Source organism: Eucyclogobius newberryi, unplaced genomic scaffold (genome assembly GCF_026437365.1).
Source record: "Eucyclogobius newberryi isolate DKJ021-1_F unplaced genomic scaffold, fEucNew1.0.hap1 SCAF_12, whole genome shotgun sequence".
NCBI classification, from domain to species: Eukaryota; Metazoa; Chordata; class Actinopteri; order Gobiiformes; family Gobiidae; genus Eucyclogobius; species Eucyclogobius newberryi.
The window spans coordinates 8367615-8438555 of record NW_027315746.1 but is presented as its reverse complement, the minus strand read 5'-3'; the positions used below and the strand labels follow the sequence as shown (position 1 = coordinate 8438555).

General features: G+C 41.1%; 2 protein-coding genes across 2 annotated transcripts; both read right to left on the bottom strand.

The window, feature by feature from the left end:
• Positions 1 to 21152: 21152 nt before the first annotated feature.
• LOC140356028 (activin receptor type-2B-like) lies at positions 21153 to 54313 on the bottom strand. The gene is made up of 11 exons (XM_072440719.1): positions 54175 to 54313; positions 43644 to 43851; positions 37944 to 38053; positions 35731 to 35882; positions 34394 to 34537; positions 33160 to 33303; positions 29878 to 30026; positions 26864 to 26978; positions 26284 to 26422; positions 23780 to 23910; positions 21153 to 21588 (listed from the first exon to the last, which is right to left on the bottom strand). Exons 1-11 carry the CDS (start codon positions 54224 to 54226, stop codon positions 21400 to 21402), a joined length of 1533 nt encoding a protein of 510 aa, XP_072296820.1. The 5' UTR covers positions 54227 to 54313; the 3' UTR covers positions 21153 to 21399.
• Positions 54314 to 62630: 8317 nt separating this feature from the next.
• LOC140356030 (gamma-crystallin N-A-like) lies at positions 62631 to 69278 on the bottom strand. Its single transcript, XM_072440721.1, has 4 exons — positions 69111 to 69278; positions 68036 to 68284; positions 65388 to 65533; positions 62631 to 62927 (listed from the first exon to the last, which is right to left on the bottom strand). Exons 1-4 carry the CDS (start codon positions 69129 to 69131, stop codon positions 62792 to 62794), a joined length of 552 nt encoding a protein of 183 aa, XP_072296822.1. The 5' UTR covers positions 69132 to 69278; the 3' UTR covers positions 62631 to 62791.
• Between the last annotated feature and the right edge of the window lie 1663 nt (positions 69279 to 70941).

Sequence of the window (70941 nt, the reverse complement as noted above, 5' to 3'; positions counted from 1 at the left end):
TAGTCCTGTTTTAGTCCTGCTTTAGTCCTGCTTTAGTCCTGTTTTAGTCCTGTTTTAGTCCTGCTTTAGTCCTGCTTTAGTCCTGTTTTAGTCCTGCTTTAGTCCTGCTTTAGTCCTGCTTTAGTCCTGCTTTAGTCCTGTTTTAGTCCTGCTTTAGTCCTGTTTTAGTCCTGCTTTAGTCCTGCTTTAGTCCTGCTTTAGTCCTGCTTTAGTCCTGTTTTAGTCCTGTTTTAGTCCTGCTTTAGTCCTGCTTTAGTCCTGCTTTAGTCCTGCTTTAGTCCTGTTTTAGTCCTGTTTTAGGCCTGCTTTAGTCCTGTTTTAGTCCTGCTTTAGTCCTGTTTTAGTCTTGCTTTTGTCCTGTTTTAATCCTGTTTTAGACCTGCTTTAGTCCTGCTTTAGTCCTGCTTTAGTCCTGCTTTAGTCCTGTTTTAGTCCTGTTTTAGGCCTGCTTTAGTCCTGTTTTAGTCCTGCTTTAGTCCTGTTTTAGTCTTGCTTTTGTCCTGTTTTAATCCTGTTTTAGGCCTGCTTTAGTCCTGCTTTAGTCCTGTTTTAGTCCTGCTTTAGTCCTGCTTTAGTCCTGTTTTAGTCCTGCTTTAGTCCTGCTTTAGTCCTGCTTTAGTCCTGTTTTAGTCCTGTTTTAGGCCTGCTTTAGTCCTGCTTTAGTCCTGTTTTAGGCCTGCTTTAGTCCTGCTTTAGTCCTGTTTTAGTCCTGTTTTAGTCCTGCTTTAGTCCTGCTTTAGTCCTGTTTTAGTCCTGTTTTAGGCCTGCTTTAGTCCTGTTTTAGTCCTGCTTTAGTCCTGTTTTAGTCTTGCTTTTGTCCTGTTTTAATCCTGTTTTAGACCTGCTTTAGTCCTGATTTAGACCTGCTTTAGTCTTGCTTTAGTCCTGTTTTAGTCCTGTTTTAGACCTGCTTTAGTCCTGATTTAGACCTGTTTAAGTCTTGCTTTAGTCCTGCTTTAGACCTGCTTTAGTCCTGTTTTAGGCCTGCTTTAGTCCTGCTTTAGTCCTGCTTTAGTCCTGCTTTAGTCGTGCTTTAGGCCTGCTTTAGTCCTGCTTTAGTCCTGCTTTAGTCCTGTTTTAGTCCTGCTTTAGACCAGTTTTAGTCCTGTTTTAGACCTGCTTTAGTCCTGTTTTAGTCCTGCTTTAGTCCTGTTTTAGTCTTGCTTTTGTCCTGTTTTAGTCCTGTTTTAGACCTGCTTTAGTCCTGATTTAGACCTGCTTTAGTCTTGCTTTAGTCCTGTTTTAGTCCTGTTTTAGACCTTCTTTAGTCCTGATTTAGACCTGTTTAAGTCCTGTTTTAGGCCTGCTTTAGTCCTGCTTTAGTCCTGCTTTAGTCGTGCTTTAGGCCTGCTTTAGTCCTGCTTTAGTCCTGTTTTAGTCCTGCTTTAGTGCTGCTTTAGACCTGCTTTAGTCCTGCTTTAGACCAGTTTTAGTCCTGTTTTAGACCTCCTTTAGTCTTGCTTTAGTCCTGTTTTAGTCCTGTTTTAGACCTGCTTTAGTCCTGATTTAGACCTGCTTTAGTCTTGCTTTAGTCCTGTTTTAGTCCTGTTTTAGACCTGCTTTAGTCCTGTTTTAGTCCTGCTTTAGTCCTGTTTTAGTCCTGCTTTAGTCCTGCTTTAGTCCTGCTTTAGACCTGCTTTAGTCCTGCTTTAGACCAGTTTTAGTCCTGTTTTAGACCTCCTTTAGTCTTGCTTTAGTCCTGCTTTAGTCCTGTTTTAGTCCTGTTTTAGTCCTGCTTTAGTCCTGCTTTAGGCCTGCTTTAGTCCTGCTTTAGTCCTGTTTTAGTCCTGCTTTAGTCCTGTTTTAGTCCTGCTTTAGTCCTGCTTTAGTCCTGTTTTAGTCCTGCTTTAGTCCTGCTTTAGTCCTGTTTTAGTCCTGTTTTAGTCCTGCTTTAGTCCTGCTTTAGTCCTGTTTTAGTCCTGCTTTAGTCCTGCTTTAGTCCTGCTTTAGTCCTGTTTTAGTCCTGTTTTAGGCCTGCTTTAGTCCTGCTTTAGTTCTGCTTTAGTCCTGCTTTAGTCCTGTTTTAGTCCTGCTTTAGTCCTGTTTTAGTCCTGCTTTAGTCCTGCTTTAGTCCTGCTTTAGTCCTGCTTTAGTCCTGTTTTAGTCCTGTTTTAGTCCTGTTTTAGGCCTGCTTTAGTCCTGCTTTAGGCCTGCTTTAGTCCTGCTTTAGTCCTGTTTTAGTCCTGCTTTAGTCCTGTTTTAGTCCTGCTTTAGTCCTGCTTTAGTCCTGCTTTAGTCCTGCTTTAGTCCTGTTTTAGTCCTGTTTTAGTCCTGCTTTAGTCCTGCTTTAGTCCTGCTTTAGTCCTGCTTTAGTCCTGTTTTAGTCCTGTTTTAGGCCTGCTTTAGTCCTGTTTTAGTCCTGCTTTAGTCCTGTTTTAGTCTTGCTTTTGTCCTGTTTTAATCCTGTTTTAGACCTGCTTTAGTCCTGCTTTAGTCCTGCTTTAGTCCTGCTTTAGTCCTGCTTTAGTCCTGTTTTAGTCCTGTTTTAGGCCTGCTTTAGTCCTGTTTTAGTCCTGCTTTAGTCCTGTTTTAGTCTTGCTTTTGTCCTGTTTTAATCCTGTTTTAGGCCTGCTTTAGTCCTGCTTTAGTCCTGTTTTAGTCCTGCTTTAGTCCTGCTTTAGTCCTGTTTTAGTCCTGCTTTAGTCCTGCTTTAGTCCTGCTTTAGTCCTGTTTTAGTCCTGTTTTAGGCCTGCTTTAGTCCTGCTTTAGTCCTGTTTTAGGCCTGCTTTAGTCCTGCTTTAGTCCTGTTTTAGTCCTGTTTTAGTCCTGCTTTAGTCCTGCTTTAGTCCTGTTTTAGTCCTGTTTTAGGCCTGCTTTAGTCCTGTTTTAGTCCTGCTTTAGTCCTGTTTTAGTCTTGCTTTTGTCCTGTTTTAATCCTGTTTTAGACCTGCTTTAGTCCTGATTTAGACCTGCTTTAGTCTTGCTTTAGTCCTGTTTTAGTCCTGTTTTAGACCTGCTTTAGTCCTGATTTAGACCTGTTTAAGTCTTGCTTTAGTCCTGCTTTAGACCTGCTTTAGTCCTGTTTTAGGCCTGCTTTAGTCCTGCTTTAGTCCTGCTTTAGTCCTGCTTTAGTCGTGCTTTAGGCCTGCTTTAGTCCTGCTTTAGTCCTGCTTTAGTCCTGTTTTAGTCCTGCTTTAGACCAGTTTTAGTCCTGTTTTAGACCTGCTTTAGTCCTGTTTTAGTCCTGCTTTAGTCCTGTTTTAGTCTTGCTTTTGTCCTGTTTTAGTCCTGTTTTAGATCTGCTTTAGTCCTGATTTAGACCTGCTTTAGTCTTGCTTTAGTCCTGTTTTAGTCCTGTTTTAGACCTTCTTTAGTCCTGATTTAGACCTGTTTAAGTCCTGTTTTAGGCCTGCTTTAGTCGTGCTTTAGGCCTGCTTTAGTCCTGCTTTAGTCCTGTTTTAGTCCTGCTTTAGTGCTGCTTTAGACCTGCTTTAGACCAGTTTTAGTCCTGTTTTAGACCTCCTTTAGTCTTGCTTTAGTCCTGTTTTAGTCCTGTTTTAGACCTGCTTTAGTCCTGATTTAGAACTGCTTTAGTCTTGATTTAGTCCTGTTTTAGTCCTGTTTTAGACCTGCTTTAGTCCTGTTTTAGTCCTGCTTTAGTCCTGTTTTAGTCCTGCTTTAGTCCTGCTTTAGTCCTGCTTTAGACCTGCTTTAGTCCTGCTTTAGACCAGTTTTAGTCCTGTTTTAGACCTCCTTTAGTCTTGCTTTAGTCCTGCTTTAGTCCTGTTTTAGTCCTGTTTTAGTCCTGCTTTAGTCCTGCTTTAGACCAGTTTTAGTCCTGTTTTAGACCTCCTTTAGTCTTGCTTTAGTCCTGCTTTAGTCCTGTTTTAGTCCTGTTTTAGTTCTGCTTTAGTCCTGCTTTAGTCCTGCTTTAGACCTGCTTTAGTCCTGCTTTAGTCCTGTTTTAGTCCTGCTTTAGTGCTGCTTTAGACCTGCTTTAGTCCTGCTTTAGACCAGTTTTAGTCCTGTTTTAGACCTCCTTTAGTCTTGCTTTAGTCCTGTTTTAGTCCTGTTTTAGACCTGCTTTAGTCCTGATTTAGACCTGCTTTAGTCTTGCTTTAGTCCTGTTTTAGTCCTGTTTTAGACCTGCTTTAGTCCTGTTTTAGTCCTGCTTTAGTCCTGTTTTAGTCCTGCTTTAGTCCTGCTTTAGTCCTGCTTTAGACCTGCTTTAGTCCTGCTTTAGACCAGTTTTAGTCCTGTTTTAGACCTCCTTTAGTCTTGCTTTAGTCCTGTTTTAGTCCTGTTTTAGTCCTGCTTTAGTCCTGCTTTAGGCCTGCTTTAGTCCTGCTTTAGTCCTGTTTTAGTCCTGCTTTAGTCCTGTTTTAGTCCTGCTTTAGTCCTGCTTTAGTCCTGTTTTAGTCCTGCTTTAGTCCTGCTTTAGTCCTGTTTTAGTCCTGTTTTAGTCCTGCTTTAGTCCTGCTTTAGTCCTGTTTTAGTCCTGCTTTAGTCCTGCTTTAGTCCTGCTTTAGTCCTGCTTTAGTCCTGTTTTAGGCCTGCTTTAGTCCTGCTTTAGTTCTGCTTTAGTCCTGCTTTAGTCCTGTTTTAGTCCTGCTTTAGTCCTGTTTTAGTCCTGCTTTAGTCCTGCTTTAGTCCTGCTTTAGTCCTGTTTTAGTCCTGTTTTAGTCCTGCTTTAGTCCTGCTTTAGTCCTGCTTTAGTCCTGCTTTAGTCCTGTTTTAGTCCTGTTTTAGGCCTGCTTTAGTCCTGCTTTAGTCCTGTTTTAGTCCTGCTTTAGTCCTGCTTTAGTCCTGTTTTAGTCCTGCTTTAGTCCTGCTTTAGTCCTGCTTTAGTCCTGTTTTAGTCCTGTTTTAGGCCTGCTTTAGTCCTGCTTTAGTCCTGTTTTAGGCCTGCTTTAGTCCTGCTTTAGTCCTGTTTTAGTCCTGTTTTAGTCCTGCTTTAGTCCTGCTTTAGTCCTGTTTTAGTCCTGTTTTAGGCCTGCTTTAGTCCTGCTTTAGTCCTGTTTTAGGCCTGCTTTAGTCCTGCTTTAGTCCTGTTTTAGTCCTGTTTTAGTCCTGCTTTAGTCCTGCTTTAGTCCTGTTTTAGTCCTGTTTTAGGCCTGCTTTAGTCCTGCTTTAGTCCTGTTTTAGGCCTGCTTTAGTCCTGCTTTAGTCCTGTTTTAGTCCTGTTTTAGTCCTGCTTTAGTCCTGCTTTAGTCCTGTTTTAGTCCTGTTTTAGGCCTGCTTTAGTCCTGTTTTAGTCCTGTTTTAGTCCTGCTTTAGTCCTGCTTTAGTCCTGTTTTAGTCCTGTTTTAGGCCTGCTTTAGTCCTGCTTTAGTCCTGTTTTAGTCCTGCTTTAGTCCTGCTTTAGTCCTGCTTTAGACCTGCTTTAGTCCTGCTTTAGACCAGTTTTAGTCCTGTTTTAGACCTCCTTTAGTCTTGCTTTAGTCCTGCTTTAGTCCTGTTTTAGTCCTGTTTTAGTCCTGCTTTAGTCCTGCTTTAGGCCTGCTTTAGTCCTGCTTTAGTCCTGTTTTAGTCCTGCTTTAGTCCTGTTTTAGTCCTGCTTTAGTCCTGCTTTAGTCCTGTTTTAGTCCTGCTTTAGTCCTGCTTTAGTCCTGCTTTAGTCCTGCTTTAGTCCTGTTTTAGTCCTGCTTTAGTCCTGCTTTAGTCCTGTTTTAGTCCTGTTTTAGGCCTGCTTTAGTCCTGCTTTAGTTCTGCTTTAGTCCTGCTTTAGTCCTGTTTTAGTCCTGCTTTAGTCCTGTTTTAGTCCTGCTTTAGTCCTGCTTTAGTCCTGCTTTAGTCCTGCTTTAGTCCTGTTTTAGTCCTGTTTTAGTCCTGCTTTAGTCCTGCTTTAGTCCTGCTTTAGTCCTGCTTTAGTCCTGCTTTAGTCCTGTTTTAGTCCTGTTTTAGGCCTGCTTTAGTCCTGCTTTAGTCCTGTTTTAGTCCTGCTTTAGTCCTGCTTTAGTCCTGTTTTAGTCCTGCTTTAGTCCTGCTTTAGTCCTGCTTTAGTCCTGTTTTAGTCCTGTTTTAGGCCTGCTTTAGTCCTGCTTTAGTCCTATTTTAGGCCTGCTTTAGTCCTGCTTTAGTCCTGTTTTAGTCCTGTTTTAGTCCTGCTTTAGTCCTGCTTTAGTCCTGTTTTAGTCCTGTTTTAGGCCTGCTTTAGTCCTGCTTTAGTCCTGTTTTAGGCCTGCTTTAGTCCTGCTTTAGTCCTGTTTTAGTCCTGTTTTAGTCCTGCTTTAGTCCTGCTTTAGTCCTGTTTTAGTCCTGTTTTAGTCCAGTTATAGTCCTGCTTTAGTCATGTTTTAGGCCTGCTTTAATCCTGCTTTAGTCCTGTTTTAGTCCTGTTTTAGTCCTGTTTTAGTCCTGTTTTAGTCCTGCTTCAGAATCAGAATATGGTTTATTGCCATTTGTCATGAACAAAATTCACAAACATAGAAACTTGTCCTGGTGATTCATGCACACAAACAATAAAACATTGAACACTTTATACAGAGACAGCATGAAATGTGCATAATAAAGTATAAAGTTAAGTATAAAGTAAGTATAAAGTAAGTATAAAGTAAGTATAAAGTAAGTATAAAGTAAGTATAAAGTAAGTAGTGCAGTAGAAGTGACAGTGAGTGACAGGTGCTTAGACAGTGTTCATGAGTCCGATGGCAGAGGGAAAGAAACTGTTCTTATGACGGAAGGTTCTGGTCCGAATGGACCGTAGCATCCTGCCTGAGGGGAGTGGCCTCCTGCCTGAGGGGAGTGGCCTCCTGTCTGAGGGGAGTGGCCTCCTGCCTGAGGGGAGTGGCCTCCTGTCTGAGGGGAGTGGCCTCCTGCCTGAGGGGAGTGGCCTCCTGCCTGAGGGGAGTGGCCTCCTGCCTGAGGGGAGTGGCCTCCTGTCTGAGGGGAGTGGCCTCCTGCCTGAGGGGAGTGGCCTCCTGTCTGAGGGGAGTGGCCTCCTGCCTGAGGGGAGTGGCCTCCTGCCTGAGGGGAGTGGTCTCCTGCCTGAGGGGAGTGGCCTCCTGCCTGAGGGGAGTGGTCTCCTGCCTGAGGGGAGTGGCCTCCTGTCTGAGGGGAGTGGCCTCCTGCCTGAGGGGAGTGGCCTCCTGCCTGAGGGGAGTGGCCTCCTGCCTGAGGGGAGTGGCCTCCTGCCTGAGGGGAGTGGCCTCCTGCCTGAGGGGAGTGGCCTCCTGCCTGAGGGGAGTGGCTCAAATAGTCTGTGTCCAGGGTGAGAAGGGTCAGCCATCACTCCCGCGCCTCCAGGCCACCGCTCCACCAGCTTCAACACCCGGTCCACTGCTGCTTTTTCACAACTCTCTGCCCACCAGCTTCTAGTTAACCAGCCTCTAGCCACCGCCAACATTCTAACTGGATTACTCTCATCTGCTGCTACGTTCCATCTCCTCCTCGGACTATCACTCCCACGCCTCCAGGCCACCGCTCCACCAACTTCTCGCCTACTCACCTACACCGCTGCTGACCTTCACCTCCTCAACCATAACCACCGTCTCCCAGCTGCTGCTGCCTCTGCAGCTAGCTCAGCTGGGATCCTTCGCCGGCCCCGCTACATCCACAGGGGCTCTGGTCTCTCCCATAACCAACACTCCAACGACGGCTCACCTATCCCCTCACTCTGGACTAGTTTTCGCCCCCCTGTCACCCCCACCTGCCGCACTGCCAACCTCAGCAACCTCCGCCCCCCCACCCCTGCGCCCCCATCCATCTCCGAGCACCCATCCACCCCTGCGCCCCCAGGATGCTTTAGACCTGTTTTAGTCCTGCTTTAGACCTGTTTTAGTCCTGCTTTAGACCTGCTTTAGACCTGCTTTAGACCAGTTTTAGTCCTTTTTTAGACCTCCTTTAGTCTTGTTTTAGTGCTGTTTTAGACCTGCTTTAGTCCTGATTTAGACCTGCTTTAGTCCTGTTTTAGTCCTGTTTTAGACATGCTTTAGTCCTGTTTTAGTCCTGCTTTAGTCCTGCTTTAGTCCTGTTTTAGTCCTGCTTTAGTCCTGCTTTAGTCCTGTTTTAGTCCTGTTTTAGTCCTGCTTTAGTCCTGCTTTAGTCCTTCTTTAGTCCTGTTTTAGTCCTGTTTTAGTCCTGTTTTAGTCCTGCTTTAGTCCTGCTTTAGACCTGCTTTAGTCCTGCTTTAGTCCTGCTTTAGACCTGTTTTAGTCCTGCTTTAGTCCTGTTTTAGTCCTGTTTTAGTCCTGTTTTAGTCCTGCTTTAGTCCTGCTTTAGACCTGTTTTAGTCCTGCTTTAGTCCTGCTTTAGACCTGCTTTAGTCCTGCTTTAGTCCTGCTTTAGACCTGCTTTAGTCCTGCTTTAGACCTGCTTTAGTCCTGCTTTAGACCTGCTTTAGACCTGCTTTAGTCCTGCTTTAGTCCTGCTTTAGACCTGCTTTAGTCCTGCTTTAGTCCTGCTTTAGACCTGCTTTAGTCCTGCTTTAGACCTGTTTTAGTCCTGCTTTAGACCTGTTTTAGTCCTGCTTTAGTCCTGCTTTAGACCTGCTTTAGTCCTGCTTTAGTCCTGCTTTAGACCTGCTTTAGTCCTGCTTTAGACCTGCTTTAGACCTGCTTTAGTCCTGCTTTAGTCCTGCTTTAGACCTGTTTTAGTCCTGCTTTAGTCCTGCTTTAGACCTGTTTTAGTCCTGCTTTAGACCTGTTTTAGTCCTGCTTTAGACCTGTTTTAGTCCTGCCTTAGACCTGTTTTAGTCCTGCTTTAGACCTGTTTTAGTCCTGCTTTAGACCTGTTTTAGTCCTGCCTTAGACCTGTTTTAGACCTGCTTTAGTCCTGCTTTAGACCTGCTTTAGTCCTGCTTTAGACCTGTTTTAGTCCTGCTTTAGTCCTGCTTTAGACCTGCTTTAGACCTGTTTTAGTCCTGCTTTAGTCCTGCTTTAGACCTGTTTTAGTCCTGCTTTAGTCCTGCTTTAGACCTGTTTTAGTCCTGCTTTAGACCTGCTTTAGACCTGTTTTAGTCCTGCTTTAGTCCTGCTTTAGACCTGCTTTAGTCCTGCTTTAGACCTGCTTTAGACCTGTTTTAGTCCTGCTTTAGACCTGCTTTAGACCTGTTTTAGTCCTGCTTTAGACCTGCTTTAGACCTGCTTTAGACCTGCTTTAGACCTGTTTTAGTCCTGCTTTAGTCCTGCTTTAGACCTGCTTTAGACCTGCTTTAGACCTGCTTTAGACCTGTTTTAGTCCTGCTTTAGTCCTGCTTTAGACTTGCTTTAGTCCTGCTTTAGACCTGCTTTAGACCTGTTTTAGTCCTGCTTTAGACCTGTTTTAGTCCTGCCTTAGACCTGTTTTAGTCCTGCTTTAGACCTGTTTTAGTCCTGCTTTAGTCCTGCTTTAGACTTGCTTTAGTCCTGCTTTAGACCTGCTTTAGTCCTGCTTTAGACCTGCTTTAGTCCTGCTTTAGACCTGCTTTAGACCTGCTTTAGACCTGCTTTAGTCCTGTTTTAGTCCTGCTTTAGACCTGCTTTAGTCCTGCTTTAGTCCTGCTTTAGACCTGCTTTAGTCCTGCTTTAGACCTGCTTTAGACCTGCTTTAGTCCTGTTTTAGTCCTGCTTTAGTCCTGCTTTAGACCTGCTTTAGACCTGTTTTAGTCCTGCTTTAGACCTGCTTTAGACCTGCTTTAGACCTGCTTTAGTCCTGTTTTAGTCCTGCTTTAGTCCTGCTTTAGACCTGCTTTAGACCTGTTTTAGTCCTGCTTTAGACCTGCTTTAGACCTGCTTTAGACCTGTTTTAGTCCTGCTTTAGTCCTGCTTTAGACCTGTTTTAGTCCTGCCTTAGACCTGTTTTAGTCCTGCTTTAGACCTGCTTTAGACCTGCTTTAGACCTGTTTTAGTCCTGCTTTAGTCCTGCTTTAGACCTGCTTTAGTCCTGCTTTAGACCTGCTTTAGTCCTGTTTTAGTCCTGCTTTAGACCTGCTTTAGTCCTGCTTTAGACCTGCTTTAGACCTGCTTTTGTCCTGTTTTAGTCCTGCTTTAGTCCTGCTTTAGACCTGCTTTAGTCCTGCTTTAGTCCTGCTTTAGTCCTGCTTTAGACCTGCTTTAGTCCTGATTTAGACCTGCTTTAGTCCTGTTTTAGTCCTGTTTTAGACATGCTTTAGTCCTGTTTTAGTCCTGCTTTAGTCCTGCTTTAGTCCTGTTTTAGTCCTGCTTTAGTCCTGCTTTAGTCCTGTTTTAGTCCTGTTTTAGTCCTGCTTTAGTCCTGCTTTAGTCCTTCTTTAGTCCTGTTTTAGTCCTGTTTTAGTCCTGTTTTAGTCCTGCTTTAGTCCTGCTTTAGACCTGCTTTAGTCCTGCTTTAGTCCTGCTTTAGACCTGTTTTAGTCCTGCTTTAGTCCTGTTTTAGTCCTGTTTTAGTCCTGTTTTAGTCCTGCTTTAGTCCTGCTTTAGACCTGTTTTAGTCCTGCTTTAGTCCTGCTTTAGACCTGCTTTAGTCCTGCTTTAGTCCTGCTTTAGACCTGCTTTAGTCCTGCTTTAGACCTGCTTTAGTCCTGCTTTAGACCTGCTTTAGACCTGCTTTAGTCCTGCTTTAGTCCTGCTTTAGACCTGCTTTAGTCCTGCTTTAGTCCTGCTTTAGACCTGCTTTAGTCCTGCTTTAGACCTGTTTTAGTCCTGCTTTAGACCTGTTTTAGTCCTGCTTTAGTCCTGCTTTAGACCTGCTTTAGTCCTGCTTTAGTCCTGCTTTAGACCTGCTTTAGTCCTGCTTTAGACCTGCTTTAGACCTGCTTTAGTCCTGCTTTAGTCCTGCTTTAGACCTGTTTTAGTCCTGCTTTAGTCCTGCTTTAGACCTGTTTTAGTCCTGCTTTAGACCTGTTTTAGTCCTGCTTTAGACCTGTTTTAGTCCTGCCTTAGACCTGTTTTAGTCCTGCTTTAGACCTGTTTTAGTCCTGCTTTAGACCTGTTTTAGTCCTGCCTTAGACCTGTTTTAGACCTGCTTTAGTCCTGCTTTAGACCTGCTTTAGTCCTGCTTTAGACCTGTTTTAGTCCTGCTTTAGTCCTGCTTTAGACCTGCTTTAGACCTGTTTTAGTCCTGCTTTAGTCCTGCTTTAGACCTGTTTTAGTCCTGCTTTAGTCCTGCTTTAGACCTGTTTTAGTCCTGCTTTAGACCTGCTTTAGACCTGTTTTAGTCCTGCTTTAGTCCTGCTTTAGACCTGCTTTAGTCCTGCTTTAGACCTGCTTTAGACCTGTTTTAGTCCTGCTTTAGACCTGCTTTAGACCTGTTTTAGTCCTGCTTTAGACCTGCTTTAGACCTGCTTTAGACCTGCTTTAGACCTGTTTTAGTCCTGCTTTAGTCCTGCTTTAGACCTGCTTTAGACCTGCTTTAGACCTGCTTTAGACCTGTTTTAGTCCTGCTTTAGTCCTGCTTTAGACTTGCTTTAGTCCTGCTTTAGACCTGCTTTAGACCTGTTTTAGTCCTGCTTTAGACCTGTTTTAGTCCTGCCTTAGACCTGTTTTAGTCCTGCTTTAGACCTGTTTTAGTCCTGCTTTAGTCCTGCTTTAGACTTGCTTTAGTCCTGCTTTAGACCTGCTTTAGTCCTGCTTTAGACCTGCTTTAGTCCTGCTTTAGACCTGCTTTAGACCTGCTTTAGACCTGCTTTAGTCCTGTTTTAGTCCTGCTTTAGACCTGCTTTAGTCCTGCTTTAGTCCTGCTTTAGACCTGCTTTAGTCCTGCTTTAGACCTGCTTTAGACCTGCTTTAGTCCTGTTTTAGTCCTGCTTTAGTCCTGCTTTAGACCTGCTTTAGACCTGTTTTAGTCCTGCTTTAGACCTGCTTTAGACCTGCTTTAGACCTGCTTTAGTCCTGTTTTAGTCCTGCTTTAGTCCTGCTTTAGACCTGCTTTAGACCTGTTTTAGTCCTGCTTTAGACCTGCTTTAGACCTGCTTTAGACCTGTTTTAGTCCTGCTTTAGTCCTGCTTTAGACCTGTTTTAGTCCTGCCTTAGACCTGTTTTAGTCCTGCTTTAGACCTGCTTTAGACCTGCTTTAGACCTGTTTTAGTCCTGCTTTAGTCCTGCTTTAGACCTGCTTTAGTCCTGCTTTAGACCTGCTTTAGTCCTGTTTTAGTCCTGCTTTAGACCTGCTTTAGTCCTGCTTTAGACCTGCTTTAGACCTGCTTTTGTCCTGTTTTAGTCCTGCTTTAGTCCTGCTTTAGACCTGCTTTAGTCCTGCTTTAGTCCTGCTTTAGTCCTGCTTTAGACCTGCTTTAGTCCTGCTTTAGACCTGCTTTAGACCTGCTTTAGACCTGCTTTAGTCCTGTTTTAGTCCTGCTTTAGACCTGCTTTAGTCCTGCTTTAGTCCTGCTTTAGTCCTGTTTTAGTCCTGCTTTAGTCCTGCTTTAGACCTGCTTTAGACCTGCTTTAGACCTGCTTTAGACCTGCTTTAGTCCTGCTTTAGACCTGCTTTAGTCCTGTTTTAGTCCTGCTTTAGACCTGCTTTAGTCCTGCTTTAGACCTGCTTTAGACCTGCTTTTGTCCTGTTTTAGTCCTGCTTTAGTCCTGCTTTAGTCCTGCTTTAGACCTGCTTTAGTCCTGCTTTAGACCTGCTTTAGTCCTGCTTTAGTCCTGCTTTAGACCTGCTTTAGTCCTGCTTTAGACCTGCTTTAGACCTGCTTTAGTCCTGCTTTAGTCCTTCTTTAGTCCTGTTTTAGTCCTGCTTTAGTCCTGTTTTAGTCCTGCTTTAGTCCTGTTTTAGTCCTGCTTTAGTCCTGCTTTAGACCTGCTTTAGTCCTGCTTTAGTCCTTCTTTAGTCCTGTTTTAGTCCTGCTTTAGTCCTGTTTTAGTCCTGCTTTAGTCCTGCTTTAGACCTGCTTTAGTCCTGCTTTAGTCCTTCTTTAGTCCTGTTTTAGTCCTGCTTTAGTCCTGTTTTAGTCCTGCTTTAGTCCTGCTTTAGACCTGCTTTAGACCTGTTTTAGTCCTGCTTTAGACCTGCTTTAGACCTGCTTTAGACCTGCTTTAGTCCTGTTTTAGTCCTGCTTTAGTCCTGCTTTAGACCTGCTTTAGACCTGTTTTAGTCCTGCTTTAGACCTGCTTTAGACCTGCTTTAGACCTGCTTTAGTCCTGTTTTAGTCCTGCTTTAGTCCTGCTTTAGACCTGCTTTAGTCCTGTTTTAGTCCTGCTTTAGACCTGCTTTAGTCCTGCTTTAGTCCTGTTTTAGTCCTGCTTTAGTCCTGCTTTAGTCCTGCTTTAGACCTGCTTTAGTCCTGCTTTAGACCTGCTTTAGTCCTGCTTTAGACCTGCTTTAGTCCTGTTTTAGTCCTGCTTTAGACCTGCTTTAGTCCTGCTTTAGTCCTGCTTTAGACCTGCTTTAGTCCTGCTTTAGACCTGCTTTAGTCCTGCTTTAGACCTGCTTTAGACCTGCTTTAGTCCTGTTTTAGTCCTGCTTTAGACCTGCTTTAGACCTGCTTTAGTCCTGCTTTAGACCTGCTTTAGTCCTGCTTTAGACCTGCTTTAGTCCTGCTTTAGGCCTGCTTTAGACCTGCTTTAGTCCTGCTTTAGACCTGCTTTTGTCCTGTTTTAGTCCTGCTTTAGTCCTGCTTTAGACCTGCTTTAGTCCTGCTTTAGTCCTTCTTTAGTCCTGTTTTAGTCCTGCTTTAGTCCTGTTTTAGTCCTGCTTTAGTCCTGCTTTAGACCTGCTTTAGACCTGTTTTAGTCCTGCTTTAGACCTGCTTTAGACCTGCTTTAGTCCTGTTTTAGTCCTGCTTTAGTCCTGCTTTAGACCTGCTTTAGACCTGTTTTAGTCCTGCTTTAGACCTGCTTTAGACCTGCTTTAGACCTGCTTTAGTCCTGTTTTAGTCCTGCTTTAGTCCTGCTTTAGACCTGCTTTAGTCCTGTTTTAGTCCTGCTTTAGACCTGCTTTAGTCCTGCTTTAGTCCTGTTTTAGTCCTGCTTTAGTCCTGCTTTAGTCCTGCTTTAGACCTGCTTTAGTCCTGCTTTAGACCTGCTTTAGTCCTGCTTTAGACCTGCTTTAGTCCTGTTTTAGTCCTGCTTTAGACCTGCTTTAGTCCTGCTTTAGTCCTGCTTTAGACCTGCTTTAGTCCTGCTTTAGACCTGCTTTAGTCCTGCTTTAGACCTGCTTTAGACCTGCTTTAGTCCTGTTTTAGTCCTGCTTTAGACCTGCTTTAGTCCTGCTTTAGTCCTGCTTTAGACCTGCTTTAGTCCTGCTTTAGACCTGCTTTAGTCCTGCTTTAGTCCTGCTTTAGACCTGCTTTAGTCCTGCTTTAGACCTGCTTTAGTCCTGCTTTAGACCTGCTTTAGTCCTGCTTTAGGCCTGCTTTAGACCTGCTTTAGACCTGCTTTAGTCCTGCTTTAGTCCTGCTTTAGACCTGCTTTAGTCCTGCTTTAGACCTGCTTTAGTCCTGCTTTAGTCCTGCTTTAGACCTGCTTTAGTCCTGCTTTAGACCTGTTTTAGTCCTGCTTTAGACCTGCTTTAGTCCTGCTTTAGTCCTGCTTTAGACCTGCTTTAGTCCTGCTTTAGACCTGCTTTAGACCTGCTTTAGTCCTGCTTTAGACCTGCTTTAGTCCTGCTTTAGACCTGTTTTAGTCCTGCTTTAGACCTGCTTTAGTCCTGCTTTAGTCCTGCTTTAGACCTGCTTTAGTCCTGCTTTAGACCTGCTTTAGTCCTGCTTTAGTCCTGTTTTAGTCCTGCTTTAGACCTGCTTTAGTCCTGCTTTAGACCTGCTTTAGTCCTGCTTTAGACCTGCTTTAGTCCTGCTTTAGTCCTGCTTTAGTCCTGTTTTAGTCCTGCTTTAGTCCTGCTTTAGTCCTGCTTTAGACCTGCTTTAGTCCTGCTTTAGACCTGTTTTAGTCCTGCTTTAGACCTGCTTTAGTCCTGCTTTAGTCCTGCTTTAGACCTGCTTTAGTCCTGCTTTAGACCTGCTTTAGTCCTGCTTTAGTCCTGTTTTAGTCCTGCTTTAGACCTGTTTTAGTCCTGCTTTAGTCCTGCTTTAGACCTGCTTTAGTCCTGCTTTAGACCTGCTTTAGTCCTGCTTTAGTCCTGCTTTAGTCCTGTTTTAGTCCTGCTTTAGACCTGTTTTAGTCCTGCTTTAGTCCTGCTTTAGACCTGCTTTAGTCCTGCTTTAGACCTGCTTTAGTCCTGCTTTAGACCTGTTTTAGTCCTGTTTTGTTATCTTTATCTGGAGACACAAGGAAAGGCAGATTTTCATAATAATATGATTTGTCATATATTTTCTCTGTTGTTCAGACGTGAATCGAGTGAAATCTAAGAACAAACATGATCAACACAAATGACAGGTCCCATGTTGCTGCCCTCTAGTGGACAACCTTGGAATAATCACCTCAAACCCCTGCGTCCTGGAGAAGGGCGTGGGAAGGTCTCACTAATGGTTTAAACGGTTTATGGCCAGTGCAATAAATAAATACTCTTCACTTTTACAGCTCTATCGCCTTTGGGCCGCGTTCCAGCCACAGAATATGTGACAAAATACCTTTTACTGCAGGTATTCTGTAAATAAATACATCGCATGGCATCGAGACGGAAACACTTTACGCTTTACTTTGGATTAATACAGACAAAAGCGACATTATTTTCCACGGAAACGAGCAGGAAGAGGCTCCTCCGGGACAGTTACGAGTCAGGTTTGTGGAGATGCACGCTTTCTCACGATGACACGTTTCTCCAGGTTTTTTTCCAATGCCAATAAAACCAAAATGGAAAAAAAATTAACAAAAAACAACTTTAAATTTTTACTTTTGCTGTAATTTCTTTGAACGTGGAGCCATTATGAACTCGTTACATTATTTTAATTTTTTTGGTCAAATTGAGTACAGCAGTTTATTCAAAAAGCACACTAATGACATTACAATTTTTAATATTGTACATTTTCTGGTATATTGACAAAACATTGACACTTTTTCAAATCTAAAGGCTTTTGCTTATTGATATATTTTAAAATATTTTATTCCTGCATAAAGAGCAGTTCAATCGCTTGTGCTTCGTCTCGTAATAATCCTTGACATGTTCATCATCAGCATCTGTTCCGTCTTTTTTAAAATAAATCCTCAAAAAAAAAACAATAAACCAAAAAGACCAGTGACAAGTGACGTGGTTAATCAGTGTTTGTCTTTATTTTAATATACAAAAGATGGATGTATTCTCTTCTAGTTTATATTTCTAAGCATTTCATCTCGCACACAACACTCGCTCGCTTTGTGTGAAATTCAAACACGCACAATCTTTATCGACACACACGATTCACATGAGACAGGGACCGCATCCATCCATCCTTTTATCCATCCATCCATCCATCCATCCTTTCATTCTTTCATTCAAAAAACACTACAAGAAATGAACAAGATGTCTGAAAATCAAAAAACGAGAGTAGGATTTTGCTTTCACAGGATTCACACATGAAAAGGAAGAAACCCTTTACATTTGTCAAGTAAATATATACATGATAATAGAGCTTTTTTTTCTCATTTTTTTCTCTTTTTAACTTTATTCCAGAAGATGACCGACTCAGTGTTAGTGTTTCTAACAAGGTACTGCATGAGGTAAGTGGGTTTTCTGTTCAGAAGAGCTGGGCATAAGACAGCATTTTTTTTTTAACCTTGCGTTTTCTGGCACAAGACGAGCGAACGGCGAGCGCCCCGCCCGGATTTACGCGTTTCGCCGACCGATCCACGACGTCTCCGCAGCAGCAGAACGACTCGAGCTCGAATGACTATTGCTGTATAATAAATATTGCTGGACCCCCTCTGGACCGCGCCCAGTCCGTCGTCGACCGGTTTGTCACGCGCGCTGGCCATTTTATTAGGTACGTGCCATGTTTGATTTAGTTTCCAGGCGCCGACGGCGAATTGGACGTAGCAGCAAGAGAATGGATTTCTTTCAAGAACAGTTGACACCAAGTTGAGTAGTTTTCCGGCGGAGCGTTTCAGAACCGTTTTGCCAGGAAAGTTCCACGCGATACGGCTCCGATTAACGATCATTTTAATATTTAAACTAGTTAAACGGTTATTTCTATTGCGTAGTCTTTTGCTTCAACTGAAGGCTTCTATATAGAGAATATTTATGATTTAAGTGTAATATTGCTAGAAATCTTAAATAGTTTGTAGTTTTTTTTACAATTTGATGCCTCCGTCTTTGCGATAAAAACGTATTTTCACGCGCGGCGACTATTCGCAATCAAAACGCAATAAAACCTGTCAATCTCCATGGAAACGAGCGAGTGGCGGCTCCAAACCGAGCATTTTAGCGACGCAAACCCCCGCAATTCAATCAGAGTCGTTTTTATTATACTGCGGAACATTCCAGATGAAGCGACGGCGTTTCCACGAGAAAGCGGCGAACGTTCTTCCAGAAAACGTTCAGCGAGCACCTTTAAGAACGAGCGGGGACGGTTACTCGAGGTGACCGAGTCTCCGCGGGCGACGACGTAAAACGGGTAGAAAACGATTGAAACGTTTCACTCATCCGGGATTTTTTAACAAGAACTTGAGGATTTAAAGAGCGTATTTCCTGATCGATTGAATTAGTCACGAATATTTAGCTTCAACGGTTAAAATAAACGGCGTAATCGCTCCTGTTGTTTCAAAACGACTTTGGCATCGCGTGATCAAACAATCAGGGGCAGTTCGGACGACGAACCGGGTGAATTCTTGAGCGTAGTGTGGGATTTGCGGGGCGATTTTTCCACGCTAAACAGTCTGAATGACACGATTGCGGAAATCAACGACAGAAACTCGAAAAGCTCGCGACCGTCACTTTGAGCGTACGTAATGAAAAGGCGGCGACTTCTCGGCTTTCACGGGATATTATTAAAACTGCCTCGGAGTAATACCGTCGCCGCGGGACGTAAAAACCGGGCGCAGGCTTCGTCAGGGCGGGTCCGAGCGTCACATCAGCGGGTTCATATAGAGGTAATACTGTTGGGCGTGTTCCGGCAGAAGAGGCGGAGCCATGATCGCTAACGCCGCCCGTGCCGAGGTCTTATTACGCGCGACGATACGCTTCCCGATAATGATGCGAGTGCTACCGGTGCCTACACAGCTTCTGATCCAGACAAACTGACACCGTTGAAATCAGAATAGAAAAAAATTTGATTAAAAAACATGTTTTTTTTAAACGCAGGGCTCGTTGTCGACACCGTCTTCAACACAGGAGCATCTGAAAAGTGGGATTTTGTGTCAATATTTAACTTTTTAAAGAGCAAACTTGAAAGTGAAATACGTTAAACAACAATCAGGCAAAAAATAATAAAAAAGGCCAAAAAAAGGCATAAAATAATAAAAGATCATTATTTCGTGTTTTTAAATATTATTAAAGTGAACCAATTTGTGTTCAGGTTTTAAAAAATTACAGTAAGGCTGCAACTAGGTCAACATTATTCTGTTATTTGTGATTGTTCAGATCACAATATAATAAAAATAAGATAAAATGATTTGTGCACGTTAAGTGATTCTTTTTTTACATTTGTCTGATAATTAAAACTTCGACTAATACGTTTAAAGACATGTTTTAACACATTTCTGCTCGTCTTATTGAGATTTATTAATTTTTGTCAATATTGTCCCCCCTCATAAACCATAATCAAATAGTTTATCCTTTTTTTTACTCATGTTGATTGAATAATGGAGGCGTCTTTAGGCGTGTCATTTATCGTTGCAGGCCTCAAATACGTTGAATTGAAGTGGTCAGTGTCCATTCGCAGTGATAAAAGTGGTCATTAAAAAACTTCAATAAATAGACTGTTCAGGTCATAATTCCTGATGGGTTTATAACACAATCTGTAGTTCACTTTGAATTAAGCTGCAAAAATACATTCACTTGTACAACAATGTTCCCGTTTCTTCAGATGCACCTGCAGGATAAGAGCCGAGAAATACCTTTGTGGTGAATGACAACAGTAAAAATAATAATAATGCCCCGATTATGTCTTTAAAAACCAAAAAAACAGTGTACAATAACTGTGTCCGGGCTATTTACAACTAATCGCCCGAGTCGTCCTCTTTTTTTTTCCAGTTTGTACAGCATTTTTCAAACACCTTGACGAGTGGTCAGCCTCTTGAACATTTTTAGAAGAATTTTTAAGAAAAGAAAAGAAAAAAGGGAGGTGACGGGTGGGTGGGGAAAATCTCCTCAGACGACAAAGGCCTGACCGGCAATAAAATATTTTGACTACTAAAAACACAATAAAATACATAACACAAGTCGATATACATGTAGAAAAATCCTGAGGTACTTGTCAGAATATCTGAGGTCAGTCTGGACGAGTGAGCGGACTGCGGGCTCACTCTTCAAAATAAAACTAAAAAAAATAAAAATAACAACACAAAACAAAACAGAATATTAGCCACGTAGTATCATGGTTAGCGTCATATTAAACATCTACAAATCCTTGAGTATCGTGTAAAATTGTCACAGCAGCATTACGGACATTCAGACGTATGGTAAAGAGTTGTGTCTATGGTTTCAGATACTGACTATGGCGTTTTGCATTTGCGAGATGAGAAGGCAACCGTTTTTTTTTCCTTTTTCCGTTTGGAGCTCTCCTTGCACGAGACGTAGGGTGTACGGTGACGTGAGGTATTCGCAGGGGGGGGGGACCGGTCCAAAAAACGTAAAAACACAGACATGTTGCTTTATGTACTCAAGTATGGCCCTCGCACGAAGTAGAAATTCCCCCCCGAAAGAGTAAATGGGATCCGCCCATGGTTCTGGCGTCGCACTCCGCTCACGGCCGGTCAGTCATTTTTTTTTTAGTAGTTACAAAAACGATACGGACAAAGCTGGGAGGCTGTGCCAAAGTTAGCATTCATTTGAAGCCGGATCGGACCGTTTAACGCATCATCACAAAAGAACTTCAAATATTTCCTTTCCGTTTTCAAATGCGACCGAAAGATGTTAAATACTCTTGAAAAAGCCAGATTCAGGACATTTTACAGGTTTATGTTGCCCCAAATCGTGCGTTTACGGGAAACAAATTCAAAAAAATAAAGTATTTTTTTTCCACTTTGAGATTTTCCAAGTTTACCGTTAAAAATTCTCTGTCTATACACGTATATAACAAAATCTGTCACTTTTTTTCACAGCGTGCCAACTTTTTCCTCATTGCTTTTGATCATTTGCACACTCACTTTCACGCAATCACTTAAACTCAAGAATGTGTAACATTGCAACCCCGGAACAGCATCCGCCAAATGCCCCTGGCACCGGCAAAGGAGTAACTCTAGCATTTCTACATTTAAAACAAAAAAAAATTATAATAAAGAAAATCCAGGAATATTATGTCCATGATCGCTAGCCGGATACAGCTTGGCTCTCTCAAAATCAGAGATAAAAATGTTCCGAAGAAGCCTATTGAATACCTGAGAGGTAGTTCCCCAGGGACAAGTCGACTGTCCCCAAATCTTCACAAAATGTCCGGGATGCTAGCTCCGCCTTCCTCCCGCGCTCCGACGCTCCATCGCCGCGGACGGAGCGTGGCCACAACTCGGGTTTGTTTGTTTGCTTGTTTTTAAAAATCTTCAACCCCTGAGGAAGTTTGTCTAACAGTCTCGACGCGGCGTTTCCTCCCGAGGCGCAGCAAGAAAGAAAAAAAGGTCCGTTCGGCCGCCGAGAACGGCCGCGGCCAAAGACGAGGAGAATGACGAACTTATGAGGTAATCAAAAAGAGTCTAACACAAAGTAATGCATGAGGTAATGACTTTAAGATTTGACACGTGCCCCGCCCCTTAGCTTATTCCTAGCGCTCACTACAGCAGATGGGGGCGTGTTAGTAACAAAAAAAAAAAAAACGGGCTGAAACGTAAAAAAAAATACCGGTACGTTTTTCGTTTTTGCGCGTTTTTGGAAACCCGTCGATGTCGCGAACAAAGATAGAGAACAGCAGCTACGTTTTTTAAGCATTTAGTGTTTTTTGACGAGATCAGTCGTTCTCGTGCAGATTCTTCGAGTTAAAATTATGTATGAATCAATTTAACCAGTATTTTTTGTTCTTTTGTTCAGAGTTCGTTCTCAAAACTAGTGAAAACAACGGCGTGATCCTTTTTGAATCTGGCTTGGATCTGGAAAAGTCCCGTTTTAGACCCGTGTTTGGTGTAAAAAGTTAAAAGTAGCACTGGGCTACATAGATTATATCAAATCCAGTTATTTTGTGTCTTTAACGTAGATTAATTTCATAGCTTTGCCTAATTGCTAAACAAAAAGGATCTTGTCTGGCAGGGGTTTTTTCCCATCCAAACCGTCCAATAGTAAAACACGCTTTTATCGTCTTCCATCTGAGTTTTAGACATCGCCCGATTCTTCCAAAACGTAAAAACGACCCAACATCGGGGAGAGGGGATATTAAAATAGCAGCTGCATTCATGACGCTTGTTTTTTGTTTTTTTTTCTACAGTTTTTCTTCTTTCAAAAAATTCACCGCTGAGTTTGGATTTGAATAAAAAGTTTAGTTTTTTTTCTCAAGGGGGAGGCGGCTGTGAACTCTGGGTGTGGGGGAAGCGGGCCGAGTGGTGCTCAGGTGCTGGACTCTTTGGGAGGTAGGTCTTCGTTGGTGAGAGCCGTTACTATGGAGACGGGGTTGTCGGAGGTAGGCCCGGTTCTGGAGATCTGGCCGATCCGCTCCTCGACGCAGCCGGCCGAGAGTCGCGCCTCGGCGTCGTGGTCCCAGCACTCCTCGATGGTCTCGCACATCTGACCCAGGCCCTGGAGGACGGGGAGAAAGAGGCGGGGACAAAAGGAAGAGAGAGAGAGGGCGGAGCCGTTAAAAAAAGGACATTGACATTTAAAGACGCTCGAGAGAACATTGTGACACCAAAATCCTATTAAATTTCAGAACTGGGACTTGGGCCTCGGAACTCCTGCCATGGTCAATAAATGGATACCTTGGGAACACACTTTTGGCAGCAGATAAAAATACCATCACAAAAAAAGAAAATTACATGAAAATTACACTTACAAACAAGGACTGGACTGATATAATTGGCATAGGTATGATGGGAGATAAAATTGGAAATGAACAAATTTAACAGACTTTGGACCGACTTGGGCCACTAGTTTGGGTGGTGATTTTGCTTCTGTGGATGTTTTGTGCTGCTTCAGTCCCGCTTTTGTTCATTTTGTTTTGTCTGTTGCTTTCTGGTTTGTTTGCTATGTATTTTTAAACAATATTGAATAAAAATACATCTTAAAATACCCCATAAAAGAGCACATATCTAGGAAATCCATCTACCACAGTTGGAAACTAGCTAAACTACAGCCAATACTGGCACATTTATAGAAATGTCGATTAATGTGCACTGTCCCAGTTCAAATATACAAATAATAAATAAATAAATAGTGGCAGCGACAGGAATTCAAAGGGGGACAATATAGCAACGTCAAAGTCATCTCGCTTCCAACATTTTACTGTAAGAACGCAGTTTTAAAGAACGCAATACGACAACAGAAATGCTCAGAACAAATCTGGCCATTTTTTTAAATAGAAATTTTAAACCAGGTGTGTTTTTTTAGGCTTAGAGGAGAGGACTTGCTAAACTGCTGTAATTGTATGTATTAACGAGTGTGAATGAGGCTGAATACAACTGCAGGCATGTTTTTGACTGTTATAAAAGGTGTAAAAGAGTGTGCCCGTAGCATGAACCAGCCTGTTCTCACCGAGCAGAGGCGACTGGGATGAACACGGACTGTGGTTCCTCTGCCCCCGTCAGATTAAGACCTGGTGCCACGAGGGGGGCACCGCCTTGCCCAAAGACGGGGGATACAGGACATGTTTTATTTATTTATTTCTTCTAACTAGCACCCGCTGCAGGCTTTTTACATAAACACACTTGCACAGCAGCTTCACAACGAAACAAGGACGTAATACAAATAAACCTGGACTTGTCTAGACCCAACAGAACCAAAATGAAGTGGACATCGGGAGTAAAGTGGGCTCAATCCAGGACCACACCGGGAAGAGAGTGAAAGCCCCCAGAAAAAAAAACTGTGATTAATGATGTGTTTGTACTGTAATGATGTGTTTGTACTGTACTGCCATTTTAATGTATTTTTAATGCTTGTAAAACACACAACATTTTCACTCTGATCACACCTTGATTTTGGAAAGTGGGATATTGCGGTCTAATCAAAATTGCAGTTTGATTTGGCACAATTATCTAAACAATCGATCTTATATTTAGACAACACAATCAACAAAATATCCAGTGTTTTTTGAAGCAAATCATTGTTTTAACTATGATTTAGACCTCTACAAATGTTCTAACATACATGGGCTTTTTCTGTTAGTTCCACAGTTCATTTTTTGTGCTCTTTAAACAGAATTGAGTAGACATAATCTTTCAAACCGTTTCCATCTTTAAAACAAAATCCTACTTTTTTAAAATCCCATCACGATCACTTTGTTTCTCCCTAGAACGGTGCCGCCCACAGGAAATACCAATTCTACGGTGTCCAAACGCCAATATAATGCTTCATCTACAGTAGGTCTTTAAGAGGGAGCTGCGCAATTAATCACACTTTAATTGAGATTCAGTCATTTCTAATAGCTAATGACACACTTGGGTCTTTTTAAATCGAGTCTACATTCAATCCTGTCAGTAAAAGAAGGAAGAATCCAGTTTGTAGCCGAGTTCAGACTTTGAGGGACAAAAATTGACACTCTTCTGCCATCGCCATGAGCTCGCATTATACATATTTTATTGTAAAAAGATTTCCTAGAAGAACAGCGACTCATTCAAATCGCCGACATCTCTTCGTGGAATCCAAGCCACATTAAAATAAATAAATAAATTAAACCTTCAGGGAAACTCTCGAAAGCGGCTTGGGTTGCCATCGCCGACCCTGAACCTGGAAAAGGTCGCGCCGTTTCTACCGTCGCCCGCGGCCCCGCACTCACCGGATGCTTGAGCCACACGTCCTTGATGGCCGGACGCATCTTCTTGTGAACCACCACGTCCTGCAGATCCTCCAGCGTCGGGTGCTGGCCGATCTCCTCCTCGAACGGCAGCATGTACTCCGTGGAAAAGCCTGAGGAGGGGGGGGGACACACACACAACGGAAGGGATGGAAACGTCGTTAGTTACGGGCGGCGGAAGCGAAGACGGCAGAGAAAACAAAACGTGGCGGCGGCAGGACGCGTTTAGCACACTTGAACTTTGAACTCTTCCACGAGGCGAAAACCAAACGGATCTTTGCTTTTGTTTGATCAGCTTGGAGACGCGTTGAACTTTGAACCCGACGAAGCTGGTTTGCTCGTTTCTGGGTTTGAAACGCACAGATACGGAGACGGTTTTAGCTCGCCCGTATTCACCCTCGCATTTTCATATTCAAAACGTTGAATCTGGTCCATTGGGTATTTAATAACCAATATCATTCAATATACTGTATTTTCCGAACTATAAGTTGCACCTTTTTTCATAGTTTTGGCCGGGGTGCGACTTATACTTATATTTATACTTATATACTTATACTTATATTTATACTCCGGAGCGACTTATGTGATATTATGTGTCATTTTCACACTTGCATTTCATACTCCAGTGCGACTTATATATGTTTTTTTCTTCTCTATTATGCATTTTTTGGCTGGTGCGACTTATACTCCAGTGCGACTTATAGTACGGAAAATACGGTAATTAAGTTGGAACAGTATTTTTGGGGCATTGGAGTCTTTTTCTTTGCATTTGTAGGGAACGCTTTCCATTTTTTGTGGGTAAAATAGATCAAACATGTGCTTTAGACCGTAAAATAAAGAATGTGTATGACTCATTATACTGTACAATTAGAATAAAGTCATTTGGGAGGGTTATTGTGTGAAGTAGTTTGAATATTATCGTTTATTGCGCTTTAGAATATCGTCACGGACATAAAAGAAAGCTCAAACGCAATAACCTGACATGATTGAAAGCCGTGATTGAAGCGTTTTGTCAGGTAATTGCTCCTGAGCCGCATTTATTCTGCTTTGACTTGTTCCTTTCTCAAATTCACGTCGTGTTTAGCTTTTTTTAAATTGCCGTTTTGTATAATTAGCCATGAGGATTGGCACACGGTTGTATTATACGGCACGTTGCAGCTCCGAGTACGCACAGAAATCAGAAATAGGAACAGCTTCATGTGAGTTTTATGTATTCAACGGTCCAGAATCTTGCGTACGTTCTGTGTTCTTGTGCCCGTAGCATGAACCAGCCTGTTCTCACTGAGCAGAGGCGACTGGGATGAACACGGACTGTGGTTCCTCTGCCCCCGTCAGATTAAGACCTGGTGCCACGAGGGGGGCACCGCCAAAGACGGGGGATAAAGACTCGCTGACAAATACGTCAAACTCAAGCTGAAATTAAATGTCATTTTGGGCGAAATCGGGATTCAATGCTCCGCCGTTTCACGTTTTCTCCTTTTATGATTAAAGTGCCCCCTACAGGTCGGTCGACTCATTGAACTAAAATGCAGTTAAGATAAATATCATTTGTAAAAAAAAAAAAATTCTAAATATATCACGGAATAGCTAATTTTTTAAGTTTATAATTTCACTTCCTGTTTGTAATTGATGACATCACACAAGGAAATTACCCAGAAAACACTGGGCAAAAACTCATCTAATGTCAGTTCTTTGTAATTGACAAATAAAAATAAATGAGACTTTATTTTGTTGAATTAGTCTTTAAAAGAGTAAACAAAAAGTTGTTTCTTTTGTGTAAATTCTGCATAAACTTTGACTGGATTGAGCGTCCCTGGTTGGATGTCACTTCCTGTCATTTTCAACAGCTTTTTCGACTTTTCTCCACAAATACCTGCTCGATCGGTGTAAAACTATAATTTGTATGAACACCAGGTATAAATAAACGAAATAAAGTAAAAAATTGAAAATCGTAAAAACCTGTCATAGGTACTTTAACGATTATGTTTGTTAGTAGTCGACTGGTCAGCGATTATTCCGATCTTACATAGAGACTCTGTAAATAGATTATCAACCAAATAACGGTTGATATATGACGACTGAAGGCTTCTGGATAGAGATCACATTTAAAAAGAAGTGTATTATTGACATTTTGACATGATAATGCCACTGTCATGATGTTAAAACTTATTTTCATGTCCGTTTTAGCGTCCGTCCAGTCAAAATATTTAAAAAAAAACTCATTGCAGCTCTAAAAGGTACGACTACATCTGATACAACGAGTGACGGCGCAAACCCTCAAAAAACAACAGATTTGCTTGAGTCAATTCTTAAAAAAGGCAATATAACAATTTGAGCAATTTTGAGTTGCATAAAACTGGTTGCATTTTGCCTTTAGCTTTGGAGATGTAGAACACTATACGACGCTCTCCCAGACATCATCCGCTCTGGCGCCGCCTTGTTGCCCCGCCCTCCCCCCCCCCCGCACCGGCCCCTCCCACGCTCACCTTCTGAGTCGGGGCAGCGCGACACCAGCTCCCACAGCACCAGGCCCATGGCGTACATGTCGATCCTCAGGAACGAGTCCCGCTGGAAGTTTATGGCCCCCTCCAGGACCTCTGGGGCCATGTACCGCCGCGTCCCCACCTGAGACACACGGCGGGAAGATGACCTTTATATCATTTTATACCAAAGAGAACAAACTACAACCTGCGCAAAATGAAATGCACCCATTTCAATCATTGAAACGGTCAAAATGTCAAATGTTGTAGCGTAAAAACATGTTTCCTTTCTTTGAGCAAACAACAAAATTGTAGCTGACTCATGGCAATACAAATCGATACCGCAACCCACAATATCGATACTGTATCGCCAGATTTAGTATCACTATATTTCGATACGATTAATAAAAAATTCCTTTTGGATTAATCCTCGTACATCATTGTCCTTCTGGCGTACGCGTTTTACTGCAGATACTCTTCCCAACATCACCGCTGGATCCGACACGTGAAGTACTTTGGCCTGTAGAAGTACTTTGGCCTGTAGAAGTACTGCTCAGATACAAACGCATGCAGTACACAGTCCTACCTGTCCGTGCGTGTCTCCCGGAGGCTTCCCGGGCTCAAACCGGACGGCCAGCCCGAAGTCCCCGATCACGGCCGTCAGATCGTCGCGCAGCATCACGTTTTTGCTCTTGAAGTCCCTGCGGAGCAAACACAAAAACACAGACTTATAGTAAATTAAATCTCTTTACGCAACATGTTTGACATTTGTAAACTGACAAACGCATGAATCACGTTATTACACCCAACGATTGTTTTAGTGGTCGACTTGTCAAACGATCATTTCTATTGTAAAAAGATGTTATAGATCTTTTTTTAAACCAAACTAAGGTAGAAATATGCGGGCTGAGTTCTTCTAGACAGAAAAATATTATACAGAAGTAGTGTATTATTAATGAAAATCACATAGTTTACGCTTTCTTTTTTGTTATTTTCTTTTAATAATGGCACCGTCTTTGTTTTAAAAGATCTTGTTTTTGTATTGTCCAGATGATCATTAGGAAAAATATGTTAAAATTAGTTTAAAAAAAATAAAATTGCGATTCGATGCTCCTCTGATTATTTCTGTTTTAATTTAAGGCTTTTATAAATACATTATAAAGCAAATAAAGGTTGAAAGTTAAATTACAGTGACTGAAGGCTTCAGGATAGAGAAGTGTGTCATTTATCACAATCAAATATCTTTTTATTCTTTTTGACATCTTTTTTATCTGGACAAAACAAACAAATGCCAAAAAAGCTTTTAAAAAACAATATGAAAAATGCGATAATGATTTCAATAGTTAGCGATTATTCAGATAAATGGTTAAAGCCCTAATGTTAAATCAATATATTAAGATTAATTAAAAGCTAAATACTGCACGGGTTGGGAAAAAATGACAATCTTAAAATTTTAAATGATTAAGTATGTTATTTTGACGCTTAAAATAAGACTCCTAATGTAAAAAGCACTCGACTTATTTCAGATTGTCCCTTGAGTTTCCTTGTTTTTGTCACTTATGCCAATGTATCTCAAATATGGACGTTTGGCTGTTTGTCGAGTTCGATCCGACACGTTTAAAATGCACTATTGAACACGGCACTGAGACTTGTGATCGACTCGATGCACATTTGAAAGCTAACGCACCCAATGAACTGTAGAACGCAGGCATTTCAGGGACGCTTTTCAGAATCTGAGACGCGTGCATTGACCGTCGTGAGCGTGGCACCAGAATCTACAGAGATAATGTGTCGCCGCTACAGGATCAGCACAAGGCCAAATACTGACATTTCTCAATCAAGAAATAAGGAAATACAGACGGTTAAGTTAAGTCTTTCATGAGTACTTAAAGTGGCGTATGACAGATTTTTACAGTTTTCTAATTTTGACATTATTTGGTGTATTTGTACCTGCTGTACATATGCATTATAGTTTTACAACAATCGAGCAGGTATTTGTGGAGAAAACGTTGAAAAAGCTGTAGAAAATTACAGGAAGTGACATCACACTCATTCCAGTCAAAGTTTATGCAGAATTTACACAAATAAACTACTTTTTTGACTCAATTTTAAAACACTAATTCAACAAAATAAAGTTGCAAAAAAACAAACTGACTTGTCATCAATTACAAACAGGAAGTGAAATTATAAACCTAAAAATTGTGCTATTCTGTGATCATTTTTTAATATATATATTTTTAAGCAAAATTCAAAATACATTAATCTTAACTGCATTTTAGCTCAATGAGTGGTCCGACCTGTAGGGGGCGCTTTATAGCCAAGATGCTGTAAAAAGCATTGAAATAAGATTCTGCATAATTTATCATCATCATAAGGGCAACTATTCAATCTATTCAATCTGTAGATATAATACTTTTCATACAATTTGAATGTAACCAAGGACGTCTGAGTGTAGAGCGCTTTAAGACATCATTCTAATATTGTGATGAGCAAAGTATTCATGGGTTTCACGTTCCGTTTGAAAAGGTGATACTTTGTGTACTTTTGCCTGGTCAAAACTTATAAAATGCAGTTTAGAATGGATTATTTTCACCACTCTGAAACCTGTAACCGCTACTAAATATCTGCATTATTATTATTATTCTCATTATCATTCTCATTATTATATCATCATTATTATCATCGTCATTGTGACCTAAAAATCTGCGATTGTTTCGATTGTACATAGATATAATTTAAATACAGCAATAAAAACAGGTTAAAACATGGTAAAAGTCAGAAATTGGCATTGTTAAATCAGAACGCCAAAGAAATAACACAGTCTTTGTTAGAACAGCTCTTTCCATACACGTCTTACAGTCTGTTAATGTTGTCAAATGTTGTTTTTTATAATAGTTACTAATGTTTACGGCCCTTTTTATGTCGTATGAATCTTTAAACCCGTGAAGAGATCAAAGTAACTCCTCCACTCTGGATATCCCAGTCCTTTGGTGAGCGTTCTGTCTCTTGTGTTCTTGTGCCCGCAGCATGAACCAGCCTGTTCTCACTGAGCAGAGGCGACTGGGATGAACACGGACTGTGGTTCCTCTGCCCCCGTCAGATTAAGACCTGGTGCCACGAGGGGGGCACCGCCTTGCCCAAAGACGGGGGCAAGAGTTCAGCTATACACCAGCTATGAACGCTCCAGCTTCACTGCACAATTAATACGGCAAAAATCCAACAATATGACGTGTTATGCAAGAGCAAAACTGTTGATCTGACACGTTGGACGACACTTTTCAGTAAAACAAAGGGAATATGAAATAAAAAAACATCACAAACCCTTCTATTGTCAATTTGTTGAATTATTGTTGTTTATTTTGTGTAAATTACGCATAAACTTGGGATAAAATGCTTAGTGTGATGTCATTTTCTACAGATTTTCCAAACTTATATTTACAACAGGTACAAACCCTCCAAATCAAGTCAAAATTTTAAAAGCATAAAAACTTGTCATGCGTCACTTTAAATCAAATCTACCCCGTTTGGTTTTAAGCGGGACTTTCAAACGGGAGACGGAAGCGACCCCCATTTACCCCTCCACAGCGCCCCCTGCTGTACCTGTGCGCGATGGTGGGTTTGGGCCCCTCTCCCTTGTAGATGGGGATGTCCTCGTGGAGGTAGGCCAGGCCGCGCGACATGGTCTCGGCGATGTGGCACAGGTCCGCCCACGGCACGGCGTTCCCCTTCAGGTGGTCCGTCAGCGAGCCCTGGAGGGCGGGACAAAAAAAGAGCGGGAAATCAGAACTCGAAACGCAAAAACACACGGCGAACAACTGCGCGGCCCTCGGTTTGAGACACTTGAATCGCCAATTCTGATCTTGTTCTGACGGAATTAGATTTGACCGCGTATAGAGACATAGGATATATACATTTTTTAACATTTAAATATATTTTTTTGATAATGAGCAAAAACAAATTACAAATTCAGGGAGTTTTAACGCAACATAACCCAACATTTAGATGATTATTCACTGGAAACAGACACAGCGTTAGCATACTGTTCTCATCAAGACCATAGATGCTAAACTTGTAGTATTTTGTGTCTTTACTGTTGACTATCACCATGACCATGAGTGAAAACTGGCCAAAAACACAGCAAACATAAAGAACTTTCAGTATACATCAATTGTTTTAAGATAAAAAAGCATCTTAGTGGAGGCTTCCAATATTAGCAAGTACTATTTTACATCACCTCTTTTTTACGCTATACTCATCATGTTTCAACCAAAAGTATTTAACATTTGAATGAAATAATGTTGGATATACAAAGATAAACGTCCGTACTATGCATCCCAGTAACTTACGACATAGTTTGATCAGTCCTTAGCCGTGGATGCGACCAGATTGTCTCACTGCCGGGGCCATGAGGCTTCCCTGTCTCTGCTGCCATATCACAACAGGAAGTGATGCGCCTGACTTTGTACCAACTTTATCGACAACCAAAGACAATACAAAACTACAGTGAATAATGAATTTGAAAACGAAACGGTTAATATTGCGATTTTTCATGAAAAAAAATAACATCGCGACTTAACGATTATTTACACTATTATAGCAACGGTGAAAAATTAAGTTAAATTTGACCAAAACGGCCAAATAAAAATAATATATTTGCATTTAGGTCGATTTCTTGGGCTTTAAATTGAACTAAAAATACTTAATTTTGCTTCTAAAATTATCACAATTATAATTTTGTGGTTCTTATATTGTGATCTTGACATCCCTATTGTTTCATGTCACTTCTGAATGGTTCAAAACTGTTTCAAAACCGATTCAAATGTGGACATGCTCACCGTGTAACTGCAATTCGCTTCCCTGATTCTTTTACTTCAAGCCAAGTTAACTGCCAGTGTATTAAAACAAACCAGAGGCATCTTAAATCGAGATTAATCAAATAAACGAATCTTTGCTGGTGAAAAACTCTAACGCCGTTTTGTCTCTTGTGTTCTTGTGCCCGCAGCATGAACCAGCCTGTTCTCACTGAGCAGAGGCGACTGGGATGAACACGGACTGTGGTTCCTCTGCCCCCGTCAGATTAAGACCTGGTGCCACGAGGGGGGCACCGCCTTGCCCAAAGACGGGGGCAAGAGTTCAGCTATACACCAGCTATGAACGCTCCAGCTTTACTGCGACTCAAAAAAAACAGCAAACAACAATATGACACGTGACGCAAGACGAGCAAATACTCTTGTCACTGTAACCGAGTCAATGTTTGGAGTAGAATTTTAAACATGTACTTGTACTTCTGAGAACATTTTAGCACGCGCTTTAATTATTAAGAATTCATTAGTAAAATATTGATCCAAAAAGCTACAAAATCTTTAAGTAATTTCATCGACTTTTAAATTGTACTTAAAGGGTAACTGACTGGCAAAACCACTTCTTAACCAATTTAAAATAGATATATACGCATCCCTGGCCTTATTTAGTCATTTTAGTGCACATTTGTTAAAAAATCTGACTTTTGGGGCCAAAGTTGTGCTCGCATTGTCCACTTTAGATTCAACTGTGGCCTCTATATTTGAATTTTGCGGTTGGACCTGTGGCCTCTGTTCAATCATAAGCCCCGCCCCTGCGAGCCCCGCCCCTGCGAGCCCCTGAAACGCCAACAAATTCGCCCGTCTTCGGTACGTTCAACGGTCTTCTTGTCAAACCGCTACATCAGTCAGCAACACGCCTCGGTCCAACTGCATAACGTGCATTAGAAGCATAAATAATAAGCTTTAATTTGACGTCGACGACCCTCTATTCCCCATTTGCGACAATTACGGCTCAATCTCGTTTGAATGCCTTTGTTGGCGAGACAAATGAATTGCGTCGCGCTGTCCTCGTCGTCTTGACTGCGAATTCATCAGGACGCGAGCAAATTGCGGCGTTATTTCGAGCCGGGACCGGAGCGCTCGTCGTAAATCTGCAGAGCGTCTCGCTGTACATTACCATGCGCCGCGTGGTCATAAAAAAAGTCCCTGTTTAATAAAGCGCGCGCGTCCTCTCCGGCGAGGTAAATATAAGGAGGGTTATTGGAAACACACAGGCGTTTCTAAAGCCCAGGTCGCATAAAAGAGTCGGAGACTATGGAAGAACACGCAATTCTACACGTTCAGAGTGTGGAAACTGCATTTTTGTGATGGAAATGAGTCAGAATTTAAATACTCTGCGTATAGACCCTTTAAAATGTGAGAGAATGTTTAAAATTCCGGACGGTCAAGTAAACCACAACACATTTCCATGGATTGACAGGTAAATTTAGCAAAAAATAAGAAATAGTTTTGAATATTATATTGAATATAAGTTAGCGTTCCTAGTTCAAAGGATGTTAAGTTTGGCAAGCTGTCACTCTTTAATCTCTGTCAAAAGGATCGTAAAATGTTATTTTCTAGTAGTGTCATCATAAAAAGTTGAATTTGCGGTAAAGTATGTTCTGTATCTGCAGAGAAAATTAATCCTAGTATATAACATCTGATATTGCTCGCGTGTGGTTTTCATTGGCCAAAAACCCAGTGAATTTTTCATATTTTATGGAGGTAAAAAAAATAAAATCCTCGACCGATGTCACATTATGCATCTTCACATTGGCCTCAAATCTGGAGTTTGTGGTGTTTTTGTTAAACTTTTGGGTAGGTATTTTGTTTCCTTACTAGACAAAAATAATAAAATAATAATAATACATTTTTGGATGAGTTTGTTTTGTATTGTTTTTCAAAATTAATGTCCTTTTTTTTGTACAGCCCTTTGGAGTTTACCTCTGTGACATAGAAATAAAATGCTCTTGGACTTGACGTGTTGAGTCTCTCGCCAAGATGTACGATTGTTTGTGAAATGGTAAACCCTTGAACTCACCCTCTCGTGGAACTCGCTGATGAGCCACAGCTCCGACTCCAGGTTGGAGCCGTGTTTCTCGGCCGCGATGTAACGCAGGATGTTCTCGTGCCTCATCCCCGGAGTCAGGAAGATGTCCCGCTCATTCGTCCACGACTGCTTGTCCTGGGGAATAAAACACAATCACAAATTAAATAATGTATATATTGGTTCATTTTTGTTCAAATCTACTGGATTTCCTAGTTGAGAACATATGGTTGACGGTGGCAGGTCTGGTGTGTACATTCAGTGGAACGAAGTACTAAAGTAAAAGGATTATAGCCAAGTTTAGGTATCTGCACAAAGTCATTTTATCCACAAACTGCTTTAGCCAGTTGGTGAATATAAAAACACAATTTGCCGTGCCTTCGCTGTCCGAGGGATGAGAAAAATCCCAATTTCAGTCGAAGCTAGTCCCGCCTGACCGCAGATCGTTCGTTTACCTGTTGCTACGGTGATGCCCAGGGCGTAGTGATATAGACCGTGACTGAAGCTGCGTCCGAATGTCCACACGTTCCCTACAGAGGGCACTATTTAGGGCTTGCGCCATTTTTCGTGCCGTTTGAATGTCCAGCAGGTGAAAAACTAGCGCACTCAAAATGTCCCACAATGCACCATGAAAAGTAGTGCCCAGCGATATAGTCAATATAGACCACAATGCATTGCGAGAGGAGGGAAAAACAACAGCGGCAGGTCACAACATGACTGAATGGCGCAAGAAGTGCTGTTTAAATGCACTGTTGACTCGAGAATGGGAACAAAAACGCCCTTAAATAAACCGCTACGCTGCATAGTTGCTAGCATTAGCCGCTTACGTTAGCTTGACTCATCATCAGAGACAAAAAGTTGAATAATCCAGTCCGTTTGTTATATATATGAGATCCGCTAATTGTATGGCGATTTTTCCATTTTTTTTTTTTAACAGAAAGCAATTTTTATTAGATTTCCCCCCCCACTTTGATGCCAGAATCACGTGACCTGCGGCGAGGAGAAAGTAGTGCGGGACCGTGTAGTGAATGAGGGGTCAGGGGACGAGTGTGGACATTCGGACACAACATAACTGTCGCCGGAACTACTTTTACTTGTAGATTTGTTCAAAAATAGCGCACTCCAGTTAGCATTAGCTCACCGACAGTAGTACATTTACAGTAACTTTAACATCGACACAAACAACAAAACAGTGAAAAGTGAGGCTTGCGTGGTCTAGTGTCTGTACCTGAATGGGAAAGATCTTGACGGCGACGTATTCGCTCATGAGCTGCGCCTTCCAGACGCACCCGAAGCGCCCCCTGGCTTTGATCTCCAGCAACTGCAGAGGTTTCAGGCCGATGAGAGGAGAGGGAGGAGTCTGCCCGGGATCCTGGAAATAAAAAGGGCAATATTTGTGTCAAGGATTTTATTTCATTACATCCAAAATATGTAAAAAGTACAACAGATAAAAAAGTGAACATATGGAAAACTGGTATATCTTAATTTAGAGATTTAAATAGGATCTTTTAGGGGATTTAGCAGGCAAAATATTCTTTAATTTGAATGTTTTACAAGTTTATATTGTATTATATTACTTACAATAATGCTACGAAATGCCATTTAGTGGAATAATGCTTGTCGTAAATATTTATTGTAGTTTTACATCAGTCGAGGGACAGTTTGGAAAGGGGAAAATTACAGGTTTTATTTAGTCATCAAGGCAAAATGAAGGGATCGTTTATTGTCAAGGAGCGCATTTATTTCCCCGACAGTTTAACATTCATGTAACAAAATAAAGCCGCTGTAATTCATTTTTATTTGTTTAATAATAACTACTGTCTAGGCTTGTCACAAGAACAAACGGAAAAAAACCTTTTCTCGATGTTACAATATTGTAAAAGAGCAAAAACATATAAAAAGCTGAAGTATTTATAATGAGTCATAGCAGTTGTTTATTCAACTCTCTACAGTTTAAATCTTACTGTGCGACAAAAAATGCCCAAGAGTGCAAAGAAAGCACACACAATAAATATGAATCCCTAAAAAATATAGTTCCATCTCTGATATATTGAACCATAAGTCGTTTTAATACTTATTGTGACATTTCTAATATTGTGCACTGACTTTGGGCTGTGTTTAAAATATGCTTGTCTGGTAACAGTTCTCATGTCCAACCAGGATATAAATTCATAAACTTGAACATTGGTAAGCACATTTAACACATAAGCGTTTAAAATGTTATCTCGACAAATTGAGAGAAAAATGACATTCGGGCTAAATTTGTTTTTTTGATAAATTTGATACTAAATTTGGACTAAATGTGACTTGACAATTGAACTTACTGTGTCTTAATTTATTTGTCATTTCTTTAATTATTTCATCATTATTTATATTATTCATATCATTATTTATACTACTATTACTACTGCCACTATTATTTTATTTTTATTGTCCAGTGCTCTGGTTCAGTTTCTTTTTGTACACACTTTACTTCAGACGAGATCGCAATTTATTCATTTTTGTTTTATGTACAGTAATACAAACGACACGAGTCTACATTTACGGCGGCGGCGCCTCGCTCACCTCGCTGAGATCGACGTGGCCGTACGGCGGTTTGCGGTGGCGGTACATCCACAAGGCCAGCACCAGGGCCAAGGACAGGACGCACAGCGGCAGCAGCGAGTACACCAGCACGTTGAGCAGGGACGGCACCCGGGGCGGGAACCGGATTTTCACTGAGAGGCGGAGACAGGAAGAGGAGGAGAGACGTGAAACAAACAAGAGCGATGCATATTTACGACGCTGGGTCTACGGCTGGGTTACTCTCAGTCATCGTGTCCGTACAGAAGAGCTCACAGTGGGGCTGGCGAATCACAATCAGAAAAGGGTTTATTGTCATCGTCGGGGAACAAACAACGCAAACTACGAACTCCCTTTGGCATTAAATATGACCAGGGTCGTCAAGAGTATCGAAAATCGCATACTGGATACTCGTTTGAACAAGTGTCGACACAAAAAGACAAACAAACGTGACAAAAATTGCATGTTTCCTGAACAGTTTTAGAACGACGTCTTATTACTAGTTCTCGTGACAAAGAAAGTACTATTACTACTACCGTATTTTCCGGACTTTCATAGTTTTGGCCGGGGTGCGACTTATACTCCAGAGCGACTTATTTGAGATATAATTCGTTTTGGCAACAGCAAGAGGGCGCTCTAGGCTCTAAGCGACGCAGAAGAAGAATCTGCACTTCCTCTTCCTCTGGAGTTTGTGGAGTTGTTTAGAAGTGACACAGACGAATAAGAATTCAATGGATTTAGTGATTTGGGGTAAAACTGATGCTTTGGTAAACTTGTTAGCATGTTCTTTATGCTATAGTTATCTGAATAACTGTTCATATGTTACGTTAACATACCAGACACTTACCACAGTTCTGTCTGTGCCTCATGTAGCTGAAGGTGTTAGCGTTAGCATACGTCATGTAGCTGAAGGTGTTAGCGTTAGCATACGTCATGTAGCTGAAGGTGTTAGCGTTAGCATACGTACACCTATTCACCATGTTCTCTCATCTGTTATTATTTTAAACTGCATTTACAGATGAAATGTCTGTTCTTGGTCTTGGATTTTATCAAATAAATTTACCCAAAAAATGTGATTTATATATGTGTTTTTTTTCTTCTCTGTTATGCATTTTTTTTGGCTGGTGCGAATTAATGCGGAAAATACGGTACTCAGAGTTGTCAGAGTTCTTCACAATTGTCTGTAGCGAGTAATCCATTATGCTGCTGTTGTTGTTGTGGCGACAGTCCTCTCACTTCTCCACACAGACACTTTATTTTATTTTTTATTTTTTTTAAATCAAAGATCCTGTCGAGTTAGTTAGCATCTTGAGAGCGTTTAGATGAGTGCGACTCTGGAGACGCGTTCAGGAGCACTGCAGACAAACTAAATATGAACATAAAGTGGATAAACCGAGGCACAGACCATTCATCAGGTTGTCACGCGTTAGTATGAATGACTGTAGGTTCAGTGTCGAGGGGGATGAAAAGAGAACGTTTTCAGAGAGTTCACGACCCTGAAACGCATCGAGACGTGAACCGCGGGCGCTTTGGCCGCTACAAGAGCGCCATTGTACTTGGTCCGAACTGTAACAGGAAATGTGTCTAGGAAAAAACGTCTCGAAGGCATTTGTGTTTTGCTCGGATTATTCGCCCCTTATTTTCTCTTTTGTCGCCATTGAAGTCTAAATTGATCTGCTTGTGGACACTGTGATATACTTTTACAGAGAGAATATATTTATAGAGTTATTTTTCAGTATCTAGTTTAACTTAGATATCCATTAGTAACTGGGCACCAACCAGACAAAATGTTTGTGTCGAAGCAGTGCAATTTTGGCCATTTTTACTCACAAAATCCCTTAAAGCTGCTGTGCAACGATTTTATTCTCGCTAATAAGTAAAATTTGCCACTTCCCCTTAAGAGTTTATTGTAAAAGAAGTTTATCGTGACAAAATCAGACCGCTGTGTGCCGTCTGCATCCGACAAAGCCTTCCATTGATCGTAAAACCCAGAAAAAAGCCCTTTTCGCTTCGCCATTTGAAAAAAAAAGAAGAAAAAAGTTTTTCAGTCAATTCACAACAATGCGGCTGTAATCTTGCATAAAAACATTAAAAGTTAAGTTTGAAAGTGATGCAAATAGAGGAACCGCTCAAGGAAAAACTTAAAGTTGCTCGTTACTCGTAAGCGGTTGAAGCGGTTTGAACACAGGGCGTTAACGGCAGGATTTTGGACTGACCTTTGCTGTCGGTGAGGTCCGGAAGGTGGGTGAAGCGCTCGTTGCAGTAGTTTCCCTCGCAGCAGCAGAAAAACACCTGCGGGTTCTCCTCCATCGACACACACTCCTGCCTAGAGGGAGGAGACGCAACAGATTCGGGTTATGCTCACGTCATCGCGGCATTCTCCAGCCCGCGAGGTTTAGTCACGATGCGGGGCAGGTGAAGTGATGCTCAAGACTGGACGCTTTTGACTCTACAAACATGAGGGCGTAGGAGTAAAAACAAAGAAAGAAAGAACAGAAGACTCAGAAATGGCAATTTACTAAACTATGTAAATCTGAGGTCGCATGCGTTTGTTCTGAATGTTGCAAAGACGAATGAATGTAAGTCAGAGGTTTCAATTTGTAATTTGAAAGTCATGTGCGACAAATAAGAGGCCGTAATGCGACTGACACACTTCATGGTCCGACAGAAAGGAGGGGCTGGAGAGAAGGGTAAGATAAAAAGGTACTGTTGTCAGTCTGCTGGTTTTTGTTGTAATACGGAGAGTGGATGAGTGATAGAGACAAAAATGAACATCTCTAAATGAGGCTGTAAATGTCTTGGTCGCGGTTCAAGTATCACACAAAAAGTGAGTAGTAGGGATGGGCCAAACGAGTCGAGCTACATGTGTCAACCTGTGTCACGAGACACATCTACCGAGTCATGAGTCATGTGCAGCACGAGTCTCACGTCAGTTTGTTCTGTGGTTTGTTGGTGATAAATATTTGCCGGTTCTTCTCTGAGGGATAATCACAAGAATAACCTCTGCTTTAACTTCTAAGAGTGAGTTTCCTTCTCACTAAATTATCTCTTTGATCATCAGAACATATTTTGATTCAGTGTTCACACTTTTGAATTAACGATCCCAGTGTTTACGTGTCTGCTTAAGAAGCAGAGTCTACCTTTTTAGACCACCAGATGGCGCAATACCGTGCACCAACAGTGTCAATACTGTGTCAACACAGAGGGAATGTGTAACACAACCCTTGACCCAATCACTCCTTTAAAAGTGAAGAATTAGAGCGCGACTTGGCTGTGAAGATAAATGCAATAGTTTATAACCACACTTAGTATAGAGTCGTTCATATTGCCATATTTTAACAAACTGTGAGTATTAATTCAAGATTTAAATGATCTAATTTGAAAGTTAAACAGTCAAAAGCACCGTTTGATTCAAGACCAAATCAATTGCCTGCTAACATCTGGCATTTTAGCATTTTAATTAAAAAAAAGAAAACGGTCCAATTGAGAAAGGCTGGATTTTATAGGAACATAAAGTCATTTCTACAAAGCTCAGCAGTTTGACGCCTTTGACAAGCTGAAACTAGAGCTGCTGAATGTGTAGAATGTTTCCAAGGCAAGGAACCCAATGACATTTAAAAACAATTCTGCTGCTTTCATTCACTTCCACAAACGCCGTCTGCATATGTGTCGGTGCAGAAACCTGCTCAAACATTATGTAATCCCAAAGACTACACGAGGAATGCGTTAATTGCGAGGACTCGAGAAGCTTTAAGAAACTCGTTAAAGTACTTTACAATGCGAGCGCTTTGACAGGTTTTTGGACAGAAATACAGCATGAGACCTTTGCTCTGGCACAGTCCAGTCTCAGGGAGGAATCGAACACACCACACGTCTTCTAGTTGAGGGGTAAATGCTCTTTTCATTGAGCCACAGTGAGATCAAATGTGTACATTTATTGAGCAGGATATACCTTAAGTACTACAGTAACAGAAATGACTAGAACTTGTTGAGAATTGTTAAAATAATAGAGTGCAAACGACCATGCATTTAATTAAAACAAATATTGGTTTATATATATATATATATATATATATATATATATATATATATATATATATATATATATATATATATATACTGAGCAACATTGTGCTGAAGCGGAATAAAGTATTTTAGTCAAAGTATACGGTCAAAATATTGTTTTTATTGTTCATTAAATACAATTCTACAAAGTGCTGTGAAGTCTAAATTTACTTTGACAGAACATATGCCCAAATAATTAGAAATGTGTCTGATGTGTACATTTTGGGCCCCACACAAGGTATTTGGAGCTTTTTCTTCCATGTCCGCACTCTCGGTGGAAATATTTGATGATATACCGGTAATTATATTTAGTTTGTTGCTGCGAGTGTAAATAGTTTATTTCCTCTGTTTGCGTCGCTCTCCGCAGACGCTATAGAAGTTATGCACCGACATTCTTTTATCTGAAGGACTCGACCGACGAAATAATACACATTCATAAAATGGAATTATACTTATATTTATACTATATACTTATACTCAGGAGCGACTTGTATGTGATAATATTTGTTATTTTCACACTTGCAACCGCATTTCAAACTCCAGTGCAACTTATATATGTTTTTCTTCTCCATTATGCATTTTTTGGCTGGTGCGATTTATACTATGGAAAATACGGTAATCTCTTTTTGTAGCATTTTTCACTTGAAACGATGTTCTCAATATGGAAATTGTGCACATCTTGACGTTGATTTAAAAATCCCGATAACATCTATATTTCGCTACATTGCCCGCCTCTCGTCGCGTTTAGCGCCCTGACGGGGGAAAACGCCGCCGCTCACTGCTAAAGCGCGTCACCTGCATAACCTCTGTGGACATGTAAGCACTGCACAGAGCGAGAGAAGCGCCCAGAAACACCCCCCCCCCCCCCCCGGGCCCACCGTTTCTAAAGGGGCTTAAACCATTGTGTGTCCCTCTGCCCCTCCCCCCTCGCTCTGCCCCTCCCCCCTCGCTCTCCCGCTCTATCTCCGCCCCTCTCTCTCTTCGGTGCATCTCTAACAGCCGCGGGGCAACAGCACGGACCGCTCTATATTTACACGCGGCTCGGTTTGCACCACTTCCCGGACACTGCGTTTTAAAAAAGGACTCTCAAAATATTACATTATGTCACGCCTGATTATAAATAAAAAAACATACACGCTCGGTAGACGCGCCTTTTCGATGAAACGGAAACGAGCCCGGTTACGACTGGTGTGCGGATGTAGTCGTTTAGTCGATTAATCGGTGGTGTTAAGTTGTTGTTAGTCCTCATCGCATTTAGATTACGAGGATTTATTTGGGGCACCAGTGAGGAGAAAGTAAGGAGCCGGTAGTGAATTCAATCTGTCTTTTTGTACGTTTTCTAGGACCTTTCTGTGTAAATAGTTTGCAGTTTGGGTCAGACGCACGGTCAGGTCGTACTGACTGTGGAAAGCTTTAAAAAAAAATAACTTTTAATAGGGAAATATTTGAACGTACTACTTTATTTTTTGTGTCGTACTGCACGCCGTTTTTAATGTTTGGATGTCTCTGTAGCATTTTTGAGATTTAAAAAAGTGCAACATAAATAAAATGCATTCATGTTATTATTGTATTATTGTTATTATTCCATTTAAAATATATATATATATATATATATATATATATCATGTAAAATATAATTAAAAATAAAATAACATTTATTTATTTTTTTATTATGCATTTAATTTTTTATTTCTTATTATGATTACTAAGTTTCGAGAGCTTTTTCCACGTCCCCTTTTTAGTCGACTAATCGATCGGCAAAGCACGCCTTTAGTTGACTACGCCCAAAACGTTTTCACTTAATCAAAAGATGCAAACCAGCGCCACAAAACGATCACCCAAATGGCTTTTCTAGTCCAAGAGATGTAAAGGAGGTAAGGACGGTATATCAGATATTGGAGGCTTTTCCCAGATATCGTATCGCTCAGATATTTTTAAAAAATGCTGGTATTTGGCACAGATATTTCTCCGTCTCTGTGCGCCTCAGTCCATCAGATTTGCCTTTTTGAACAATAGAAAAACAATGATGTTCAATAATATACGGCTGCATGTTAACACGCTCTTGCAGCAGATGATTTTAATGCAAAGATAAAAAGAATGTATTTTGTCATTTTTAGTTAATTGATGAAGTTTACTAACTTAAACATCAAGGCTTCGATCCCAATGTGTTTCATCTGGTTAAATAATGGTTGATAAATCAATACATTTGTGGGTTTAATATCGTATCGGTCAAATATATCGGATATTGGCCTTTTTTTTTAAACTATGGGACCATCCGGAGCACGAGCCTTTTATATACAAGAGCTGATATGTGTTGGTAAAGTTTGAATTACAACATAAATGTTCGCCCGCGTGTTCAGGGTCAACGAACCAAAGATGGCACTGAATTTGTTTGTCTAATGCTTCACGGGGGCGCGCCACTCTCATTAAACAAACAGAAAAATCTGCAAAATTCTTCCAAATCAGATAGAAATGATAGCAACATTTCAATATATATCTATAAATACATGAGTCGATGTAAATCTCTTAAGATTAACCTTTGGAAAAAATGGTCAAGATGAAATGGAAAGAGGATTATGTGGAGACTAAACCAGGAGATTCAGGCGCAGCAGGATTATAGCTCAGAGATACTTCCATGTCAGAGGTTTAATCTGGAAACGCAACTCAGATTTATGGATGTTGGTGATATTTATTTTTTGCAGTGGGTTATAAGTAGTTTGTGAGTGAATAAATCTAGATTACCGTATTTTTCATAGTTTTGGCCGGGGTGCGACTTATACTCCAGAGCGACTTATGTGTGATATTATTTCAAAACCTCTGGTGTTTGTGGAGTTGTTTAGAAGTGACACAGAGGAAGAAGAATTCAATGGATTTAGTGATTTGGGGTAAAACTGATGCTTTGGTAAACTTGTTAGCATGTTCTTTATGCTATAGTTATCTGAATAACTGTTCATATGTTACGTTAACATACGTCTTGGATTTTCTCAAATAAGTTTCCCCAAAAAATGCGACTTATATAGGTTTTTTCTTCTCTATTATGCATTTTTGGCTACTTATACTCCAGATCGACTTATAGTCTGGAAAATACGGTATTATAACACACGGGACAAACGCTTACCTTTGCAAAAAAATTGTTTCAACGATTAAAACAGGGATGTCAAGATTATAATTGTTCAGGTCACAATATAGCCAATTGTAAGAACCATTACATGTGTATGTAACCATATTATAACCGTGACAATTTTAAATGCAAAATTAGGTGCAAAAATACATAAAGATGTATGAGATCGACTTTATTTTCTTGAATAAATGTTTAGAGATTCAAACAAAGATGTCTTTGTGTAAATTACGCATAAACTTCCCATGTGTGATGTTACTTCCTGTAGTTTTCTTCAGATTTTTCAACGTTTTCTCCGCAAATAACTGCTTGATTGGTGTGAAACTATCATTTATACGCACAACATACAAATACACCAAATAAAGGCAAAATTACAACATGGTAAAAACCTGTCATGTGTCACTTTAATGTCTATTTGTTTTCCCCTTTTTTTTGCTCAGATTTGAATAATAAGGTCTATTTTTCTTAGTTTTTCCCCTTGATTTAGACCAGTTTTGTGTATTAGGGTCTATTTTTCTTAGTTTTTCCCCTTGATTTAGCCCAGTTTTGTGTATTAGGGTCTATTTTTCTTAGTTTTTCCCCTCGATTTAGCTCAGTTTTGTGTATTAGGATCTATTTTTCTTAGTTTTTCCCTTGATTCTTTGCCTGTCGTTATTGGCCTTCTTCTGAGGTGTGTTCTCGTGACACCCAGAGCGTTCTCTTATCTTATCGGGCGGCGCGGGCGTGGCCTGACCTGTCGTAGCAGTTGAAGTCGTCGAGCCAGCAGCCCTTCTTCACCAGCTTGATGGTCCCGGACGAGTTGAGCCACGAGGCGTAGCAGTGCAGCCGCTTGTCCTTCTCGCCCTCGCACCGCTCGAAGCCGCTCTGGTTGGTCCGCTCCGTCCGCCAGTTATCGTTGTAGTAGACGCACTCCCGCGTCTCCACCTCGCCCAGACTGTAGCCTGGGAAAACACCACAGCAAAGGCAGAGTGTTAGTTCAGTGCCGACGAAGGAGGAGCCGCGAAATCACGAGCGAGTTTGGAATTGGGGGGCAGCAGCAATTAATCGACCGACCGTGACGAGAAGTGGGCAAAACATCGATATTTAGATGATATTAAGATGGTTGTTTTGAAGGTATAAGCAATATACTCCACTTAAATTGAATATAAAGATAGTTCTAGTGTCTATAAGGAGCATAAGATGATGCACGTTTGTGATTCATTTTGTCTGATGATTAAACCTCAACAAATCACGTTTAAAATACTTGTTTTTACACGTTTCTGTTGGATTGGCATAATATTGTCTGGCTGTCATTAATCGAAGAAAATAGACACATTAATTTTTGTTAATATCGTTCACACAATCGTGACTAGTAGACTATATTTTGAAAAATGGGGTTTGATATTCGTAATGTGGAGTCTACAGCCTCTAAAAACACTAATGAAAAGTCCTTCTCGTGACAAAAACACTAATGAAAAGACCTTCTCGTGACAAAAACGCTGCAGTTATTAAATCAAAATGTCAAAAAAGAACCATCAATATCAGATTTTCGTCAATAACAGAATTTATTTTTTAAAATTCTTTATCTAGAAGACATATTTCAACATTTATTTGGTTCAAAATGTGTTAAACAAATCTCAATGTGCAATAAAAATGATCGCTTGACTTGTCAACAACTGAGATGATTGTCAGTTGCAGCTTTATTTGAAATATTCACGTTTTAAATCCATTAATATGTAATTCTACTAAAATAAATATTTGTGGTTCAATCAGTGCGTTCACTCAAACCACATCAGGACTAAACCAGGACTAAACCAAAGACAAAAACAAGACCAAACAAGACTAAACCAGGACTAAACCAGGACAAAAACAGGACTAAACCCTGGCCTAAAACAAGACATAACCCTGGACTAAACAAGACTAAACCCAGGACCAAACAGGCCTGGAACCAGGACCAGTCCAAACACAGTCTCAGTCCTGGTTTAGGCAGTCTGTTCCGTTCCTAATTTTTGTCTTTTTTAGTCCTTGGCACATCGAGAGTTGTCAGACACACACGTGTCATTCCAGAAGATACTCGACTCAGTCCAATAATGTCGTTCATGTGCCCTCGAGCAGGACACACTTTGTCAAAATGATCAAATACCCAACACAAAAGGAAAATGTGCTGACTTATTGAGCAATTGTTTCAGTGCTGCAAACAGGAAAAGCAGAAAGGCTCCCTGCAGCCCCGATACTGATGTGCAAACAATACTTTGTACTTGGTCTGAATAGTCTGGTCTGTCAAGTATTCAGGTTCTCCCAATGACAACCAATCAATAATCTAAAATGTGCTTGTGAATATCTACTAACAATGTAAAAAGGACATGAAAATGAGTAAATTGTAGAAATGGTGCTTATACCACAGTTGATTTATGCAGATTTGACTGTTTTCTTATTATTAACAAAACGTGTGGTATTTTAATTGTGCACAAAGTATTTTAATATTCTCTAGTACACGCTACATCTATAACTCCATCACAACCGATCAGCTGCATGGGGCCCCAAAGCCACCAAGGGCCCCCGACAGGATCTAAAATTGTACTACAAACGATGACAAATTGCAACTAGACAACATTAACATTCATCTGAAAACGAGAACAAACATTTTACAAATTGTAGAGAAGAGGATTGAGGATTTCTTGAGGTTTTAATTTATAACTATTTGTTTCTTTCCACCATACTATTTATATTTTTGCTTGGGCCCCCTGAAGGCTTGACTGAGAAATGCATCTTGATTTACTGTCCGAATAACAATAATCTAATAATATTCGGTCAATCAAAGAGAAATGCATTCGTTGTAGCACTAGGTTATTTGGGAAATACAAAATTATTCAAATATCTGAATAAACGTCAACGTAAATGTGCCAAAATGTGTCTTAAACTGCATTAGTTGAGGTTTGGAACAGTAAAATATCCTTAATGTTTGAAAAAGAACAAAACAAGTCCATAAATAAAAAGGTTTATAGTCACTCTTCTGTTTCAAAGTCAAATTTCTATCAATCATTTGTGTTTGTATTGTGATTTTAATGCATAATTTGATTTACAACAGACAAACTCGCCCTTTATCCCGTATTTTCCAGAGTATAAGTCGCACCAACCAAAAAATGCATAAGAGAAAAAAAAACATATATAAGTCACATTGGAGTATGAAATGCGGTTGCAAGTGTGAAAACAAATAATATCACATATAAGTCGCTCCGAAGTATAAATATACGTATAAGTCGCACCACGGCCAAAACTATGAAAAAAGGTGCAACTTATAGTCCGTAAAATACGGTAACACCTTTTTCTTAACTATTGCTGATCGGACACAGTGCCGTTCTCTAATCCAGACCGCACGCGCTTTCCACATTCAAACAAAGTACACAAGTACTTCAAAAACTGCAGAGCCCGTGGGCACGTGCGGCGAGAGTCTGCGAGTTCGGGCGCGGCGCCAAGTTCGGGATCTCTCCGTCGTGAAGCAATCCTCCAAGGCTACGAAATCGCTCATAACGGTTCAAGTCTGACGCAATCCCATTCACTCCATATCTTTGCAAATGTTACAACGGGCAGGATTTAATTACCGTGGCAACAATGATACGGTCGTGGAGGGCCCTTATGGGAGCGCCGCGGCCGAGAGATAACGAGTCTTCAGCGAAACTCTTAATGACGTACGGAGGCGAGATGTGGAGAGAAAAAGAGCATTTTTCTGTAGGATTTCCATTGTGCGCGTTTACGCCAATGAGAATGTTGGCGAGATTCACGTCAAGAGGACGCCAAAAGTACAGAAAGAGTAATATCTAAAGAAAAAATGACGTTGCCATATATTTGTCAAGAAACTCCGGCAATTATTCAAGTAGCGACTCATGACTAGATTAATAAACGGGAATTTCTATTGGACGTTAAATACAAAATATACAAGTTGAACTGACGACATTCTTATTTTATAGTATTTGGTAGTACTTCAGTGGCAAGATTTATGAATGACACCTAACTATTCTATCGAGTGTTTTTCAAACTTCCTATAAGTTATCTGTTCTTTTCCTCTGTATCTACCTGCGTTGCAACAATGAAATTTCCCCATGTGTGGACAATAAAGGATCATCTTATCTTATCTTAACCTACAGAACTAAGTAAGTTTGGCGATAGAGCTCCCCCTGCAGCTCCTTTGTGGAAATACACTGTCAGAGAACAGCTTTTTTGTTTTTTTTTCTTTCTTTTTCGAAATAGGTCAGTAAAGCCACATATTAATAAAAAGACTCGGGGTTTCTCAGGAGAGTTGTCTTTGGGTTGATGTCTGCAAATGTCGCCGGGCCCGTTTTCCGCCCAGAGACAGCAGGGGGCGGCGATGGACACTGCAAACGCCCAAACATAAAGATTTAAGAGGACCGTTTTCCTTAAAATGTAAGACAAAAATGAGCCCCATTTCAAACTAAAGCTGGTCTTGGAACCCTTTGATCTGGACTCCAAAGTTTGATTTACTCAGATTACAAGTGTTAACAAGCTTCGCTCACAGGAATAATTTTTAAGCTGGTGTCTGGATGGTCTGATTGACATTAGTTTGTGTATTTATTGGGTTTTGCCAATTCCTCGCTCAAAACTGACACTAATTTGACCAAAAAAAATGTTTAACGGGCTTAAAGTTAAAAATAAAGTCCTATTACATCTTTTTGTTTGTCATTTTGGAGAACAAACTGACCCCGACGCATCAAAGAATGTTTGATTTGACTGAAAATAAGAGAGTTACAGTTCTCCTTTATACATTTATCCCGCAGCTCGATAAGTTTCCTTTTATCAGATGTGGACAAATTAACAAAAAGTCCACCTTAAAGACATTTCACAAGGAACAAATGTTACTTAGTTTTCCTTTAAACCATACTATACTACGGGACATGTTCATTCAGTAACAATACGAAGATGGAACTGTACTTCGAGTCAACGGTTAAAGAATGAGCCAGATGCTGTATTTTCTGTAGAAAGAACTAGTTTAGTATTTCAGTATTTCACTTTATCATAAGTCTGTTTTGCATTCAGTGGATTGTGGACAAAAAACTAGTTCAAGTTCAACTATGTTCACGATAAGTAGACTTAAGGGGCTTTTAACTTCATGTCTTCCGTCTCTACACCCATAAATCTCTTTGGGCTTCCTCTTGACCTCCCGTTTCTTGGCAACTTCAGCATCTTTCTACTCGTATACTCCTGTGTACTAGTGTGTACAACTTTATCTGCCGAGCCATTTCCAATATGAAAAACATCTTACTCCATCTCGTTTTTTCCCCTTATCGGGCGCTAGTTTTAAAAAACATCCAACATTTCTGCTCTCCATTCTGTTTTTTCTTTGTAACTACTATACCATCCACTATAGCTCGGGTTACAGGTCGGCTCTGTGGAAAAGCGGCTAAGAATGCGTGTTCATCCTAAGCAATGTTTGAGCGATAAAGACGCCAGCGATTGAACGAATGTGAGATAAATAATAGTTTTTTTACGCCGCAGTGTGGAAACTCCCAAGCTAAGCAAGAGCATCTCCATGGAGACGAGCAGGTAGCGCACTCTCCAGCGGAACAGTAACGCAGTGCATCATCATATCGCGTGGGAAATGACTTACTCTACATTGCCATATAACAAGGAGTAAAAGGTAAATGGTAATGATATTCAGATTTACATATGTCATTATTATGATTATGATTTTTTGTCATAAAATATATCGTGGCTTTATAGACCCTTTAATGCTCGGCTTGGGGGCAATTGAAGGTTCAACTATGTAGACAATAATAGTCTTTCAACAATTAACTGACATCAGATCTAAGCAGCAATGATTTTAAGTCTTTTAAATGCAAAATAAGCAACAGTTTTGATTTTTTTGTATTCAAACGTCACATAAAGTATAAAGTGTGGTAAAGTATGTAATGTATGCCAACGTATTTGTACAGTAAACCCTCAAAAAGTACAGTGTGTGTCATGAAGTGAGATGTAAACCCCAATTGTAAAAGTCTTTAACTGACGCTCTCTCACTAAAAATAAAAACACCACCAATTTTTCACACGTCGTAATATTCTGCTGTTAATCCAAGTTTCTGCACTGAAATCACACTACGTTCCACTTCCCTTTTGCCTCCGCTCGGGACTTTAGAATGTTTTTGTTTGCAGCTTCTAAAGGGTCGATACGAGACCCCCGGCGAGGAGATACTACAACGATGACACGGCAGCTCTGACACGAGGTTATCGGTTACATAAAGGTGACTCGCCGTACGTTTTGTGCGGAGTGTGGTGTGAACGCGCTCGTGAAAAGAATAATGTATACAAAAAGAAAAGCTTTGTTCCAGGGAAAGAAACTTCGCAAAACAGCAAATTCTGACATAAATATGGAACTTTTATGCGCGTGAAAAGGGTCAGATATCGTTCAAGTTCATACTTCTTTTTGTTCCTTTTCATTCACATCGTAAACGAATAAAAGTACTTAAAGTATAGATGTTATTTTTATACAATGGGTTTGTTTTGTTATAGGGCCGTGAGAGTTGTGGAAAAAAAGGAAATGTTTCTTTCAATCAAATGATTAAATAGATTGTCCTTCTTCCTTCTCCAAATGAATGGTAAAAGGAAGGAATGAAATGTATTCAAAATGGCCCTGTAAAGAAAAGGCTGTTCAAAAGGCCAAAAACTTCTAATATACTTTAATTTCATGCAAAAACTTTTCTTATAGAACAGACTTAATCCTCGTTTGACGTTTGGTTATTACACGTCCATACTAACCGCTGAGATTTTAATAATATACCGTATTTTCCGGACTATAAGTCGCACATTTTTTCATTGTTTTGGTCGGGGAGCGACTTGTACTTATATTTATACTTTTGTACTTATACTCTGGAGCGACTTATGTGATATTATTTGTTATTTTCACACTTGCATCCACATTTCATACTCATGTGCAACTTAGATGTTTTTTTTTTCCTCCATTATGCTTTTTTTGGCTAACTTATACTCCGGAAAATACGGTAGATAAATGACTAGACTTTTTAAGAGCAAAAATATCTGCCATGCTATGGAAAACCTGCTGGGGCAAACTAGTAAAAAGCCGTTCACAATATGAAAAAATTGTCATTTGTGTGTCAATTCCATTCAGTTCCTGTGTATTTTTGAAGCAGGGAGTCGACGGTGAGCTTCACGATACATCAATGTGTGGTTTTATTCCAAGGGCGACCTCCAAATGTCATTTCAAATCTTTTTCTCCATTTTTTTTGGGACGCTGTAAGCTTTATGAGCGAGGACAATACGGCGTGAAACGGGAATGAGAACGGGAAAGGACACGCAAACTGTGGAGAGCCGGACTCGAACTCACGACGCATTTCAAATCATGTTAAATCAAATACACGTGAATAAAAACTGCAAAGAAACCTAAAAAAAAACAGCTATAAATCTTTTGACGATAAAAAAATAAAGCTAATATGTTATATCGTGGATCAACTGTTGTTCTGGGAATACAGGGGAATAAAAATCAACAAGTACAAGGGTAAAGCGTGTCAAAAGTCTCTCAGTAATATTAAAAACAAGATTGATGTATCTACCTCTGTATCTACCTGCGTTGCACCAATGAAATTTCCCCATGTGGGACAATAAAGGATTATCTTATCTTATCTTATGTATTATCTTTATTGCTATATGACTCTATTACAAACTTTGAATTGTGCTCTACAAATAAACTCCATTTCGATACAAAGGAATATAAACCACAATTTAAAAAAACCTTTTCTTTGACAATAGAATGTAATTTAACACTAAATAATTGTACTTTCGTTACGTACACTAGTGTTTTTTACAAGCTCCGATATATTTCTAGGGCTGTAGTCGACTGAAGCTATTCTAGGTCGACTAAAAGGAAAAAGCTCCAGAAAACTATAAAAAAGGAATACAACAAGCTCAGAGGAATCAATGGCAAAAATGATATCAAAAAGTACCACTAAAAAGAGCAGTTTAATTGCAAACACGCCAGAATAAACTCTAGATTTACTGGCTAAACTGCAGCCAGCTTATTCCTTTCTGCCGTGGTCCACACACACCTTTAATAAGAATAAAAGTATAAGTACATGAAGATGCCACGGCCCGATTAATCGCCCACATGACTAAAGGTCTACAGCCTTCTATAGATCAAGGTTCATTCTAAAAGTGTTCAGGAAGTGTGACGTTTGTCCCGTTTGTGTGCATTCTTAATATTGATAACTGCGCAAATCAGTTTCTAGATTTGACATTCGTTTTAATACCAATCTAGATCTAATTGTCTATACTTTCTACAGCCCTTGAAAAGTAGACTACCAACGATGCATCAGCAATATTCACAACGCAAGATCCACGCGACACTTTTTCCAAACGATACGATTTTTTTTAACGTAATAATTGTTGCCGCCGCTCAGTAGATGTTTTATTTGAAAGACAAACTGCACACAACTCATTGTCAACATCCCGCGGACGTTCACGCCGATCTTTGTTCGAGGAGGACTTAAAAAAACAGCGCCCTGTCTCTTTAAATCCTTGCCTATAGAAGCTGCCACTGCTGCTGCTGCCCATCCCCCCAGAGTTACCCCCACAGCCCATTACGCACACACAAAACACACAGAAAATGCACACTAAACACACACACACAAGACACACACGAAATGCACACAGGACACACACAGGACACACAGAATAGCAAGAGGGCAGGTTGCGCTCGTTACTGCAGCTATGTATGCTATGTATGCACGTAACTTACAAACATCATCATTATTACGCACAGAAAACGGGAGTGAAAGGCGCGCGCACGTTTTATATGCACGGCAATAAAAATAGAGCGAGGGAGAAAGAGAGAGGGAGGAGAGGGGGGAGAGAGAGAGAGAGGAGGAGGGGGGAGAAAGAGAGAGAGGAGGAGGGGGGAGAAAGAGAGAGAGGAGGAGGGGGGAGAAAGAGAGAGAGAAGAGGGGGGAGAAAGAGAGAGAGAAGGGGGGGGGGAAGAGAGAGAGAGAGAGGAGGGGGAGAAAGAGAGAGAGAAGAGGGGGAGAAAGAGAGAGAGAAGAGGGGGAGAAAGAGAGAGAGAAGAGAGGGGGGGAGAGAGAGAGAGAGGAGGGGGAGAAAGAGAGAGAGAAGGGGGGGAGAAAGAGAGAGAGAAGAGAGGGGGGAGAGAGAGAGAGAGGAGGGGGAGAAAGAGAGAGAGAAGGGGGGGAGAAAGAGAGAGAGAGAGGAGGGGGAGAAAGAGAGAGAGAAGAGGGGGAGAAAGAGAGAGAGAAGAGGGGGAGAAAGAGAGAGAGAAGAGGGGGAGAAAGAGAGAGAGAAGAGGGGGGAGAAAGAGAGAGAAAAAGAGAGAGAAGAGGGGGGAGAAAGAGAGAGAGAAGACTGGGAGAAAGAGAGAAGATTGGGAGAAAGAGAGAGGAGGGGGGGGAGAAAGAGAGAGAGAAGAGGGGGGAGAGAGAGAGAGAGAGAAGGGGGGGAGAAAGAGAGAGAGGAGGAGGGGGGAGAAAGAGAGAGAGAGAAGAGGGGGGAGAGAGAGAGAGAGAGAAGAGGGGGGAGAAAGAGAGAGAGAAGAGGGGGGAGAAAAAGAGAGAAAAGAGGGGGAGAAAGAGAGAGAGAGAAAGGAGGGGGGAGGAGGGTGTGTAACGCTCCATTGAGGCCGGGATGGCATTTGTGATATCTGCGCTCGGTCACGTGCCGCGGGATCATCCCGCGCCACCCAGCCCCTCCCCCCCCAGCACCGCGTCACCTGGCGAGGCTTTTACGCCACAACAGCGCGGATCCAGAAGCTTTTCAGTGCAAGAGTGCGGAGTGTGTGTGTGTGTGTGTGTGCGCGGGGGGCCACGGTGGCGTTAGGGGCCCCGGGACGCAGCGAGATTTGGCACACGACGCGCAGCTGGGCCACGCAACATTTCATCACGAGAGAGAATGCAGTGTGTGCGGGGCAACCACGTATTTTTAATCGTGTGGTTTAAAAAAAAAGAACATTAAAAAAGCTCAGTTCTAAAATGTATTATGTGCATCTAAAATAAGGATAAATGCACGTTTGAAATAATATCCACTGATCATTTTTGTCATTAATCCACTATAAAGACCCACACAATGAGGGACACACAGCTGAAGAACTGTGGCATCTGTCTTACTTATTTGGTGAACATATTTTGGTTTTATAAATAGAAAAATACACGAAAAAATAGGTTTTATAAATAGAAAAACACCAGGAAACGTAAGAAAAAAGAGGTTTTAAAGGGTTTGTCAGAACAAAACTAAGAAACGCAAATCAAATCCGTCAAATAATAGAAGGTAAATGACTTTGTAAAACTGTAAATTTGACCTACACTACATTTAACATCGTGTTCAAAGACATATAGTGGTCGCCTTTATGTTAGTGACACAAAAAACACACAAAACGTACAGGATTGTTTGGTGAGGTTGACATGTTCTACAGCAAAATACAGCATTAAGCGCGTCAAAATATCGACAAATATTGTAAAAATGGCTGTATCGTGTCACAAAATACAATGTAGAGAGATTAACAGGCTTTGTGTCGGTCACTTTCTACAAACACAGACTTGGATTGGAGAAAACAATCCTCCCTTTTGCCTTCACGTGCTTCTCCAAATTGTTGTTTTGGAAAATGCCCCCAATAAAACCCCTGGTCCCAAATTGGAATAAGCACAAGCACTTGACACTAGGACAGCGGATCTCTCTGAACCTTTTTGCACATTTTTAATCGATTGATTTGGTGTTTTTGGGGCTGTTTTTTGGAGGTTTTGGTGTGTGTCGTGAGCCCCTTGTTCCAAAACCACAAACAGGAGTCTTTTCCCAGAGCCTGTATAATGTTTCAAGATGTGCTGCTGCAGCTGTTGTCATCTATTTATGCCAAAGAAAGAAGAACCGGAGGCAAAAAGCGCACTCCATAAAAACAACCGAACGCATATTTTATTTGTTTTTTTTACATATAAACTGTTAAAAGTCCAGATAGGTCGCGGGCGGGGGTCGTGCGTTTAAACACAAAAAAAAAGAAGAAGAAGAAGAAGAAGAAGAAGGGGGGTAAAGCTAAAAGAAGAAGCGAAAGGGAGGGAGGGGGACAAATGGCCAGCCGGGGACAGAACGACGGGGTTTTGTCCTGGGGGTCTCTGTCGAAAGTTGGACGCGCGCGCGAGCAGAAAAATAAAAGCCCAAACTCGCCAAAGCAACAAGACTTAAAAACACCGCGTTTGCAAACTGTTCCACGCGGGGGAAAGAAACACACACAAACACACAGAAAAAAGAAGAGTATAAGCCGCTTACCTGCGCATAAAGTTCCCAGCAGAAGTGAACAAGTGAGCCATGACAGAGACATGTTCCGTCCGCGCTACAGAACCGGGACAAACAAATTTCCCCGCGCGCGTTCCTCGGCGCACATTAAAAAAAACAACAACAAAAAACACACACAAACTCAGGTAGTCCCAAACATCTGCGGACACCGTCAAAAGAAGCAGACGCTGACGACAAACATTTAAAAATATAAACTGCCTGTGAGGGCCTGTAGCCGTGTTAGCAGTGCGTTTGTCCCCCCCGCGCGCGTCCACGACCACTGCTACCGACACGGTGAAGCCGCGCCACGGCAACACGGCGCAGCGACCGACGCGTGTCAGCGGAGCCTCCCGCAACAATGTCACAGGCGGCGGCGGCGGCGGCGGCGGCGGTGGTGACGGTGGTGACGGTGGTGGAGGTGGTGGCGTTGGACCGGGACTCCCGTGAGGGGCGCGCGCGCTACTCCGTCAAATTTGGCAACATCGCGCGTCGGAAGTGGGAGAGCAAAAAGCCACGAGCCGCGCGAGGCGTTTCGGCGGATCAAACGGAGCGAGGAGCGGGCGCGCGGGCGCAGGTTCCGGACACTTCTTCTTCTTCTTCTTCTGCTGCTGCTGCTGCTGCTGCGTCTTCTTCGCGGTGGAGGCGGTGGTGGAGGCGGTGGTGGAGGGCTGGATGGCACCGCAGCGTCGGGAGGTCGGTCGGGTTTACATGCATGTTACTGATCTGTGTCCAAAATGGCTTCTAAGTTGGGGGGGGGGGGGGGGGGGGTAGGGGGGAGGGGGGGGAGGAGAGACCCGGATGTATAAACACAAAGAGGGGATTTCAGGCTGCCAGCGGTGTGACCTTAACGCGACACCGCAACGCAGACGCGCGGAACACGCAGCGGAGTCGGTTGCGCAAAACACGCGCGCACGGGTGTGTGTTGTTTTTTTTAATGTAATGGGCGGTTACGTGCACTTTTTTGCGTGACGATTTTTGTTCCAGCGTTGTGATTTAACCCAGTTTTGTCAGGTGATTTAGGGTGACGCGGTTAATTATTGCGATCTATTTGCGATCGTTTATTTATGGGTTTTACGCGCGGCATTTTGTCACTGTTTACGGCTGTTCGTGATATTTAAAGGGACAAATTGTAATTATCCAGCGCAGTTTGTATGAGGTAATTCAAGGTGAGGCAGCTTATTAGAATCTATTTGTACTTAATTAATGTGCAGAGTATTTCAATCAACGTTCCCTACAATTATTAATCATTTTCAACATATTTTCTTTAGATATTGTGACTGTAGTATAGGCTAGTGCGGCGTTGAATGAATCTTGTCCTTTTAATCTGCATATCCTTTGATTCTTTTTAGTGGCAGGGCTAAAAATAGATGACCCATTTGGAAGTAACTGGATACAATAACTCTTATTTAAAATGTATTCAGCGCAATTACTCATCTCACCACAGGCGTGAGCACGTATCGAGTGTCACCAAAGGCATGAATTAAACACATATGTCTTGGATTGTATCAAGGTTTATCAGTCGATTTGTGAACACGTTTTCCCGCTGTAATGTAGGATGAGACATTTATATAAGAAATCAATTTAGCCTAATTATTACTCGCATCATAGATTTGTTTTGTTGGGTTTATAATTAAAAATCAGAATAGGTTTATTGTCACATAACATAACATAGGAACTTGCTTTGGTGATATGAACAATGATAAAACAACCTACATAAAGTCAAAAAGAAAAACAATTTAAACCTGCTATAAGATAAAAAATAGGCTTACTATGTACACGGAATTGACATTTACAGTTTATAATAGCGGAATTGCTGAAATATGATTCTGTATTTCACTAAATTAACTTGTGGCAGCGCTTTAGAGAAGATAAGATACGACTTTATTTCGGTGTTGCAACACAAGTAGATACAGAAGTAAAAGGACAGATAACTTACAGGAAGCTTTAAAAAAAACACTCTTAATAGAAAAAACTCTTATAAACAAAACTCTTATAGACAAAACCTCTTATAATCTTAATAGGGAATAGAAAGAAAAATAAAAATAAGCTAACAACATATGACAAAAATAATAATAATAATAGTGGCAAAAGTAAGCACTCTTATTTACAGCAGTTATATGAATATGACATTATTGCGTATGAGTATTGCACATGATTATGACATTATTTGCACATGATTAAGTCAGTATTGCAAAGGATTATGTCAGTATTGCACATGGGTATGACAGTATACACGTGTTCATTTAGAGAAAGTAACCTCTTTGTGCAATGCAGGTGCCGTGTTACAGTTTGGTTTATTAAATGTCATTCAAGTTCTGTTTTGTTTTGTTTATAAGAGTTCTTCTAGTGTTCGAGTGTTTTTTAAACTTCCTATAAGTTATCTGTCCTTTTCCTCTGTATCTACCTGCGTTACAACAATGAAATTTCTCCATGTGTGGACAATAAAGGAATATCTTATATCTTATCTTAAGTTGTGGTAAAAATGCACTTGTTTCTTTTGATTGAGCGATAGAGTGCGACATATGGATTATCACGTAAGGGACCCTGCTTTTCTTTGATTTTTTAATAAACAACATAAACCGACTGTATTCCTCGGACAGGGCGGAAAAAAACACGGACAAAAGCGGCGCGCTCTTAATTAGGTTGTGGTAATTGCTCGTCCGGACATTAGCGTGCGATCGTATGGTATCGTTTGTCTTTTGTGTGTTCTGTTAATCGTTTTTAATTGTTCTATTCGGACCCTTTCGTGTCTGCAGCTTTTTTGACTCTCGATGAAACGCGTATGAAACATGCTACGCCTACGTTTAAAACCATAGGCATAGTGCAATCTGACGGCACACACTGTATTTGCATGAGAAAGTTACTAGACGTACTTATACAGTCGTTTGTATTTGTACTTGTCTTCTGCATTCGAGCCGTCCTTCAACCACAGTGTCTCTGGAGTGCAGCTCTTAAAGGAGAATATTAATTATGATTATCTGTAGGTAAAGGATCGTCATGTCTAGACACCGTTCTGACATAAATATGACGTGAAATGAACTTTTAAGCGTGTTTAACCATGTTGTTAATGGCGTTCTCTCATAATAAACATACTCAGAGTTATGTTTAGATCGATCGATTGGTTTATCCTATATCGTGTCCTGAGTTTGAGGCTGGCATGCGCTGAAAAGTCCCGTTTTCACCTTTGCTCTGTCCCCGCCCACTTCCACGAACTTATACTTAAGAGTTATAAAATTAGACTCTGGGTCACGTTGAGTTAAAAAATGTCACAAAAGCAAATTTAGCAAAGGTACGGGACGAATACAGACGAACAAAAAAATCATTAATTAAACAAAATAAATCAATAAAATAAATAAAAGTAAATTAAATTAATGAAATAAATAAATTAAAGTAAAGTAAATAAAATTATTAAAAATAAAAGTAAAAGAAATAAAATAGATACAATTAATACAATTAATAAGTAAAAATCAATTGATTAATTCAATACAAATAAAAACTTAAGTCATCATTATAACATTTACTTCTTAAGTCAGTTGTCTTCCTTCTATTATTTAGCCGTTTTAGATCAATATTGCTGTTTACGATGAACAAAATGATCTTCGTATGTTACAGAAATCCCTCCAAACGCACCATGTGTTTAACCTGTGGCGTAGTGTAAGTAAAGCAGTAAAACATAACAAACGTTTGATATTCAGAGAAACATGTTTTATCTTGAATGATGCAATACACATAGATTTTGTTGGATTAATTGTGTTTTCAAAGTGCAGACGTACGGAAGTTGGTGCAACGTTGTTAAAAAGTTCTGGCTCCGGGCCCGTCGCGTTGCTGCACTTCCGATAACCCCGCACGGTTGAACTCGCTTTGTCCCTTTTTAATTGCCTATTCTAGTTTACTTCTTTATCATTTCCCCCCTTAAACCGTTTTTTTTTTTTAAACAAAGATCAGCGTATTTATTGAACAGAAGTTAAATTTAATGACCCGATATCGGACCGACTGGCAGACTTGCTTCAGTGGCTTTTGTACGTCCATCTTTCAAAAACCGGTCTATTGTTGGAAAAATGCCTTGTTAAAATGCCATTTGGTCTCGCGCTGCAGTTGGACTAATGGGATGTTGGTGACGCCCGACAATTGGAGCGGCAAATGGCCCGAGAATAAGGTTAGCGAAAAGGTAATAGTCCTTAAACTAGCGGCGTCGGGTGTAACTCAAGACCAAGCATTTCCTCATTAGGCCGTGTCCCGTATTGAACCCTGTAACGTGACCGAGGAGCGGAGAGAAACCCAGGAAAGATGGACGCCGCGCTGTCATGCTCGAGCATTAATAAAGGCCATATACCGTGACATCCTGTGTGTGTCGTAATAAGCGTTTGTGGATTGAACGCAATAGTTGAAGACAAAGGAAAATTAGACGCGTGCAAGGTCAGAATGAGAAAAACAAAGTAACGGCAACTGGGAAACATTTACCGTATTTTCCGTGCCTGTATTTCTCAAACGCGTTCCTGCCACCGATCTGAAAACGGTTCCGACCATCCGTCAACATCACCGTGGCGACGGCGAACCGGAGTAACAACGCGCGAGAGACGTCGTTATGTACGTTTTGTTATAGACCCGAGCGTGTAAAGGCAAATTAAGCATGTTGTAGAGTTTTCTTATCGTTTCAAAGATAAAACGCATTACCGTATTTTCCGGAGTATAAGTCGCACCAGCCAAAACATGCATAATAAAGAAGAAAAAAAACATGAATAAGTTGCACTGGAGTATGAAATGCAGTTGCAAGTGTGAAAATAACAAATCATATCACATATAAGTTGCTTCGGAGTATAAGTACAAGTATATAAGAATAAATATGAGTATAAGTCGCACCCCGGCCTAAACTATGAAAAAAGGTGCAACTTATAGTCTGGAAAATACGGTAGTACATTTAGTATTTGTCATGTTGAAGGTCACATGTTTCGCTCCTTTCATATTTATGTCAACGTGCACTAAATTTGTTTTTCACTTCAACCAGAATCAGAAAAGGTTTATTGCCATTGTCAATGAACAAAATGTACAAACATAGGAACTTGTCCTGGTGATTCGATGCAACGCAAAACAATAAAACAATGAATAAGTCATAGCAATAATAATAATGTACCTGATAAAAAAAAAGAGTAAAAATAAAGATAAAAAATAAACTGCTGTAAAGTTCCTGTAACTTTCAGTAATCTGTACATTTAGATATGTTTTTATATTTATATGGTGTACAGTATTTGCTTTTTCTTATTTGGTGGGGACAGTGCGATGAACATTCTGTACATAATGTGCTGTAAACAACAACACACCAGATTATTATGGGGCTCATTTATGTCCCACATTCACTTCCACAAACACTCTCATTCATACATCGGCGTACGTGGGCTCTGGAGGTGTGTGAAGTGTCTTGCCCGAAGGCACCAGAGCCCCTGCCGTCCCACCGTGGGAGCCTGGTTTTCCCACGTCTTGCTCTCCTGAGATCAGATGAGATCGGGCGTGGTCAAGGTAAATGAAACTCATCATAAAACTCAAAGGGACAGTGTGTAAGGTATTGATGTAAAATGTTAAATGATGTCACTTTGTTCTGGCTGATGATGTGGGAAAGTATATGTACATCTCACTGGAGAACCACAAGATCACATGTTCGGAGGGACTTCTGTTGGAAAAGTGTGTCTTGTTTCTTCATAACACCGTGACAAAGTGCTTGTCACTCACAGGAAAATGCACAGACTGTTGGAGAGGATGTGGCAGCAGGAGGCAAATCACTATCGTGTGTTTTGGAATTGTCCAAATATCACAATGGATTTCAGAACTCTGTATTTGGGCCTCAGAACTCCTGCCATGGAAACAGTTGGCAGATATCTCTGAGCCCATGACACAAAACACACCGACGATCAAGGACTGGACTGACATTATAATGGACATTCGACAAATGGGTGGACAAATTGAAAATCTGGAAATTGACAAATTTGACAGGCTGTGGGCAAAGTCGACATTTATTTGGGTTCAATTGTTGATTTATGTCTGTTTTGTTTGATTTTTCATGTTTGTATACATTTTTGTTCTTTGTTCCTTAAAAAATTAAAAATCTTAATTAAAAAAGTTAGATTATGATTATCTGTGTCTTCAGATACAAGGTAAACATGTTCAAATCAAATATACAATTGTAATATTGATGTATTCAATTTTTTCAACAGTAAGAGCACAGTCTAAATACAGCTGATCCAGTCAAACAGGTTCTATTGTCCTAAATTACAATAGACTTTTAATTTCACTTTCGATGGTTGTATTGCATTTGTCATTGGTGTTTATCTTAACATAGATCTACATATTTCTCCTTTTTGCTGATCTTAATAAAAAATAAAAGTTAAACATAAAAATATCACCAAAGTTACCCTTCAAAAATGTCATATAATGTCAGTAAAAACAACCTCCCACACAGTAACCTCAAAGTATCTCTTTTTAAGAGACGCAATGCATTCTCTCAAAAACGTCCTTGTTATTGCACCTGCAGATATGTATATTACAAACGTATTCTTTGCCTATTATTTTTAACAACACAAAATGCCTCAAATTCAGTGTACAATCGTTTAATTCATAACCTTTACCTTTTTTTCGTTTTTCATGCTTTAAAATATTGGAGAAAAACCTCTAATTTCCATGTTTCTACGCCCAAAACATCTTTAGTTTCTTCTTGCTGAAAGTCCCTCTCCTGGTGAGTTGAGGGGGGAGAGGGCCCTGGGGGATCTCGCCTGTAAAGCTGATGAATGACAGTAGGTGGCAGTAGCGTTCCCCCGGGGCAAAGGCCACGTAGACTTTGTACCTGTGCAATATCTCTCCTTCACATGTGATTAATCCTCTGGCGTGTGGGAGTCTCCACAGGCTCTTGTTCACATGTTCACTGTAGCTAATGTCTTGAGTAGCGCCTCAGTACATTTCTCAATAAAAATCATATATTTAAGATGAGAAATAAGGCTCCCAGCTAATTAATTGTTGTATTAATCAAGTACCGTATTTTTTGGACTATAAGTCGCACCGGTCTCACCAGCCAAAAAATGTATAATAGAGAAGAAAAAAACATATATAAGTTGCACTGGAGTATGAAATGCAGTTGCAAGTGTGAAAATAACAGACAATATCACATATAAGTCGCTCCGGAGTATAAGTATAAATATAAGTATAAGTCGCACACCGGCCAAAACTATGAAAAAAGGTGCGACTTATAGTCTGGAAAATACGGTAAATTTCTCTTATATGTGTCCAATAACAACCTTTAAATAAAGGGAGTGTCTGCAGAGCCACGGCGCGGCCAAAAAAGCCATGTTATTTTGGTGCCGGCCGCACGCCGCGGCTCCTGAAACTGCGCCGCTATTTGACCGCGTCTTAGCGCCGTTTTAGACCACGCCGGGTTAGGGTTAGGGTTAAGATTAGGGTTAAGGTTAGGGTTAAGGTTAGGGTTAAGGTTAGGGCTAGGGTTAGGGTTAAGGTTAGGGTTAGGGTTAGGGTTAGGGTTAGCCATGAGGCTATAACGGGCTATAAGGGAAATGCCGCGGTCCCTGAAACTGCGCGGCAATTTGACCGCGCCACGGCCTTAAAAAAATGGTAGTTAAGAGGACAAAGCTTATATTTGAGGTGCACAGTTTCACTGTTCTAAGGGTGTGCTTGCTCGTCTCCATGGAGATAGCGACACTTTAATTAGCATAAATAAAGCATGAACAAAGACTTAATTCATAGTGAGCAAATATTTTATTGAAATATTTGCTCACTATGAATTAAGTCTTGATTGAATGATTGAGGATTAGTAATTTTTAAGTAGTTATTTATACGAGTTATTATTACTACCGTATTTTCTGGACTATAAGTCGCACTGGAGTATAAGTCGCACCAACCAAAAATGCATAATAGTGAAGAAAAAAACATCTATAAGTCGCACTGGAGTATGAAATGTGATTGCAAGTGTGAAAATAACAAATAACATTGCATATAAGTCGCATAAGTATAAGTATATAAGTATAAGTCGCACCCCGGCCAAAACTATGAAAAATGGTGTTTATAGTCTTAACTTAAACTTGACTTAACCTAACCTAAATACGCTAACTAAAACTATCAAAAATCTAATTATTTTTTCAATATATAATTTTCTGGTGTGCTTTCGATTGCCAAACCTTTGCAATTAGTCCCGCTCATTACAGATACGTATATTTACAATCAAGGGGTTTAATTTTTTCTCGGAGATAAATGAAATGTCCGCCCATCGATTAGCGTTTCGCGTCCGTGCATCTCCCTGTAACGGCCCCATTAGGACGGAGCACTTACACTTGATTTTTATGCCACGCAATAGAAAGCAATTACTCCCATCCGCACAAAATCGTTTTCTACTGCCGCGCACGTTTTACCGCGCCAAGCAGTTAAGAGAAGAAGAAAAAAAGAAACAAAAGATATTGAAGGATCACGATTTTATTTCGACCTTTTCAATAATTCAGTACAAAAATAAAACTGCTACGACGGACGATTTGCGGAGCGTTTGTCGTCTTCGCAGCGGGTCCGGCGGGATGTGGAGGTATCGATCGCCACCCACACCTTCGCAAACGGGGGCGCGGCGCTAAAAGTAGTTGGCGACCCTCCGCGCGGACTGTATGGTCGCACTCTCGCTTTGCCATTCCTTCGGAGAGCTGAAGTTCCCTCGTTCCACGATGTACATGCGCCCGCGGTAGTTGGGCTCCTCGTACATCACCCAACTGCAGAGACAGGCGAAGAAACCAGGGGTAAAACATGAGGGTAACGCTTCATGACAACCCAACGCAAAGCTCCACGGCAACGGCAGTTCAAGAGATGTATTCATACTCTTCACTGTAAACGATAGGCTGAGTTAAGATGCGTTTGCACGTACATTTAGTCCATTTTAGTGCTTTTAAATGGACTTTTTCCCAGGTTTAGTCCTAGATATGTCCCTTGTTTTGACGTGGTAAAAGTGCGAGTGTGAACGCAGCATTCGTTTCAGGAAAGTACTCTACGGACAGATATTTAAGGCTTAATAATATAATTCTCTTTTTCTGAACACTTTTAATAAAGCATGAACAACAGATTCAAGCTGAGTAATTACTTGATTAAGACGTTTTTAGGGTGTCAATTAAGTTACTAAGCCTGAATCATTCTAAATATACTACTTGTTTATTATGAATTAAGTCTTTGTTCATGCTTATTAAGGCTTATTAAGGTGTAGTTATTATAAAGTGTTTTTATTTAAGGTTAATTAAGGTGTAGTTATTATAAAGTGTTTTTATTTAAGGTTAATTAAGGTATATTATTATTTTTTTACAACACATTATTAGACGAATATAAGGTTAGAGTTAGACTTTTAGGAACAGTTAATTGGGTGAAGGTTAGAGCTTTGGGACATGAAATACGAGTCCCGCCCTAGTCCCGCCCTAATCCCGCCCTGGTCCCGCCCTAGTCCCGCCCTGGTCCCGCACTGGTCCCGCCCTAGTCCTGGCCTGGTCCCGCCCTAGTCCCGCACTGGTCCCGCCCTAGTCCCGCACTGGTCCCGCCCTAGTCCCGCACTGGTCCCGCCCAAGTCCCGCACTGGTCCCGCCCTAGTCCCGCCCTAGTCCCGCCCTGGTCCCGCCCAGAACCCAGAGTTTGAGGACTTTTGTCGGCTTAAAATAGCATTGAATTTTCATCCCTAAAATCCATGAATTCAAGACATCGGATGAGTTTAATGCCATGAATCATCCTTGGCAACAAAAAAAAACTCAATCAAAGCGCACTTTTAATACACAATCTTGCCGTATCTGTCCCGTCGTCGAAAACCGCTGTTGTGATTTTTGCGAAATGACTGAATTGTACATTGTTGCGGGGAATAAACGCTTGTCAAAAAAACACTTTACAACGGTCCGTCTGGCATTAATTTCCCCCTCATCACGCGGTGCTCGGTCGCAGATAATCAAAGTTAATCAGGGACATGTTCCGGGGTTCAGACGTCACACCTTTTCCGCCGCTGATTGCGTTCGGACCATTAAAATCGACTTGTTAATCAAAATGAAAGAAGAGAGAGAAAAACATGCATTCTCCTCACGACGCCGGTGAAGCAGGTGCATTGTCTTAAAGGGGAAGTGTCAGCAGTAATAGAGAACCTCACCCTCTCTCCCGCCCTCCACCTTTCATCTCTCTCTCTCTCTGTTTCTCTCTCGACACTTCTCTCTTTCTCTGATTGCTTTAACGATCTATTTGCTTACCTCGCTCTCCTCTTTCTTTCTTTCTTTCTCCACTCCCTCCACATTTCTCTCTCTCTCACTCCTGCCTCTCTCTCCATCTCTTCCTCCCCCACATGCCTTCTTTTTCTTTATTCCCTTTTCGTACTCCCTCTCTTTCTCTCTGCATATCTTTCTCTCTCTCCCTCTTTCTCTTCCCCTCCCCTCTTCGTCCCTCTCGCTCACAGTCCCATCGTTTTTCCCCACTCTCTCCCGCCCTCCACCTTTCTTCTATCCCCATCTCTCTCTCTGTTTCTCTTTCTCCCCTCCTTCCTCACCCTCTCTCCCGCCCTCCACCTTTCTTCTATCTCTCTCGGTTTCTCTTTCTTTCTCTCTCGACACCTCTCCTCTCTTTCTCTGATTGCTTTAACGATCCATTTGCTTACCTCGCTCTCCTCTCTCTCTCTCTCTCTTTCTTTCTTTCTTTCTTTCTCACTCCCTCCACATTTATCTCTCTCACTCCTGCCTCTCTCTCCATCTCTTCCTCCCCCCCAAACCTTTCCTCTCTCTTTCTCTCCCCGTCTCCCTTACCTCCCCCACATGCCTTCTTTTTCATTATTCCATTTTCATACTGCTTCTTTCTCTCTGCACATCTTTCTCTTTCTTTCTTTCTTTCTTTCTCTCTCTCCCTCTTCTCTTTCTTCACCCCTCTCGCTCACAGTCTCATCTTTCTTCCCATCTCTCTCCCTCCCCCTCTTTCCTCCCCCTCTCTCCCGCCCTCCACCTTTCTTCTATCTCCCTCTCTTTCTCGCTGCACATCTTTCTCTTTCTCTCTCCCTCACGTCACACAGTTTTTTTTTTTACTTCCCTTCCCTTTCTGTACACTCTCTCTTATCTCTCTCTTTCCCCTCTCTCTCCACCTCGCTCGCTCTCTTTCCCTCCCTCCCCTCTCCTCCACCTGCGATGACTTTAACGAGCCTGGCGGGCCGTTCCCATAGTGATACATACGCTCCGTCTCCGTAGACTTTAATGGAGTTGACACAGTTCTTAGTGAGGCCTCGTGCTTGCAGAAACGGACAGTCCTCGTGAAGCTCCGCACGTTCCCCGCCGAAGTTCTCCCCCTCGAAAAGCTCCACGCGATAGTTCTCGCCGTGCTGAAAACGAGAGAAAAGCATGGGACGGATCTCTCTCTGCGGAGACGAGTTTGGAACCAGGACTGAATCAGCACGAGAACGACATAACCAGGACTTAGCCGAGACGAAACCAGGATTTAGCCATGACCAAGACTAAGCCATAACAAGACTTAACCATGATTTAGCAATGACCAAGACTAAGCCATGATGAGACTAACCAGGATTTAGCCATGACCAAGACTAAGCCATGACAAGACTAAACCATGATTTAGCCATGACCAAGACTAAGCCATAACAAGACTTAACCATGATTTAGCAATGACCAAGACTAAGCCATGATGAGACTAAACCAGGATTTAGCCATGACCAAGACTAAGCCATGACAGGACTAAACCAGGATTTAGCCATGACCAAGACTAAGCCATGACAAGATTTGTCCAGGATTTAGCCATAACTAGACCAAGATTTAGCCATGACCAAGACTAACCGATAATGAGACTTATCCAGGATTTAGTCATGACCAAGACTAAGCCATGACAAGACTGAACCAGGATTTACCCATGACCAAGACTAAACCATGACAAGATTTGTCCAGGATTTAGCCATAACTAAAACAGGATTTAGTCATGACCAAGACAAAGCCATGACAAGACTTAACCAGGATTTAGCCAAGACTAAACCAGGACTAGCCATGAGTACACCAGGATAAACCGGGATTAAACCAGGACTAAACTAGGACTAAGCCATAACAGGATTTAACCAGAATTTAGCCATGACTAAACCAGAACTAAGCCAATATTTCACCAGCTTGGACTAAACAAGGACTAAACAAGGACTAAATCTGGTCGAAGCCAAGACTAAACCAGGATTAAGCCATGACTACACCAGGACTAAACCAGGACTAAACCAGGATTTAGCCAAGATTAAACTAGGACTAAATCAGTACTTCATGAGCTACTGTTTAATTAACAAGGCTTTAACCAGGTTTAAACCAAGACTAAACCAGAACTATCCCTTCAGAATAAACCAGGACTAGACCGAGAGTAAACCATACTAGGACTAGCCCTTATGAACCAGGACTAAACCTGGACTAAACCAGAACTATCCCTTAAGAATAAACCAGAACTAGACCGAGAGTAAACCATACTAGGACTAGCCCCTATGAACCAGGAATGAACCAGGACTAAGCGCTGACTACACCAGGATTGATGTAATATGTGCTGAAAGCAAAAACAGACAGACCGTTACGGGCCTAATGTATCTGGTGATTTCATTAGTCCTTCAGATGATACAGTGCAGTTCATTGTGTCTGCTCCACCGCTCAGGCAAAGGCAGAGAAACATCTGTGTGTTTAGTGGAGTTGGTGCGGTTCATGAAGAGGTGACGCCGTCGTGTGGATCTATTATATTATCCAGACAGGAACGTTCAAATGGACGGCGAGATTTTTATGAAAGTCAACATCGAGTGTTTGTGATGTTTTGGTTGTCTTGACCCATAGCGATAGTGACATTTACAGGTAGAAATGTAACAGTGTTTTATCCCGTTAGCCCGGAATGTGAGCGCCAGTATGACATTTTACATCACCGGGCCAAGTTAGACATTAGGGGTTAGGTAAGGTAAACTTGATTGTCCCCGAGAGGACATTTGTCTTGGGCTACAGCACCACGGCTACGGATGTCACGATATCAAAATTTGTGTACATCAAAATAATCGTAACACTAACATTTAATGTTAGTGTTACGATTATTGTGAGAGAAAACATCACGATTTAACGATTATTCGCAATTATTGAGATTTTTTGAGATTTAAAATTTTCTTTCATTTCCGTTTCATTCCCAACTTTCTGAAAGACAAAATCAAGATAAAGTTTACAAAAACAGCCAGATCAAAAAAAATATAAAAAATTACATATAGGTCTATATTTTGGGCTGTATTGTTGATTGTATTGCTGATTGTTGTATTGTTGTTATTATTGAACTAAAAATACTTTCTTTGCATCTAAAATTGTCACGTTTACAATTTTTTTGTTCTTACCATTATATTGTGACCTGAGTAATCGTATTGACCATCCCTATTACAGATCACTGTAAGCAAGCTCATGCAGAAGCCTTTGCCCACAATCTGGTTGACGGTTGGATATCAATCAATTATTTATTTATTTTAATTTGATTTAATTGATTTAATTGATTTATTTTATTTATTTTATTTATTATTGTATTTATTTTTTATTTGGGATTTATTTTTTATTTGGGATTTCATTTTCAGGGTTTTTTTGTACACGTTTTAGTGGAAAACTGGAGCGCCGAAGGAAACCTGTCAATCATAATCATCCATCCGGAAGAATCTGTCCTTCCGGTGCTTTGTGTAAACCATAACGTCTATTTAGTCCGCGATATAAGACTAATGTACGATTGTCGTGCTAAGCTCCGCGATATAAGACTAAATAATGCGCTGTTGTTGTGCTAAGCTCTACGGAACACCACATCCTGATTCGTCCGGCAATCTCCTTATGTCGAGACGCACCATTGCGATTGGCCGGCAGGAGCCCATGTGATCATTGAGGGCGTTCCATCGCTGATACTCCGGGTACTCGCCGTGCTCCAGGATGTACTGCTGCCCAGTGTAGTCCGGGTGGTCGAAGCAGACGAAGGCGCCGCTCTCCACGCGGATGGAGTTGACTCGGTTCAGGAAGCCGCGGTCCTGGAAGTTGTCGCAGTCGCTGCACAGCTCCAGCTTCCGGCCCGTGAAGCATTTGCCCTCGTAGAAGAGTATCTGAAGAAGAAGAAGCCAAATGCATTCATAAAAAAGACAATAATACTTACTATGTATAAAAGCGATAAAAAAAAGCGAGCGTGTATTATGCTCTGCAGTGCGCTGTTCAAACCTTTTTCACCAAGGGCCGCATTTTGAAACTTATACGGAGCAAAGGGCCACAAACAGCCCTAAAAGTTGGTTTTGTCAAATTTTAAAATTATTTGAAATTTTGCATTTTAACATTGTCTTGATGCCTCCACACCTTTAATTAGACTTGGAACATTAATGTTAGGTTGGTATAACGTCAAAAAAGCTTGAATTTTTCCAATTTTACAATAAAAAGTACTACTTTTTGTTGTTTGGACCAACTTAGCAGGAAGCTGGAGGGCCAACAAAAATAGTTTTGAGGGTCACTACAGTCAACTACAGTACAATTATTAGTGTTTAATAGAAGACATTTCAGCTTTCCAAGATACCCAGAGGTGTGTGGCAGTTGAGCACAAAATCCTCACTACCATATTTTCTGGACTATAAGTTGCACTTTTTTTCATAGTTTTGGCCGGGGTGCGACTTATACTTATATTTATTCTTATATACTTATACTTATACTCTGGAGCGACTTATATGTGACATTATTTGTTATTTTCACACTTGCCACCGCATTTCATACTCCAGTGCGACTTATGTATGTTTCTCTTCTTCTCTATTATGCATTTTATGGCTGGTGTGGCTTATACTCCGGAAAATACGGTACTCTGAATAAATACGACACACTCCGACCACTGTTATTCCTTCTCCTACTTCATTACGCCCGTGTGACCCATGACCGCGCCCGTGCACTCACCTTTCCGGAGTAGCGAGACATGTTCCTCCTGCTCCCGGTGGCTCCTCCGCACTTCTTATTTACCCAGGGGCCTTTGGGGAGCGGGGATATTTGGACAGGCAGATTTATACGGCGCTCCGCGAGTCCCGGTGCGTCGCTCGCGGTGCGGCCGGCCCGAGCGAACAAAGGCCGCACAATGACAGGGTTTAGCCGTTTCTGCCACATGGACAGATTTCCCCCCCCCCAGTCGCATACCGGACCACTGCTGATATTGGAGTTTGACTCTCGGGGCAAAACAAGACGCGGGAGTCCGATATCGCTCCGAGTTTAGGGTAAACAGGCGCTCGGGAGGGTGGAAAAACACAATTAAATGCAATCCATGCACCGGTAAAGGTATTTAGTTTGCGATAATGCAGGTTAGTTTAACAAAGTGTACTGAAAAATGAATAATAATGATAAATAGTGTGTTGCAGCCTTATTGTTGCTGCTCTAATGGAAACATACAGTGGTGGTACTCAGATGTGTTATTGAAGAAAAAGAACATAAAGATACAGGAGAGGAAGCATTGCTGAGGAAATAGGGGGGAAAAAACAACTGTAAGTGAGTTACTATGTATAGAAGTATTTCACACTGATTTTCTAAACGTTTAAAGCAAAGTTTAAGTTTGCTCAAATAAAGGTTGCTAAAAATGAGTTGCTAAATGTAAGTTTGTAAAAAGAAGTCGCTTAAAAGAAGTCGCTAAAAAGAAGTCACGAAATGCAGTTTGTAAAAAATATTTGTTTAAACAAGTTGCTGAAAGTAAGTTGCTAAATGTAAGTTTGTAAAAAGAAGTCGCTATAAAGAAGTCGCTAAAAAGAAGTCGTTATAAAGAAGTCGCTAAAAAGAAGTCGTTATAAAGAAGTCGCTAAAAAGAAGTCGCTAAAAAGAAGTCGCTAAAAAGAAGTCGCTAAAAAGAAGTCGTTATAAAGAAGTCGCTAAAAAGAAGTCGCTAAAAAGAAGTCGCTAAAAAGAAGTCGTTATAAAGAAGTCGCTAAAAAGAAGTCGCTAAAAAGAAGTCGCTAAAAAGAAGTCGTTATAAAGAAGTCGCTAAAAAGAAGTCGTTAAAAAGAAGTCGCTAAAAAGAAGTCGTTATAAAGAAGTCGCTAAAAAGAAGTCGTTATAAAGAAGTCGCTAAAAAGAAGTCGTTAAAAAGAAGTCGCTAAAAAGAAGTCGTTATAAAGAAGTCGCTAAAAAGAAGTTACTAAATGTAAGTTAGTAAATATAAGTCGCAGATAGAAGCCCTCAGCCAGTCTCAAACTGTGGAGAAAAGTACTTTAAGTCATAATAGTATTTTTTAGCCCATTTCAAACATGTAAAGAAGAAGAAAGTACAAATACCAACTCAAATGCGACGTCAAAGTAAAATGTTTCCACTGAAAAAAATTACGTAGAAGTACTTTTACTTTTGTACGCGTCACCACTGAAAATATAAGTCGTTGTAGAAAGTAGTAGAAGTAGTAAAAGAAGACCTCATAATCTTTATTACTAAATATTACTGTGCACTTTTCTTGAATATTGTGTTTGTGACTGAATTTCAATAATAGTCAAAATGTCCAATATTTTCAAACAACCGGCAAAAGTCATTATTTTTGATGGACTATTCCGTCATTTCTGAAGATACTACAATACTTTTCCACACTCTTTTTTGCGTCATTTTGTTCATATACTTTTGCTTACACCCTTTTCGTAAAACTTATCCAAGGCTACGGCACTACATTACTTCCCAATGTTTCAAACCGCTATAACCCGGGAGAGACATTTTAAAAACTACGCCTCTCTCCACGCGGATTTATGCTTTAAGTGCCGGTCAAATG

Excerpts from the sequence above, each read along its gene's own strand:
- LOC140356028 (XM_072440719.1), bottom strand. The coding sequence starts at position 54,226 with ATGTCTCTGTCATGGCTCACTTGTTCACTTCTGCTGGGAACTTTATGC. Across the intron at positions 43,852-54,174 it reads GCTGGGAACTTTATGCGCAG|GCTACAGTCTGGGCGAGGTG; the intron begins GTAAGCGGCTTA and ends GTGTTTTCCCAG. Across the intron at positions 30,027-33,159 it reads TCAGCGAGTTCCACGAGAGG|GGCTCGCTGACGGACCACCT; the intron begins GTGAGTTCAAGG and ends CCCGCCCTCCAG.
- LOC140356030 (XM_072440721.1), bottom strand. The coding sequence starts at position 69,131 with ATGTCTCGCTACTCCGGAAAG. Across the intron at positions 65,534-68,035 it reads CCTGCCGGCCAATCGCAATG|CACGGCGAGAACTATCGCGT; the intron begins GTGCGTCTCGAC and ends TCTCGTTTTCAG. Across the intron at positions 62,928-65,387 it reads AAAGTCTACGGAGACGGAGC|TTGGGTGATGTACGAGGAGC; the intron begins GTATGTATCACT and ends CTGTCTCTGCAG.